The sequence below is a fragment of the Acomys minous genome, assembly GCF_964271855.1.
Source record: "Acomys minous genome assembly, chromosome: 7".
NCBI classification, from domain to species: Eukaryota; Metazoa; Chordata; class Mammalia; order Rodentia; family Muridae; genus Acomys; species Acomys minous.
This window is the reverse complement of record NC_140488.1, coordinates 72,240,636-72,298,697: the sequence shown is the minus strand read 5'-3', so window position 1 is coordinate 72,298,697 and position 58,062 is coordinate 72,240,636. Positions and strand designations below refer to the sequence as shown.

Below are 58,062 nucleotides of genomic sequence, written 5' to 3'. Positions count from 1 at the left end.
CTCTATGCCTTGAGGAGATGTGACAACACATTAGCCTGAGCATTGCCAGAGTAGCCTGAGTAGGTATATGGTGGACCATAACTTATAATCAGCCAATTGGAGCAGGACCTACGCTTTGGTCCAATTGGCTATCCCTTTGGCTACCACATATCATCAACATAACAAGGCCAACCTCAATGGTTTCATCCAAAATGGGAACGGCATTGGCCCTCATGTTTCTATAGACTCTGCTGAAGTTCAAGAGGAGCCCCTAATAAGTTTAATACTAGAAACCAAATAGCAACAGGACTTGGGTCAGTGTTATGCTAGCAATCTACCATAAATAAAAATGTAAGACAGGATGCCGGGTGTGGTGGTGCACGCCTTTAATCCCAGCACTCAGGAGGCAGAAGCAGGCAGATCACTGTGAGTTCCAGACCAGCCTGGTCTCCAAAGCGAGTCTAGGACAGCCAGGGGCTACACAGAGAAACTCTGTCTCAAAAAAAAAAATGTTGACAAGATAAAAGATGTATCCTAAAATCAATAGAATTTAAATTACAGGAGTTAGTCTGTCAAGGATATAGCAAGTCAACTGGAGGTCACCAGTGAAATGGCATGGAAAAGTAGACTAGCCCTCAATGTGATGTTAGCACACAAAGGGGGATCTGTGTGATGGCAGGTAGTTAAGTTGTAATTCATTCCTGGAAAGAAAGCTGCTCATAGCATCATGCAAAGGCTCTTCAGGGACTACCTCCTATACTCAGTAGGTTCACAGCAAAGTGTTCCTCCATCTTGTCTTAGTTGGAGCCATCTTTGGTTTAAGCAGTAACTGACCTCCCCACTCTTCTACCCATACCATGAAAAGTCATATGGGAAAGCATCCTAACTTGTTTTAGAAACATGGGGTCAAAATGCTAGCTAACTATGTTTTTGATTTCTGCAAAACTGCTTGCTTGGTTTACTTCCCCTGCAACTGCCAACCAGGATGTAGTTTTTCTGTGGTTTTTTGCTTTAGAAGTTCCTTGTAAAATGCATTTGAGGCTGCTCCGTGAGAAGTGTTTCTCTGCAGGCAGTTGCTGGCTGGCTAAATACGTGCTCTTAATTCAGACTCTGGCCATGCTGAGTGGTCTTTGGGTCCCTACCTGGCAATACTTGGAAGGCCCACTGAGAACCTGAAATGTTTCAGGGCTCTGGAAGACAAGATCTCCATGCTTGCAGTGGTATGGGCACCTCTGATACCTCTGGCTATAAATTTCCTTCAGGAAGGGTCACTACCTGGTCTGTTACCTCCTGAAGCAAGTCTGGTTACACTGCCTTCTGTTTAGGACAAAAATTTGCAAAAGGCTGAAATGGTGTACTTCAGACCCGGGGCAAACAACTCCAGGTTCTCCCAGCAGTCCTCTGTCCCTATCTGCTGCAGGACATGGCTGACATACCCTATACCATGCCCTCTACCCTAAACTTTTCAGAACAGAGCTTTTTCTTTCCCTCCACTATATAATCTGGACATTTTGTTACTGTTTTTTTCCCTTTCTCCCCTTACATGGCAGCCAAGAGCTGCTTCCAGTGAACCTACATTTATATACTTTAACGTACCTTATATTTTTAAAAAATCCACTGTCTTCATGTTTTAATTATAAGGAATGTTAGCATCCTGCCCCAGTCTGCCTGACAACCTATGACATGATTACCTCCCTGCAACTTAGAGTGGCCCTACGCAGGATTATAATAGTACAAACCCACCTTGTTGCTCTCTTGTTCTCTTTCTTGCTGTCTCTTTCCCTGTCTCTCCCTGGGGCTCCCCAACCTTCCTTCTCTCACCCCCCCTCCAGGCTTAGGTAACAAAAAGCTCCATACCATATATTGTGTGGCACATAATCTCATATTTCATTAGTATTTAAACCTGCAACATTCCAGTCTTTCCACAGGACTGAGATCTCAGTTCTTCCATTGCTCTGCAGACACAGAAACTCCTTCCAGAAGTATTCTGTTCATAGCAAGACAGAGTTTTTCCTGGGTAAATTTTGCTCACAAATCATATGAACACAGCCATGTGAACACCAACTAAATAATGGTGATGTCATGAGTTGTTGCACGTGCTAAACAATGTCATGCTTGAAAATGACAGATTACCTCCTCTCTGCTTACTAATGTCAGCCTCCAAAAGCAGGCTTACACTCAGCAAGTGCTTTTTGTGGCACTCATATTTAACGGCAAATATCACAGGACAGAAATATTTTATGTATTTGACATTAGAAAAGGAGCCACTGACATCCGGACAGGAAAGAAAGGAAGTTGGGTCATTCAGTCACACATGCACTCACTGGAGCTGCACTAGGCCAGAGATGTGCCAAGGGTTGCAGTCTTGCAGCTGGCTCAGCTTGAGGCTCTGCAGACAAAGGCTGCCTGTTGCTGCACAGATGTCAGTGCCTGCCCCACAGCACAGAAGCAGCACTACTTCAGTAGGACAGCCACTAAGGAAGGAAGGAAGGAAGGAAGGAAGGAAGGAAGGAAGGAAAGGAAGGCTGGCCACCTGACAGCTTCTCCCCTAGCTGAGTGTGTGTGAGAGGGAGAGAGCTGACGAACGTGTGCCAAGACAGCATTTCTTTTCCTTCTAAAACGCCATTTGCAGACATCCTTGCGTGAGCCAGCTAGTGCAAGAAAACAGCCCTTTCTTCACAGGGCTGTCTCCTTGGGGAAAAGAGGGTCTGGTGTTGCTCAGGCTGGCCTCTAGTAGGCCCATTGTCCCCTATCTCCTGACTGTCCATCCTCCACATCTGGGTTTCTGGGCTTCTTGCCCCCGGCGTCGCCCCCCCCTCCCCCAATGAGATGCAGCATTTCTGGCGGGCAGGCATGCTAGGCCCCGCTTCCTGACTTCATAACACTGCAGTGATCCATACCTTTGCTTCCATCAGTATGCGCTTTGGAGAACCGCAAGATGGGCTTTTTCCAAAGTGAGGTACGTTTGCAGTGCCTAAAAAAAACCCAAAACCCAAAAACCTTCTGGACAAGGCTTGGCACTGTGTGGCCTGGTGGCAGAGCCAGCAGCAGGCATGATGAAGCATTTTGTCAAATCCCTGCACGGGGGTGGGGGTAGGTGTGTGTGTGGGGGGGCAGGAAGGTGGGCTGTGTTGGGGGGATGGACAGATCTTCAGCCTGTGCACTGAGGCTTTTATCACTGCCCCCTCCTTGCAGGAGGGGCAAGCCTGAGGGGGGCCCTCTGAGACAATGCAGAGCAGGAGCAGCAGTTGGCCAGCCCTGCTGGCTGCCCCCACTCAGCCCAGCAGCTTTCCTGCCTCGAGGGCCACTCCTCCCCCACAGAGGAGAGGCTTAGGTTGGAGCAGTTCCTCACAAGCACTGCCTGGGGGGAAGGGGGAAGGGGGAAGGGGGAAGGGGGAAGGGGGAAGGGGGAGGCAGGATGTGGAACAGGAGCCCAGGCACAGGCAGCCCCTGACACACCAAGGTGCACACCCACCGGGGCCCTTCCAAAGCTTTTGTGGAAGCAGCACTTGGAGCTCCCCTGGACTACAGGGCGTGCCCAGACAGCGCACAGGTGGGAAGTGGCACAGAAGGGCCTGTCCTCAGTGTCCCACAGCAGAGGCACATGGCAAAGGCCCTCCCTTGCAGGCTCTAGGAGCTTGGATCTCCAGATGTGTGCCAGGTCTGTTGAGCCTGAAGCTGTGACTGAGATGTACCCCACTCCTCAGCAACTTTGTACAGACCCTGGAAGGAGCTTGGATGCATGGTGAGACAGCTGCCCTGATGACTAGAGGCCGGCCAGTGCCAGGCCAGCAGTTAAAAGAAAGAGGCCGGCTGTGACCCACAGCCCCTCCACACCTGGGAATGCTGAACCTGCCCCTTGGGGCCACCTAAGAGTGAGCTCCCAGAGAGCTGTGCCGTTCATTATCAAACAACACAACACGTGAAACACGGGGAGAGCTGAGGAATCTTTGTCCAGCATTCTCCTACTCACGGATTGATTGACTGATTTTTACCAGAGTTTTGCAGGGAACGAAGTTACTTCGTTGGCCACGATCAGACGCCACTGTCTTACAACAAAATGACAAACAGGTTGTCACTGAGTTGTGCTTTCAGCATCTACAGTGGATTAGGTCAGGCCCCAACCCCCCAAGATAGCAGCAGCCTGGGCTCAACTCAAGCTGGACTCTGACCCAGTCAGTAAACAGGCAGAAACTCAGCGGTCCTCAGAAACCCTGCAAAGTGGCCTTCCGTGAGCCAGGAAAAGACACCACTCTCTTATCTGCTCCTACAGCCCCCCAGCCTCCAGAAAGAGCACCCAGCTCTGGATGAGCTTGAATAAGCCTCCCAGACCGCAAAGCTCACACTAGGTGCAGCTGACCCGCCTTCCTTGTGCTGCAGTATATGCCTTCTAAGTGGCAGGAGTGGCTTTGTCTGTGGTTTATTTGCCACTTCGATGCTGCTTTCAATCCTGCTACTCCTAGCAAATGCTGTTACACACAGACACCCAACCACAAACACTCTGAGACAGAGACATGGAAGGGTCAGGAGAGAAATGAGTAATGCAGTTTAAGATTAAAGCTGTATGTTCAATTTAGGTGGTCAAAATGGATTCCTTAGGGAGTCCAAGGTATAGTGAGATAAGTTGTATTGTTTTCTTTTCAACGGGTTAAATATAAACTAGGTAAGTACTCAGTAGGAAAACAGACTGGGTTCAGTTTTAAACCTTCTCAAGGCATCTTGTTTACTTGCCTGCAAGGTCCTACACCTGCAGTATGCAGAGTACACACACACACACACACACACACACACACAGGGGGAGGGGAGAGAAGCACACAGCTGCAGGAACGCATGCAAGAGAGAAAAGGTAAAGGGTCTTTTCTGTGTGAGTTGACACTGGGTGAACCTCTGGTTTCTTAAGAAAAGTATCCCATTAGGTGTAGCCAATGCATAGTATCTACTTGCTCTTAGCTATTCTGTATTTGGTCTAGGTGCCAAAATACAAAGAAGTAAAAGTTAAATGCTCAATAACTGTACTTGATACAGTGAGAATTTAAAAAATCTCCTACTACATGGAACAGCAGTGGTGTAAGGTTTTTTTTGTTTTTTTACATATATGAGTGCTCTATCTCCATGTACACCTGCCTGCTGTATAGATAGTTCTAAGCCACTATGTGGTTGATGGGAGACAGTGCCCTTAACCACTGAGCCATCTCTCTAGCCCTGGTGTACGCTTTTAAGTCCAGCACTCGGAGGCAGAGGCAGGTGGACCTATGTGAGTTCAAGGCCAGCCAGGCTTACAAAGTGAGTTCCAGGATAGCTAAGGCCACACAGAAAAAACCTGTCTCAAAAAGTAAAACAAAAATAGTCATAAAGAGTGTCTTTCACAGCCAGGTGCCTTTAATCCCAGCATTCGGGAGGCAGAGGAAGGTGGATCACGGTGAGTTTGAGGTCAGCCTGGTCTACAAAGTGAGTCTAGGACAGCCAAGGCTAGCATACAGAGACCCTGTCTTAAAAAACAAAACAACAAAAAAAGTATCTTCCACAGCCACACCCTCTACAGCTCCATCAAGACAAGGCTCCAATGTGGGCACAGTGGTGCACGCCTATGATCCAGTCCTCAGGGAGGCAGAGACAGGCGGATCGATGTGAACTCGAGGCCAGCCTGGTGTACAAAGTGAGTTCCACCATAGCCAAGGCCATACACAGGAACCCTGTCTTGAAAAAACCAACCAGCTAAACAACCAAACAAACCAACAGAGCGCAAGGGAGACAGCTCAAATTGGCATACCATGGGTGTGTACTGCCCTGACCCGAGAAGCACAGCAAGACACGCTCACCTTCATTTTGGCTTATTACCTGGCCCTCTCAGCTGGCTAAGATCATGTGGGAAGGTTCTGGGGTTTGCTGATGTGTCTGTGTTACTGTCCACTGCTGCCTGTTGTGTTGTCCTGGTCAAAATCTCAGCCAGCCCCCAGCTAAAGTGGATGGGTCTGAAAAGGTCTGACGCCCTCCCAGTGTTCCTTTCCCCATGGGGGTGACCGCACGTACTGCTGGACATTGTGTGGCAAAGCTGCTCATGGAGTTAAACTGAGTCTGTTCTCAAGGTTCCATCTGCACTGTAATGGCTTCTTCCAGAGAGGCAGAGGGGAAAGGGCACGCTCCAGGCAAGGAGCTGTCAGGCGCACATACTGGGCTGGCCTGAGGACTTGCAGACTGAAAGAGAGGGACTCCCATTCTGAGCACCCATTAACTTGGTGAGGCTGTAGATGAGGCTGGACTTTTCATCCTGGCAAAATAGGAATGTCCCATTTGCTAGAGATAAAGATCCTTGCTGGCCACAGTAGCACTGCCTTCCCCAGCTCCTGTGTCTCCTCAAGTCCTGACCCGTCCCCCTGTGTCTCCTAGAGCAAAATGACAGAAGGCTTACTGCTTCCAACTAAAAGGCAGAAGTATCTCATCCTCACCCCTGACCAGGGAGCCTGAAATTACAGAATGGAAAAAGCCAGTCCAGAGTTCTGTGCTCTGCAGGGTGTTCAGGAAGTCTGTCCAGTGGCCCTGTGCTCTCCAGAGAGCTTGTCTGTCTAGTGACCCTGTGCCTTGCAGAGGGCTCAGGAAGTCTAGGGACCTTCTACAAGGATCCTTCCCTTTGTGCTTTAGGGATGGCTTGAACTGAACTACATATGATCCCCTGGGTGCCCCCTGGAGAAGGTAGTGGCTGCCTAGCATTGGACATCATGTGATCCACAAATGGAAGCCATCACCCACTGGTTGAGACCCTGGAAACCCTAGGAAGTTGTGAGATGAATGTCTCAAGACAGAAGTACTCTTCAGCTGCCTTGATGTAGGAACTGCTCAAGATTTTGCCTTAAAAGGATGGGTGAAGGAAATACTGGTGTTTAAAAAAGTCCTGTCATTCAAGGGGAAGGGTCACAGGGAGGCTCCTGCTTGTGGACACCTGGTCCCTTCCTCTCCTGCTTTTCCTCTTAGGAACCAGGAAGATCAAGAAAACACCTGCAGCTTGGAGGCTAAAAGTCACAAGTGGAGGATGGGAGACACACAGAGAACTTCTGGTGCCCCGTGAACCTCAAAGAAATAATAGCAAAGGAAAAAAATACTGCTGCTATTATGGCCTCATTTCCAAAGGCAGAAGAGAAGAAATTCAAACAGCAGTTACTGAGGAAACACCACGTGTAGGGCGCCGGATGCCTGCTCCTCCAGATTCCTTGCCATTCTATCAGGAAGCCACCAGGGCAGATCAATCACGAGGGAAGGTTAAATCACTACAGGCACAGGGCATGTCAGTCCCAGCACACGATAGACTGTGCACCCAGGAAAGAGAACTACACTTTCAAGAAGTGACGTACTGGGATTCAAAGTTGGTTTGGATGCTGTCACTGGATTCAATTTGGAGAACCAAACCAACCAAAGAACCCTCTATTTAAATCAGATCTGGCCAAAGCTGAGGCTCACGTGCCTTCCATTTCGTGACGCAAGCCCTACAACTCTCAACTTCACCCACTGAACTGACAACTGATGCCTCTGCCATATAACAGCCAGTTCCAGGCCCTGACTCCAGGCTCATCATCTTCCACCGTGTCTTGTGAGCTCAGGGCTCACTGGTTAGTTGGTTTGGCTGGCTGGCTGCTTATGCCCAACTTCTCCAGTGCTAGGTGTGCAAGCCTGCCTCCTCCTCCTCCTCCTCCTTCTTCTTCATAGGGGGAACTCGGTGAAGAAGGGTCAGAGGAAGTTGGGCCAATATGGAAAACAAAGACTGGCTCCTTAAAGAGGAGCTGTTCCTTGCTCTCTTTCCCCAAGGATGTTGGATCTGATACAGTTGCTGACTGAAGATGGACAGGACCAATGAGGGAGAGAGAGCTGCTCTATTTGTTGATGAGGCTGCCCTTGATCTGTCTGCATCTGCACACGTTTAATCCCAGGACTCAGGGGGCAGAGGCAAGGGGATCTCTCATTTCGAGGCCAGCCTGGTCTACAAAGGGAGTTCCAGGACAGCCAAGGCTACACAGAGAGACCTTGTCTTGTGTTGGGGGTACACGACCCAAAGCCACACATATACACATAAAAAACCCCAGTCTTTTCAGTCTCTTTCAAAATTCCATGCCTCTGGAAAATAATCACTCTCTCTAAAATTCCAAAGCCTCTTAATCGTGGGCTGCTGTAAATTAAAAGGGAAGAACGAACACAGCTACAATCAAACCAAACAAAAGTTTCAACACTTTGTAAAAAGCGCAATGATTGATGAGTAGAACCCACTGTTGGGATTCAGCTTCAGTCGGCCTACCTGTGATGTCAGTGCCTACCTACCATAGGGATGTGGTCCTGCCCAGGGCTATATAAAAGGACAGTCCTACCTAGCCTCTCCCCCTTCCTCTCTCTTCTTCTCCCCTGTCTCGTCTCTGGGGTACCCCTCCCCCTTTCATTCTCCCTCCATGCTCATTTAATAACCCTCATATAATATCATATAATATCTGCACTCTGGTACCCTATTACATTACCTTATTATCTTATCATCTTTTTTTTTTTTTCAAATTAAAGATAAAACCCACCACAATCCTCTGGGCACCGCAGAAGCTGATGGTCAATTCCAGTTCACTGGTACTCAACTCTTACACTGTCACGGGTAGGATGAAATGTATATGGCAACAAACAATGCACTGCTTTGTTGGTCTGACCTATGTTAGGTTAGGTTAAGACCTATGCGAAACCTTACAATCTGAGTTAGACCCCTGGACCCACAGAGTAGACAAGAGAGCTGACCCCTACAAGCCGGTCTCCACAATGATGTATGGCCCACAACGCTGCAATAAGAATAAAGGACAGGAAGAAAGGAGGGACCCATTTGTACAAAAATTAAAAAGAAATCAGTAGGAAGGTGAAAGAAAGAAAGAAGGAAGGAAGGAAAGAAAATGCTAAAATCTATCCAAGGCAATCTTGATAAAGAACTAAATAGCTAGCATCAGGTGGCTCACAAATGCCTGGATCCCCAGCTCCAGGGGAGCTCATATCCTTTTCTAGCCTCCTTGGAAACCTGTACAGACGCAGGCACACACTTATACACACAAGCACACATGCACGCACACACCACAGAAAAAATGAAAGTGGAAAGTAAGAGACTTGAACATCAACTAACTGGGACAACCACAGAAGACATACATGTATAATGAGAACACTAGGAAAAGAAGACAGAGAAATACATTAAAATCATTTTGAAACCAAAAGGACTGAGACAAGCCAAGCATGGTGGCGCACGCGTTTAACCCCAGCACTCGGGAGGCAGAGGCAGGTGGATTGCTGTGAGTTTGAGGCCAGCCTGGTATACTGAGTGAGTTCAAGACAGCCAAGGCTACACAGAGAGATCCTGTCTGGAAAAACCAGAAAACAAACAAACAAACAAACAAACAAAAAACAAAACAAAGCAAAAAACCCAACCAACAAACAAAACAAAACAAAAGGATTGATTCTTCCTTCCTCCAAGAACATAGATCGAGCCCAACAATTTTCCTGTGTCAAACTGTACCCCTGTGAGGAAGTTGATGGTGTGGGGAAAGTGAAACTGCTCTTGTAGTCCACATCAGAAAGCCAATCACAGATCCTGGAGCCTCATAGATGCCTGCCCAGCTTTAAACAGATTGAAAATATAAAATGAAACAGTAACAAAAACAATACATATCATATTCAAGTTACAGAAGGCAAAGGGAAAATCTAGAAAAAATCTTGGCTGGGGGTTTGAGGACAGCTACAGAGTGAATTGATTATTACATTAAATTTGTCCTCAGAAACCAGTATAGCAAAGACAGAACAGAAACATTTTAAGTACTACGAGACAAAAACAACCACCAATGTAGACTTCTCTATCCTGTCATATTATCTTTAAAAAGTGAGGACCAGCAGCGTGGTTGCAGATGCAATATGCAGGCAGCCTTTATCCCTCCTGTAGAGAACACCACTGTAACAACCACGTATTGTACAATCTGTAATTCTTCAGGAGCGTAAGACTGAGGTCCTCTCCATATATTTTCTTAGGTTTGGGAAGAGGGTTTCTTTGTGTATCCGTTGCTTTCTTGAATATCACTGTGTAGACCAGATTAACCTCCTGCATCTGGCTGTCTCAGTTGTCAGAGTAAAAGGTGTGGACCACTTTCCAATACATGGCTTTGGACCATTGATATGGACCAGAAGAGCAGTTTCACTTTCCCGACACCATCAATTTGACACAGGAAAATTGATGGGCTTGTTCTGTGTTCTTGGAGGAAGAATCAAAGTACACAGTCCTCTCCATGTTTCTGAACTTTTCCAGAGATCACGAAGACAGAAAAGAGCCAAAGGGGTTAGAATGGAGCACACTGTGCCCTACTCAGCTAGTATTATGGTACTTTTAGCTGACAGTGGAGGCAGGCAGATAGTATGTCTGTAGCTCATGTGGATTTCAGGAGTCCACACTGATCTCAGTGGACAGCCTGGCTTCTCATAGCTGGCACAATTTGCTGCAGCTGGCACATGTACCAGCAGCTGACACGGTCTCCCAGGAGATCATGAAGCTCTAAGTGTTAGAGGAGAGCTCAGCAAAAACTGCAATTCTCAGTGCAAAGCTTGGCAGTTGGCCAGGTTTTTAGTGAATGGCATGGGTGTCAGTGTAACTCTCGGCAGATGGCATGAAACTTCACAGGAGGCGACTGTCTTAGCAGTATGACTGAGGCAGAAGGGAGCTCCTCCACTAGAAGGAAGAGACTGAGAAAGAAACCTGAGCATCTCAGTGCACTGACCTCGCACAAAAGGGCAAGCAGCTCTCAATACTTACGAGTGGTTATATGGGATTGGTGAAAGACACATGGTTCCAGGAATTTTCCCCAAAATGGAAATGTGTGAAGCACATATTGCCATAGGAAAAGTTTGACACACTTCCAGTAACTTTTTTTTTGGGGGTTGGTCCTTAATATCAGAGTGACAAAGTAAATCCCCAGTAATTAACCCTTAAGAAATGTAGGGTTGGGGTTGAAGAGATGGCTCAGTGGTTAAGAGCACTGGCTGCTCTTCCAGAGGACCCAGGTTCAATTCCCAGCACCCACATGGCAGCTCACAACTGTCTATAACTCTAAGATCTGACACCCTCACACAGACATACATATAGGAAAAAATACCAACTTACCAAAGAGAGAGAAAAAAAAAAAAAGAAAGAAAATGAAAAAGAAAAGACATGTAGGGTTAATCTATTACCTGGTGAAGAGTTCAAAATAGCCATCTTAAAGATGCCCAGTCAGCTGCAAGAAGAGATAGAAAAATGAAATCAAGAAACCAATACTTGAATCTGTTATGGGGACCCCACCAGCCATGATGACTCAGACACAGCTCACAGCTAGTTAAAAGTCTTTCTTTATTCCAGCCAGTTGGAACCACATTCAGGCATTGGGCCCTAAGCATTCTACAAGTGTTGAGAGCACAGGATGTTTGAAGGTAGTTCCATACAAACAGGCAATTTTACAGAAGCTACGTCAGTTGGGGCATCTTTTTTTTTTTTTTTTTTTTGGTTTTTTGAGACAGGGTCTCTCTGTGTAGCCTTGGCTGTCCTGGACTCACTTTGTAGACCAGGCTGGCCTCAAACTCATAGCAATCCGCCTGCCTCTGCCTCCCCTGTGCTGAGATTAAAGGTGTGCGCCACCATGCCCGGCCCTTTTTTTTTTTTTTTTTTAAAGACAGGGTTTCTCTATGTAACTCTGCCTGTCCTGGACTCACTCTGTAGACCAGACGGGCATAGAACGCACAATAGTCACCTGCTTCTGCCTCCCAAGTGCTGGGATTAAAGGTGTGTACTACCATGCTCTGCTCAGTTGGAGTATCTTGACTTCAGGTTCCTAGAATAGACTTTGGTAAGTTTCCATGGGATTCTCCATCAAGGAGATCAATTCAAGTTAAACATGAAATGACTACAAAATGGAGGAACCTCATGTCCTCTTTCAAATAGAAAGTTCAAAATCAGAACAGAAAATAAGTTACTGCATTACTTTACCTGAACAATTCAATAAAAAGCGTCAACAGTAGGCTTGACCATGTAACGTGACATTTAGTCAAAATCATATAGAGAAGCAAAAAAAAAAAAAAAAGCGGAGCTAGGTCTGAGTGAAGTCCCAAGTCAACGTACAGTGTTGCCACTGGCTGTTGTCACCAGACCAGCAGCACATGGATCCCTAGCCCCATTCTCTCCCTCTCTGCCTGCTGCCTCACAGGTCAGGATCTAAGCTTTTAGCTACTGCAACAGTGTCATTCCTGTCATGCTTTCTGCCATTATGATCAGGGACTAGTAACTCCAATGGAATCCTTTCTTTTGTAAGTTGCCTTGGTCGCTAAGCATAAACGCCCTTCATCCCAGCACTGCAGAATCAGAGGCAGGCAGATCTCGGGGTTCAAGGTCAGCCTTGAATAGCCAAGGCTAACACAGACAGACCCTGTATTGGAAAAAAAAAACAAAAAAAGAAAACAAAAAAAAACTCACAAAACAACAACAACAACAACAACAACAAAAAAACACAAAACAAGCTGGGCGGTGGTGGCGCACGCCTTTAATCCCAGCCCTCGGGAGGCAGAGGCAGGATCGCTATTAGTTCGAGGCCACCCTGGTCTACATAGTTAGTCCAGGACAGCTAAGACTACATAGAGAGACCCTGTCTCGAAAAATCAAAAAAACACCCACACAAAACAAAAGTTGCCTTGGTCATGGTGTCTCTTTACAGACATAGCACAGTAACTAAGAGAGCTGGGAGTAGCTCCATCCGCCTTGGCAACACATTCAGCACTCTCCATTACCCTGAACATGGCCCAGATGTACAACCAAAACAATTGATGTTGTTTGCCAAAGCAAATGCTACGAAGTTCCCTTGCCGTTCACCTCAACATCATTCTGCATTTCCTGGATTGCGCCTGTTGACATAGTGCACCTTTGAGCTTCAGTGCCAACAACAGTTCTGTGTGGCCAGAGCCTGCTCTTAACTGACCAGCTAATAAAGGAGTCTAATTTGCTCTAATTTTGGGGTGGCCTGTAACTTCCTTACCTGGACTACGACATAACAAACCCAGGATGCTCCAGTTTCTCCATTGAGAGCCTGGTATCTGAACCAAGCTTTCTATGTATCTCCCATTTCTTCATTCTCTTGCTGCCCCAACCACGTTCAAGTCCCTGCACCCATTCCAAGAACTTGGCAGTCAAGTACAGAACACTTGGTTCTCAGGACACTGCAAAACAAAATGACAAGGCCCCCAAATCCAAAATCCACCTATCCTGATTTCAGAAAGCAGCCATATACCCACAATTCCATGTTTCCAAAGCTGAAGGGAATAAGATGAACTCAAAGAAAACCCCCAAAGCCCTAAATAACTGAAAAACTGTTATTAAAGAAATATGTCATCATGGCAACTGAGAAGGTAGCAGCATATCTGTGGCCTACGGAAGGCCTATTATTGGCATTGCTGGTTCTCAGGAAGCCACAGGTTAAGATATGTTCACTGTGTCCCAGTGCATTCTTTTAGGTAGCTATATGTTTATGGCTTTAAAGAAAAGTGCTGGGTGTGGTGGTGTAGGCCTTTAATCCCAGCACTCAGGAGACAGAGGTAGGCAGATCTGTACATTAGAGGCCAGCCTGTGCTACAGAGCAAGTTCAGAACATTGTGGGATACATAGAGATGAATTCTGGCACACTCTGTCCTTTTTACTCCAACCCAGGCCCTCCACATATACAGAGCGCAGCTTCCGCTCCCCAGTTAAATCAGTCCGATGAAATCAGCCTCAGAGACAGACTCTGTAATCCCAGCATTCAGTAGGCAGCGGCAGGTGGATCTCTGTAAATTCAAGGACAGTCAAGGCTATACAGAGAAACCTTATCTCCAAAAACAAACAAATTACAGACTCTGAGGTTTAAATGCGAGGTGACTTGAAGCTGACAATCAAGACTGACCATCCCAGCCGGGTGGAGGTGGCGCACACCCTTAATCCCAGCACTTGGGAGGCAGAGGGAGGTGGGTTGCTGTGAGTTCAAGGCCAGCCTGGTCTACAAAGTGAGTCCAGGACAGTCAAGGCAACACAGAGAGACTTTGTCTCTAAAATCAAACAAACAAACAAACAAGAACAATAATAAGCTGAGTATCTCCCTAGCATGTCTGGACTCTTGTCACAACACAGCAAGAAGCAGCTGACGTTATAGAGAGGTAGTACCTCCTAACGATTGATCTAAAACATGAATTAGGATAAATTATGCAAAAGATACAGGACTATCCAAGGAATGTAGTAACACCCTGTCTCAACAGTAACAACTGTGTGTGTGTGTGTGTTTCCAGACAGGGTCTTTCTGTGTTACCCTTGGCTGTCCCGGACTCACTTTGTAGACCAGGCTGGCCTCCAACTCACAGGGATCCACCTGCCTCTGACTCCCGACTAAAGGGGTGCGCCACTGAGCCTGGCTTTTTACCAGTAACATTTAATAAGTGATCTAGGGATATAGGTCAGTGGTAGACGTGTATATCTAGGGCCAACCTGTAATACATCAAAGAAGGTGGAGGAAGAGGAGACGCAGGAAGAGGTGCTAGCTGTGGCAGCAGCAATAGCAATAACATTGGTTATTATTATTATTATTATTATATTTTTTTAGGTCTTTCAAGAGACAGGGTTTCTCTGTGTAAGAGTCCTGGCTAGCTTGAACTCTCTTTTGTAGATCAGGCTGGCCTTGAACTTACACAGATCCACCTACCTCTGCCTCCTGGGATTATAGGTATGTGCCACCACGCCTGGCCACAGTAACATTCAGGTCAAAGAAAGACATATTCAATGAGACAAAGTAGAAAAAGAATGTGAATAAGTGGTATTTAGACAGGTAGGAAAGTGCGTTATAATGAGCGAAAAGGTTAAAATGAGAAAAATGTCAATTGAAATTACCACAGAGCATGGTGTCACATAGCTTTCATCCCAGGACTTAGGAGGCCTCTGAGGCAGGAGGAGGGGAGGTGGAAGCCAGCCTGGGCTCAAGAGCCAGTTCCAGGCCTTGGTTATGATGTGAGACCCTATAGGAAAATAAGCAAAGCAAAGCAAGATAAATGGAGCAGAGGACAGAGAGAGAACTGTGGTAGGGGAGAACAGAGAGACAGAAGTGTGAAGCTGTCTGGGGGAACAAATGATAGGGGAAGGGCACAGAAAGGGAAAGCAGGTTGTTGGTATGAGGGAGACTATGTTCAATACACAAAAAATCCATTGGTAAAACATAAAAAACAATGATAATAAAAAACTTTCTAGCCGGCCATGGTGGCGCACGCCTTTAATCCCAGAACTTGGGAGGCAAAGGCAGGCAGATCTCTGTGAGTTCGAAGCTAGCCTGGTTTACAAAGTGAGTCCAGGACAGGCAAGGCTACACAGAGAGACCCTGTGTGTGTGGAGTTGAAACAGACTTTCTAAGTAAAAGTCAGGGAGTTTGTCATGTCTATATGAAAATTTAGACAGGGTTTCTCAATGTAGTAATGGCTATCCTATTATTCACCTTGTAGACCAGGCTGGCCTCGAACTCACAGATATCTGCATACTTCTGCCACCCGAGTGCTGAGATTAAAGGTGTGTACTACCCTGGTCTACAAAGTGAGTCCAGAACAGCCAAGGCTAGATAGGGAAACCCTGTGTGTATGTGGGCAGGGGAAAGGGGGCGGAAAGAAGGTGTGCACTACCAAGCCTGGCTCCTTAAATAAATTATTTCACTGATAATCAGCAAGATTCTTTTTTCACCTGTGAATATGCTGGAATTAAAGGCCTGTGTCACCACAGCCCAAATAAGGTATACAGTATAAAAGATAAAATTGCAGCTGGGCATGGTGGTGGGAGTCAAAGGCAGGCAGGTCTTTGTGAGTTCAAGGCCAGCCTGGTCGACAGATTGAATCTAGGATAGCCAAGGCTATACAGAGAAACCATGTCTTGAAAAACAAACAAGAAGCCGGGCGTGGTAGCGCACGCCTTTAATCCCAGCGCTCAGGAGGCAGAGGCAGGCAGATCGCTGCGAGTTCGAGGCCAGCCTGGTCTACAAAGTGAGTCCAGGACAGCCAAGGCTACACAGAGAGACTCTGTCTCGGAAAAACAAACAAGAAAAAATGCTTCTTTTTTTTTTTTTTTTTTGAGACAGGTTTTCTCAGGGTAATATCCCCACTGTCCTTGAACTCACAGAGATCCAACTGTCTCTGCTAGATTAAAGGTGTGGGCCATGCCACAAAACCCTCAAAAGATAAAATTGTTACTCAATAATACACAGTACTTGGGTATGGTTAAAATGAAGCTCATGGGCTCATGGCAGGGTGTGGTGGCAAACGCCCTTAATCCCAGTACTCGGGAAGCAGAGGCAGGTGGGTCACTGAGTTTGAGCCTAGCCTGGTCTACAGAGCAAGTTCTAGGACAGCCAAGGCTACACAGAGAAACTCATCCTCAGTGAGTCCAGGAGAGCCAAGGCTACAGAGAAACCCTGTCTCGAGAAACAAAGAGACAAACCAACAAACCAAAAAAAGTGCTACATAGTGTGCTTCAGGACAGCCTGGGCTACCGGGTGAGGTTCTGTTTCTTTTATGGTTTATTTATTATTTATACAGTATTCAGCATGCATGTCAGAAGAGGGTGATAGATCTCATTATAGATAGTTGTGAGCCACCATGTGGTTGCTGGGATCTGAACTCAGGACCTTTGGAGGAACAGCCAGCTCTCTTAACCACTGAGTCATCTCTCCAGCCTCCTTCTCCTTTTTTTTTTTTTTTTAGTTTTTTCATGACAGGGTTTCTTTGTGCAGTCTTGGCTGTCCTGGACTCGATTTGTAGACCAAGGTAACCTCAAACTCACAATGATATGCTGTGCTAGGATTAAAGGCGTGTCACATCTCAGCTGGCTGAGGTCTGTTTCAAAAAACCATTAACAAAAATCTAACATGAAGGGATACTATCAATAAAGGGCACATAGAAGTGAACAAGTAGCCAGCCATGCAAAGACAGTCACCTTCAACAGGAGATAGGGCATAGGCAAAACACTGACAAATACTGACAAATGTAATACTGACAAAACATCAGTAGTACAAATGACCTGAAAGTATCTGGGGCATTCCATTAGTAAAAGCATACACTCTTTATCAAGGACATACAGAACATGCTGTCGATGACATGCGAGGCCACCCTCAGTCTCAACAAATTAAGGAAAAAACTTTAAAATTACACCTCTAACATTAAAGTGATGAAATGAAAAATCAACAGGAAGAACTTTGGAAAAATTACAAATACAAGGAAATGCCACAACATACTCAGTGGGTCACAGAAGAAATCAAAAGGGAAGCTAAGACTATCTGGAGACAAATGAAAATGTAAACATAACAAATTATAGACTTTGAAATAGAGGAAAAGCAATTCTAAAAGGGAAGCTTACAGCAGTCAACACTCACATCAAAAAGAGAGCTGAAATAATCCATGTACCTCAGGGAATTAGACAAAGGAAGAAAGTAAGGGTAAGTTTAGTAGAAGGTGGGAAATAATAAGATCGAGAGCATAAAGAAAATATTTTCCTGATGACCAGCAAGTTTGTTTTCCCATCTCTCTCTCTCTCTCTCTCTCTCTCTCTCTCTCTCTCACACACACACACACACACACACACACACACACACACACGTGCTGTTTTTGAGAAAGAGTGTCATCTATTTAAGGCTTGAACTGGTTATAAACATGTGAATGATGCTGTACTGCTATTTCTTCTGCTTCTACCCTCTGAATGCTGGGAGTGTGTGCAATATTGTCTAGCTTATATGGTTCTAAGGATACAGGAGAAAGCTTTCTGCATGGTAGAAAACTAAGCTCTGCCCTAGCCCAGGGTATGTCTTTCGTATCTTCACCTCATTTGTAGAGACATAACACGCAGGGAAAACAATAGACTTAAAGTAATTAAATATGTTCGAGACAGGACTTCCACTACCCAGTCTTTTTTTCCTTTAAAAGATTGGGTTTAAGCCAGGAGGTGGGGCTGCATGCTTCTAATTCCAGGACAGCCAGGGTGACACAGAGAAACTCTGTCTCCAAAAACCCCAAAACCCAAACAAAACAAACCCCAAAACAAAAAAGGCTGGGTTCAATATATCTTTGTGACTCACACCTTTAATCCTAGTGCTTGGGATTAAAACAAAACAAAACTCACACCAGCCAAGCTAACAAACAAAATACATCTTTGTGGCAGCTTACTCTGCTTTTTAAAGTGAACAGCAAACCCTATATTCAACTTATGTTCTTTAACGTAGGAAACACTACAAGACCAACCTATAAAAAACAAAACAAAAAAACTAAAACCCCTGAAAGCCAAGAAAAAAATAGTAAAAAAGAAATTGAAAAAGTTAGTTCTTTGGAGCATGAAACACTGAATGAAAAAAAAAAAAAAAGAAAAACTCAAGGTGAGGACTTCTTCCACACTAGGGAATTACTCTACCAAATGGTGCACATCTCCAATGCCAGTTTTTATACAGTAACTCATTGTAGTATTTCAAAGACTATAAAATGAGCCAGGCATGGTGGCACACGTCTCTAATTTTAGCACTCGTGCTAAATTAGCAGAGGCAGGTGGAGCAGTGAGTTTGAGGCTAGCCTGGTCTACAAAGCGACTACAGGACAGCCAAGGCTAAAACAGAGACCCCGGTCTCAAAAACAAAAACAACAAACAAACAAAAAAACCAAAAAAACCCAAAACAACAAAATCAATGCAGTTCTTTGATAACATAAACTGGAAATGGCCAGGTTGTGGTGGCTCAGGGCTTTAATCTAAGCACTCACAAGGCAGAAGGTGGATCTCCTTGAGTTCAAGGCCAGCCTGATGTACAAAGCATAGCCATGTCTTTTAGAGAAAGCTAAGCTGTGTAATCGAACTTTGTATTGTCTCTTCGGTTTTTCATTCGCCTAATCTTTCTTCCATAGGGCAAAATAAGTTTTTAAGGTGGGGGGGGGGATGTGGGGATTTCAAGACAGGGTTTCTCTGTGTGGCCTTGGCTGTCCCAGACTCATTTGTAGGGCAGGCTGGCCTCGAACTCAGAAAGCCATCTGCCTCTTCCTGAGTGTTGCATTAACAGGCGTCGGCTACTGCGCCTGGCTGTTAAAACATAATTTACTTCTGGATTGTAACTATCCTTCTGAAAGGAATGTGTTTTGTTTATTTAAGTACGACCACTATTAGACCACCAGATTACAACAAAAGCCTCAGATTCTTATGTATGTTTGTAGCATTGTTTCCCTGATTAGGTTTTTTTTTTTAAAAAAAAATCATTTGATTACCTCAAACTAGCTATGTAACTCAAGATGACTTGGAACATCTGACCCTCCTCTGAAGCGGGCCAAGTATGGGTTACATGTAAGGTGCTGGGGAGAGAGAGTGCCTTTTTGTTTTCTTACTGCAAACATCTCTTTCATTTTCTACTTGTTTGTTGTGGCAGTTATTGTTTACAAGATAATTTTATGGATAAAAAAAAAACTTATGAGAGCCCTCTGAGTTCCAGGACAGCTTGGCCTACAAATCAAGTCCAGGACAGCCAAGGTTCCGCATAGACACCGTTTCAAAAAACCAAACCAAACCAAACCAAAGAAAAAGAAAATTATATCAACAAGCAACGTGCACCAGGAGCTCAAATGGCAGTAAGTTTTGTTTTAATCTTCTTTATGACATAGGATAGAACTACCTGGCTATGGCTTGAAGTGAATTTTTTTTTCTTTACTTTTTTGAGACAGGGTTTCTGTGTGGCTTTGGCTGTCCTGGACTCGCTTTGTAGTCCAGGCTGGCCTCAAACTCACAGCAATCTGGCTGTCTCTGCCTCTTGAGTGCTGGGATTAAAGGCGTGCGCCACCTCACCTGGCTTGAATTGATTTTTTAGGGCCAGTGTAAAATCTGGGATTACTAGTGTGTGCCCAGTCTCTAGCTGTTCTTTAACTTTGCTTTATTCCTTTCCTCATTCCTACTGTTTCACCGTTTTCCGGTAATACTTCAACATTAGGAAGCAAACACAAGGTGAGTCCATGCTAGGGAAGCATTCAGCTAAATCTCTACTCATCTTTTTTGTGGTATTTTTGCCTTTACTCAGTTTTCTTTTAAAAAAACATTTTATTTTGAGCTTTTGGAGACAGGATTTCTCTGTGTAGCCTTGGCTGTCCTGGAACTCTCTCTGTAGACCAGGCTGGCCTTGAACTCACAGAGATCTGTCTGCCTCTGCGTCCTGAGTGCTGGGATTATTGGCATGCACCACCATGCCGGCCTCACACTCGGCTTTCAATCATACTTTTCCATGCATATCCCTACTGGTTAGTCTTAACTTATCTGAGTGACAATTTGTACTGAGTCCTTAAAGGAAGAGAAGGTACTTCTTCACTCAGAACTTCAATAAAACAAAACTCTATGGTTAAAATTCCAGATAGAGAACTCAAGCCACCGAAGTTTTAAAAATGATCACTTACTTGGGCCAGGTGTGGTTGCACATGCTTTTATTCCCCATACTTGGGAGGTAGAGGCAGGTGGACCTGAGTTCAAGGCCAATTATAGACATCCTGGGCACAGAAAATCCTTGTCTCAAAAAACTAAACTAAACCAAACCAAACCAAAGTAGGAATTGGATGGGTTACTGTTCCCTGGGCAAGACCATTTCTCTTGCTCTCTGAATTTGATAGCTGCCTGAAGTTTTCTCCCTAGGGTGAAGCCTTCTGGGCTTTTCCCTATGTTGTGGGCCTTCTTCAGTTCATGCTGAGGTACTCACGTTGGTCAGACATGATGGATGTAGCTTCTGGTCCTTTGGCTCTTACATTCCTTCCACAGTGTTCTCAAGGATTAGGTATAAGAGTTGTGTTTAAAAGAAAAAAAAAAGTGTATCATTTGGGATTAGGCTTCACAATTCTGTATTTTGATATATGATTTTTAAAAAGGCCATGAATTTGAAAGAAGGAGGAGTATAGAAGTTTGGAGGGAGAATAATGAAGTGGAAATTAGATCATATATTAGATTCAATCTAAAATTAGATTATATTAGATAATATAATCTTAAAAAAAAAAAGGTTAAATAAAAAGGGAAGACAGGTCACAGACCCTAGTGGATATGCTATTATTCTGTTAAAGGACTATAGCAATAAAATGTAATCTAATGACACCTTGCTACACCTATTTAGTGCCTCACTGAAGAAGCTTCTTCCTTAAGATGACCACACAGAGACCCACAAGTGGACAATACACAGAAATAGAGTTGAGCACCTAGTCTCAACGAGATATCTTCATCAAAGCCCTCTACACAAAGCTCATAGTTCTATGTGGAAAAGAGACAGAAAAACTACAAGAGGCAGAGGAGGTGGAAAATCAAAAGTAACCATGCCTTCCATACAGCACAGGATTGACAGGTAGACATGAGTTCACAGAGACTGTGACAGCAGAGTGATGTGGAAGTGAACCCCATGCTTCACTTGTAGCCAGGAAGCTATTTGCAACTGACACCTTCTGGGAAAGAGGAATCTTTTTTTTTTTTTCAATAATGCAGCCATGCTCCAGGGTGGGTACCCTCTTTAGAAGGTAGCTAAAAGAAAATGGATTCCACTTTGTGTGTATGTGCTTTGTCCTGATGTTTTTGTCTTAATGACTTTTGTTTTACATTTTCTGAAAGAACTTTAGATGGGTAGGTAGGAAGGTGAAGAGAATCTGGGAAGTGCTGGGAGACGAAAAAGAATATGATGAAAATATATTGCATGGGGCCAGGTGGCGCACTCCTTTAATCCCAGCACTTGGGAGGCAGAGGCAGGCAGATCCCTATGAGTTCGAGGCCAGCCTGCTCTACAAAGTGAGTCTAGGACAGCCAAGGCTACACAGGGAAATCCTGTCTTAAAAACCAAAAAAAAAAAAAAAAAAAAAAAAAAAAGAAAAGAAAAAGAAAGATAGAAAGATAGAAAGAAAAAGAAAAGAATATTGCATGGATCAAAAAATTTTAAAAAATGACCACTAAGCCAGGCAGTGGTGGCGCACGCCTTTAATCCTAGCACTCGGGAGGCAGAGGCAGGCGGATCGCTGTGAGTTCGAGGCCAGCCTGGTCTACAAAGTTAGTCTAGGACAGCCAAGGCTACACAGAGAACCCTGTTTCGAAACAAAACAAAACAAAAAAGCTAATTTAAAAGACATTTTAAGCTGGGTGGTGGTGGCATATGCCTTTAATCCCAGCACTTGGGAGGCAGAGGCAGGCAGATCACTGTGAGTTCGAGGCCAGCCTGGTCTACAGAGTGAGTCCAGGACAGTCAAGGCTACACAGAGAAACCTTGTCTCGAAAAACCAAAACTAAAAAAAGGAACAATACCCAGAACCACCCACCCAAAACAAAGATCTCAAACTTATGTAGTTAAGGCTAACCCCAACTCCTAACCCTTTATTTCCTGAGCCCTTAATTTCATTAGTTCATATTACTTCACAAATATAAGAGCATGTTATCATTTATATTATTCTAGTAGCCATTATATCAATTATTGCTGTGATTTTTGTTATTTCATATCATCTACTTAGTTATTACCACGGATTCTTTTTTCTGAGACAGGGTTACTCGTGCTGTCCTGAACTTGCATTGTAGACCAGGCTGGCCATGAACTCACAGAGATCCACTTGTGTGTGCTTCCCAGAATATTGGTATTAAAGGTGGGAACCATCACACCCAGCTCACAATAAAGTTCTTGACAAAACTATGTTAAGGAAAAAATACAAAGCAATAAAGAGATTAAAAAACAAAAAACAAAAAATGAGCCGGGCGGGCATGGTGGAGCACGTCTTTAATCCCAGCACTAGCAAGGCAGAGACAGGCGGATCTCTGTGAGTTCGAGGTCAGCCTGGTCTACAAAGTGAGTCCAGGACAGCCAGGGCTACACAGAGAAACCGGGTCTCAAAAACAAGCAAAAAACAAACAAACAAACAACAACAATAAAAAAACCAAAACAACAACTGCAAAAAAGTGAATCAAAAGGGTAAAAATAAACATGTATATTGAACAATAAGAAGATAATCAATCTCCCATAGGTGAAAGTTGTTACATATTTGATGACATACTTGCTGATATGTACAAAGACTCTTCATCCAAATTTAAAAAAAACAAAAAACAAACAAAAAAACTCTTCCAGCTGGGCAGTGGTGGTGCACACCTTTAATCCCAGCACTCAGGAGGCAGAGGCAGGGGGATCTCTGTGAGTTTGAAGCCAGGCTGGTCTACAAAGGGAGTCCAGGACAGCCAAGGCTGCATAGAGAAACCCTGTCTTAAAAAACAAATAACAAACAAAAAACCTTCCAAATGAAGAAAGGCTTAGGACCAATAACTCTTACTGCTCAATTCTACTATATAACACTCATCCCATGAAACTATTCAAATCCACTACCAAAATATATTGTCTTTGAGAATCACAAATCCTCAATAAAATACCTGCAAACTGCATTAAGAACATAAGAAAATGACAATACCCAATGAGCAATTGGTTTCATTCCAGAGAGGTAAAGACAGCTTCATAATTGAATAAATGAGATGGGGCACATAAATAGAATTAAGGCCAGAAAAATCACATGATCATCTTAGTAGATGGTGACTATGCCTTTCTTACACCTCAGTATAAGTGCTGTATACAACAGATACAGGTAATGTTATAAGATATTCAAAAGTATATGTCATGTTAATAAAAACAATCTACAGATTTAATGAAATCCACATTGAGGTGCCAGCATGCTAGTCACAGGAAAATGGGCGCACAGATCAGTGGGATATGCATATGGATGTTTGCCTGCACGTCTGTCTCTATACCATCTGTGTGCATATTGCATGCAGCAGCCAAAACAGGGCCCTGGATTTACAGACTGTTGTGAACTATCATGTGGGTGCTAGGAATTCAACCAAGGGCTTCTAAACCCTCTCTCCAGGCACTCACGGGTTTCTTTTCTTAACAAGTGATTAAATTAATTGACATAGACAACTGCAATGGTCACTTCAACCCCCACTACTGGCTCAATAGTGATGGAACTATTGATCCATCAGTGACTCCATGCCTTGGACCTTTCACAAGGTAGTTTTCTTGTGATATCTGAACATCACCACTTTCCACATCTCTATCCTATCCCCAAGGGGGAGTTAACCAAGGTGGTCACTATTGACTTATAAAACTTCATTCCTTTCCCCTATACCAATTCTGGTATATGACAACAAAGGCCAAAAATTGGCATTACTGAGGAATGGTAGTCAACTATGGGTCTGGGCAAACAGAGCTCTTTTTCTTGGGCACATCTTTTACACTTGCCACCATGACATCAGGTAAGTGGTATCAGAGCATGAACATGTGCCCCGTACACTGTACCACTTACTATGACAAACAGAGTCTGCACTTACTTTCAAATCCCCGGGCCACAATATTACAAAGCTGGTACTTGGTGCTTAAACAACAACACTTAAGCATACTGTCTTCAGATATTGGGGATTGAGGGATTGACTATTGAGGGTTTAAAAGTTTAAGAGGTCTACTTTAAGGCTTCGTGAGGCTGCGGCCAGGCCTGCTGCTGCTTTCCTTTTTTTCTTCCCTTTTCTACCATAACCCGGGGCTAGTTGGAACAATGAGTACTGAATCTGTTGGAATACTGACACTATTGAAGAATATTAAGAAAAGCCACGGATCCTGTCTCCAGCAAGGACTAGTGGAAAGTAACATGTGAGCCAGGATGGCAGTGCACAGCTGTCCTCTGAGCACTGCAGCCTGAGGCAGGAGCAGAGCAAAATGAGGACAAACTGGGTTATACAGCCGGCTCTCTCCAACGGGGGAGGAGAAGGAGGAAGGTTTGCTTGCAGCGTTGGTTCAGAAGACTTTCTTCTGTGTTTTACCTTTGAAACTTACTGTCATCTTCCTGCCTTTCCCAAGATCAAAGGAAAAACTTTTCATTCTGACCTGAGAATGGCTTTTATGGGAGGTGTTGGTAAATGTTGCTAACTTTTACTAGCCTATACTTGATCTTAAAATGTGAATTACAGAACAACTTGTTTTGACTTGATAATCATATGAACTTTTTTGTTTTCCTGAGACAGGGTTTCTCTGTGTAGCCCTGGCTGTCCTGGACTCGCTTTGTAGACCAGGCTGGCCTCGAACTCACAGTGATCTGCCTATCTCTACCTCCCGAGTGATGGGATTCCAGGCGTGTGCCACCACACTCGGCTAGCATGTTACCACTCTCCATATTGCGGACTGAGCCTGACATGTTTCCAGGCAAATACTTTATCACTGACCTATGTCCCAGGCACTCAACATTTTATTTAGTCCAAGTTTGGGGCCTGCTAAATCTGTCTGGAGATTCCTGATAGCCAGGACACGTAGCAAATTTGTCCCACAACAAAAACAAAACACGAATCTTATACTAGTGCTTCCTAGCCAGTGTCTACTCCTGACCTTGAAACCTTTCTATAGTACTCCAAGTTGTGTTCTTTGTGGTTCTGCCTGCACCAGGGAGGAGAAAGCTCCTCTCACCTGAAGCTGTGATCTAACACAATGTGGCAGCTTGAAGGAGCACCTTCCCTGTAGGCTTATGTTAAGTACTTGAACAGTCAGTCTCCAGCTGATGGGACCATTTGAGAATGTTATAGGACATTTCAGAGGTAGACCGTGCTAGGGACAAGGGGACTAGGGACAAGGCTGAGGTTTCAACCCTGGCCTGCCTTCCTGTTCTCGCTCAGCTTGTCGCGCCTGATGCTGTGCCCTCCCTGACTTTTTGGGTGTATTCCCTGCCCTGCCAATATCCTTCGAGAGATATTAAAGATAGAAAGATACAGCACTCGGGAGGCAGATCTCTGAGTTCAAGTCCAGCATGGTCTACAAAGTGAGTCCAAAACAGCGAAGGATACACAAAGTTACCCTGTCTTGAAAAACCAACCAACCAACCAACTAACCAAGCAAGCAAGCAAGCAAGCTTATAAATGCAGGCACGGGGAAAGCTGGGCAAAGGAAAAACTGAATACCAACCATAACAGCACACCCCAGATTTTGAGGATGAAGCTCCTACTCGGTGAACAATTGGTGGGAATTAGAGCAACAACAGAGCCCCTGCAACATGTACACACAGGCAATTCTAAAACACAGGCATATAAATGGGACATTTCATAAAAAACATAGTATCCAATATGACATTTTAGGCACTTGGACTCCAATTTTCCCTTTCACATTCTTGACACTGAGAGATTGGTACTGGCTTTGGAACACAATCAAGACACACATAATCAATCAATTGGAAATGGCCCATAGGTTAAAATATACCCACTTATTATTACGCTACACAGAACAGTCTGAGAAGACGGGAATAAGCTGCAGAAGTAAGCACGTTGAAGAGCGCTTGGATGCTGTAGGCACTGGCAGGAACAAGCTGAACCCATGGAGACCACAGAGCAGGCGCCCAATTAATGTCTGTTGATGACTCATTTTTTCATTCAACAAACATTTAATGAGGCCTACAATGTGCACCGGATTAGGCACCGTCCTTGCCCTTAAGGATTTAGTCTGATAGATGAGAGCCATAGCCACGGATGATGATAATACAACCTGCTAAGTGCTAGAACACTTAGCAGGTTGTATTATATCCATCCGAGTAGGATTTCTTCAGAGGAGCTCCACTCTAGGTTGCTGCTGGATCCATGAAGTCCTGCTGTTGTTTCCTTCTCTCATGCGATGGCTGTCCCACGGATCTAACAATTAATGCTGTAATTTATAGAGGGGCTATGAAATGCTTTACAAGTATCTTCATACAAACCCTGAAAACAAAACATGGGATGATGAAATCAAGATTCGTCGTGTTATGTTAATAGGCAGTAAATAATACAGCTCGTTAGCAGGTAGAATTAGGTTTCAGCTGTGACCATTTCTAAAACAGCCTTTTCTGGGTCTATACAAAACCTTTATTCAGCTATAACACAAGCTTTCAACAGCTTTTAACTCTTGATAACAAAGGTCAAAGGGAACACAGTGCTAAACAGCATGGATGCAAATATCATGTAGTGTATCTCCCCTCTAGCACCACTGACCATTCAAAGGAGAGAGTAGTGGTTAACTCTCCTTTTAATCCTTGTCACTGTCAACACCATTATTAACAACAACCATAGCAGATGTAGAATTTAGTGTATTCCTGGCCTCTTCTAAAGCCTTTGCACAATAATTTTAGTAAACACTTATATTGTAACTAATCCCAGCTATTAGAAAAATGACACGAGACAATGTGGAAGCTGTCTGAGAACAGGCTGGGGAATTTCAAGGGCCAAACTCTAGAGTCACCCCATTTTCCTGCACAGCACAGGGCTTCTATTCCCAAGTCTTCCCTTTAAATCCTCCACAGGACAGGTTTGTTTGTTTGTTTCTTCGAGACAGGGTCCCTCTGTGTAGCCTTGGCTGTCCTGGACTCATTTTGTAGGCCACGCTGGCCATGAACTCAGCAATCTGCCTGTCTCTGCCTCTCTGAGTGCTCGGATTAAAGGTGTGCCCCACCAGGCAGAGCTGTTAGCCACATTTATAGCCTAATTTCATAAGCTACTTATATTTTCTGTAATTAAAGAGTCTATGGAAAGGAAACAGAAAAATCCTTTCCTCTTGGGTGCCTATAAAACTCTTTGGTAATACACCTCAGTATCTATATATCCCATATTAAACCTGTCAGTGACTAATTAGTCAGCCTTTAAGGGCTAATGCAGAGATAGACATCAGTTACCTGGACTTCTGACATCTTTAGAGTTAGTAAAACATTTTTTCCTCTGAAAGATAAAGTGTTTTGTACATATCTTCCCTCAAGAGTATAAAGATAAAATTCTATAATTATCTATGTAAATGCTGACCTATGACTAATTCAATAGCCTGACTGCTCAGAGAACTGAAGATTCAGGAAAGAATTCAGCAAGAAAAATTCAAGAGAGAAGGAAGGGCTTCGTGGAACACGCCTTTAATCTCAGCACCAAACAAGGCAGAGGCAGGTGGATCTCTGTGAGCTTGAGGACAGCCTGCAGTCTATAGAGTGAATTCAATGACAGCCAGGGCTACATAGAGAAACCCTGTCTCGAGGTTAAACAAACAAACAAAACTAATAAATTAGTTGAAGCTGTAGAAAATATATTTAGCTTAACACTGCAAAGAGATCTTACACAAAGACAGCCTCAAATGAAGTAACTTAAAAATTAAAAGCCATTTGTGGTCAGGATTGTTAATAAACTTGTGCTGAGGATTGAGATTATAATACTACACTATCCTGAAATAGCAGACTGTTAAGGACTTTATATCCTTGAAACCGATGACCTGTCATCAGCAGCCTTCTCTCTGAGCCTATAGAATAGATCCCATAGTTGTAATGCCTGAAGCTTGCTTCTCATCCACACTGAGCTAAACAGTAACTTGCAATATAGGCCATTTTTGGTAGTCCTCTTGTGAACCAACTTTTAGACAAGGAGGGAAAAAAATACTTTTAAACACATTCAAGACCACTAAGGATGCCAGGGTACAAATTTCTTCCACAATCTACTACCTAAAACTTTAACTCTCCTCCTAACCCTTCAGAACCACTGATTAACGTTTGCAAAAAGATCAAATTTTCCGTAACACAGTGTTAATCATTTTTTTCACTTCTCTTTTTGCTTGCTTGTTTTGTTTTGCTTTGAGACAGGGTTTCTCTGTGTAGCCCTCGCTGATCTCCAACTCACTCTGTATACCAGACCCGACTGGACTTGCTTTGTATACCAGGCTGGCCTCGAACTAACAGAGATCCACCTGCCTCTGCCTCCTGAGTGCTGGGATTAAAGGTGTGCACCACCACATCCAGCTAGAGTCTAGTCTTTTTCTCCAAGTGCTTATAATTAAAAAAAAAAAAAGTCTAACCAGGTGTGGTACTATAACCCTTGAATCCAGTAGTAGGGAGGCAGAGGCAGGTGAATCCCTGTGAGTCCGAGGCCAGCCTGGTCTACAAAGTGAATCAAGGACAGCCAAGGCCACAGAGAAACCCAGTCTGAAAAAACCAAACCAAACCAAACCAAACCAACACAAAAACAAAAAAACCTCTGAAGTCTAGCCAGGTGTGGTGGTGCACACCTGTAATCCCAGCACTCGGGAGGCAGGCGAATCATTATGAGTTTGAGGCCAGCCTGGTCTACAAAGTGAGTCCAGGACAGCCATGGCTACACAGAGAGATCCTGTCTTGAAAAACAAAAAACCAGAATTCCAGCGAAGCTAGAAACAGTGGTACATTTCTGCATTCATTATCCTACTTCATCCATCTCTCCCTAAAGAGATGTTGGCTGTGTGTGACACAGAGCATGATGTTACCATGTAGAAGAAAAGCAGTTCCCTGCCGGGCGGTGGTGGTACAAGACTTTAACTTCAGTACTCAGGAGGCAGAGGCAGGTGGATCACTGTGAGTTTGAGGCCAGCCTGGTCTACAGAGTGAATCCAAGACAGCCAACGCTAGGCTGGTCTACAAAGTTAGTCCCGGACAGCCAAGGCTACAAGGCTACATAGAGAAACCCTGTCTCAAAAAACAAAAAAACAACAACAAAACAAAAACAGTTCCCCAAAGACCAGAATAGGGTTTTGGTAGTAACACCCCTTAAAGCAGTCAAATTATTGTAATGCCATTAATGAGAAACTAACAGGGCCGGGCCATGGTGGTGCATGCCTTTAATCCTAGCACTGAGGAGGCAGAGGCAGGAGGATTACTGAGTTTGAGGCCAGCCTAGACTACAAAGCAAGTCTAGGACAGCCAGGGCTACACAGAGAAAAAAACCTGACTCAACCCGCTCCCCTGCCCCAAAGAAAAGAAAAACTAAGAAAGCTTAGCTATATTAGCAACATTGGAACTCAGCCTATTTAAGCATATAGCTTGATAGTATTTCAGTCAATGTATCAGATTACCTTACACAATTAATTTATTGGACAAGAAATAGCCCAGCTTATGTGTCTATAGAGGATGTAGACCAGGATTGCCTGGAATGCTGAGACCCGCCTGCCTCTACCTCCAGAGCACTGGGATTAAAGGCGTGCCATAAGGGGAAGGGTTAAACAACAGCAGAATAGTTCCTGTTGATTGAAGCAAAGGGTGCTGTTTTAAACAATGATTAATGTCTACTTCTAAGAGATAAAAAAAGGCCTGGAGGTTTCATTTGACTGAAGGGCAGGGCCAATTCCAAACAGACTTTCCTAGGTAAAGATAGGCAGCATTGTTAAGAATCCCAAAACTTTAAGGATTGTTTTACATTCTGTGATGACATGATCAAACCCCCCCCACCTCCCACCCCCACCCCAGACATGATTTCTCTGTGTCCTGGACTCACTTTGTAGACCAGGTTGGCCTCGAAATCAGAGATCCACCTGCCTCTGCCTCCTGAGTGCTGGGATTAAAGGCGTGCGCCCAGCACATGACTAACTTCTGCTGGCTACTTGACCTTAGTCTGTTTTCACATGTTACTAGATAACTCTGATCCCTTATTAGTTATAGTTGTGGTAACGTCACTGAAAAATTAGGGTTAGGACCTAGACTTAAAAGAGAACATAAAACACTATGTTTTTTAAAATTTAGTTCAAGGTAAAGAACAATCTAAATATATTCAATGTCAAATATGGGGCCCTTTAACATTACTGAGGCAGACAAAGTCATGAAGTAAATACAGGAAGCACACTTACAGGTATTTATTCTCTGGAACCCCTCTATGAAGTGTGCTCCCCTCTACTCGGGCTTCCTCTTCAAGATACTGGAGCAGTCAGCCTGAAGGTGCTTGCTGGTGCCAGAATAATTATCTGCAAGTGCCATGTCCTGTTTCCCAACTCCCTTCCTACCAGTTTAATGGGAGTCAGATAACCTGGCTCTAAGTTCTTGCTGCCTCCATCTCCAAAAACAAATGAAAGAATCTCCCTACATGGGCTGGAAAGACGGCTCAGCGGTTAAGAGCACTATCTGAGTTCAATTCCTGGCAACCACACAGTGGCTCACAACCATCTACAGTGGGATTTGATGACAGGTGTGCATGCAGATAGAACACTCATATACACAAAAGGTCCCAGCACCCAGGAGGCAGAGGCGGGTGGATCGCTGTGAGTTTGAGGCCAGCCTGGTCTACAGAGCGAGTCCAAGACAGCCAAAGCTACACAGAAAAAACCTGTCTTGAAAAAAATAAAAAATCTCCCTAGCATGCTCTGATTCTCCTCAGAGACTCTATTTCTCTGGTGTTGGGACCTAAATGCTTCTCTGAACCCCTGGGGGGAGCCCTTAAACAGGCTGTTATCTTGACATCTGTCTTTTCATGGCATCAATAACTTATCTAATAAACTCCCTAATTCCTAGCAATCCTCAGTGATCTCTTATACCGCCCGCCCCTTCCAACACCTAATACTTTTTTGGTCCCCTGTGTATAAAACCCAATGCTTTTCAGTGCAATATTTCACGTACTAGAATCCAAATGGCATTTAAAAAAAATCGGCAGAGCTAAGCATCCCATGTCAAGGGTCGTAACTGAATAGCCCGGGAGCCACTTTAGATGACAGTGCTGAAGATTTACCTTTCTTGGCATGATCACAAACTTCATTTGAGCACATGGAAGACAAGCGAAGGACAGAGTTACATTCAGGGTCCTTCCTCCTCCTGATGATGAGAGGCATTGTTTATTGTCTTCTTACAAAGCTTTCTGTAACATTCTTGACTTTAATGCCCACAAGATCCTTTCTGGCAACAAATCATCACATTTCACATGATCTTGTGTCCAGATAAAGTTCTAAGTTTTTCTTACCCACCTATTTTTTACCCAGGTTGAAACCCTGTAATTCAGAATATGTATTATTAGTTTAAAAGGCAGAATACATATAGCAAGTCTCCAAGGGAGAGATCAAAGCATCTATATGGACAACCACAGGTTCTCACCTCAGAGAGGCTGAAGAGAACCACAGTGAAGCCAGACAGACCGTCTATAGTGTCTTCACAAGGGAACCCTGGAATTTCACTAGGATACACAGGTTACTAATGGGTTTCCTTACATAGCACTTTATTCACCGAGAAACAAATAAGGTGAGGTTTTAGAAGTAGTCGAATCTTTTCTGAAGAAAACTGGATCCCCTTATCAGGGGAGTATAGATGGAAACCCATCATGCACGAAGTTTTGAATATGGTATCTTTAAGTTTAAAGAGAAGATAATTGCTGAAAGTCATGTTATTGCCTATGACTGATACCTGACAACTAGAATGCCAACCTCCTGGGAGGTCAGCCTGTGCTACAAGAGGTCTAGGACATGCTGACCTCATAGTAAGGTGGATGCCTTAAGGATGCAGAGCTGCAGGAAGGGGACATATGAAAGCAGCATTGCTTGCTATCTCCGTCATAGGAAGGAAATGTAAGGATTTGGAAACCAATAGTGAATGGAAACTTTTTTTCCTTCCCCGAGACATGGTTTCTCTGTGTAACAGATGAAAGGTGTGTGTCATCACCACACAGTGCGAAAGGAAACTTTTAACCAAAATAACTAACACAAATTGAATTCATTTTTACACTATTTACCACGTACATTTAATACAGTTTTTGAAAAATAATCTAAGAGTAAAACTGTCTTTAAATGGCAACTTAGTGAAGTAAACATGTATGTTGCATGTGTAACATACTAAATTTACCGAGATGACTCATGATATTAATATTTACAGCAAGAGACTTGTCAATTGAACTTTACTGGGCATCTACTATGAATCGGCCAGTTTTAAGCAAACGTCTGCAGTCACTTCCTTTTCCCTGTATCCACCCTCCAGCTGCTGTAAAATGACAAGAATCCTAGAGTCTGGAACCCAGGAACAGACTCTGAAAGATCACGCCTTCCATGAAAATGGCGCGCGCGTGTGTGTGCGTGTGTGTTGGGGTGGTGGCTCTAATTCTTACTTTCCCCAAAGTGGATAAGCTCAGGCAAGCAGACATCGGAGGCCTCCAGAACAATGGGTATTCCAAGCCTCAAAGTGCCTCCTCTCCACTTTCCCCCACAGCCTCAACTAGATTCCTTCCTTTAAATGCACCCTCATCCCTTGCCTCTGAGGAATCTGAAATACCCCAGTAGAAGCAATACTTCAACCACAAGGCAAGAAAACTGAAAGAAGGGATGTCGTCTACTTCACAAACCGTAGATCTCCTCAGAACCCTGGCCATGCTGTCTTTCTGTGGTATTAAAAACTCTAAGAAATCATCTTACCCAAAAGGACAAGCTGTGTCCCTCTTGGACCCCAAAATCTAAGAAGCTTCAGAGCAATGGCTCAGTTGGTAAAGTATGCCTGCTTGCGTCTACGGTGACCACTGCATACAATAGCTTCTAATATACTGATCCTATTCAATGACATACCATACCTTGTTTATAACAAGTACTTAGTATCTCCTTTCCTAAAAGGCATAACTCTTCACCTCACCTTGGTCCACAAGGTCACTAAAACCAAGACAAAAGCCTAGAATCTCAGCCTTTACTTTTGCTTCCTTCCTTTGGGTCAGGTGCCTCATTTTAATTATTCAAGGTCCATCTATCTAAAACATGTAGATGCCTAACCTACCTTATCTTCAAGGCTGGAAGCACAAAGATAAAACTAAGGAATTTCATTGTCAGCCTTGCCGCACCCTGTGCCAGACCCCAGAAAGGTGCCTGAAAGTCTGGCTCAGGTCTTTTGTCCAAGGAATCTGAGGCCAGATCACCCCATGACAGTATCAGCTATGAACCAAACTCCAAGAATCAACAAACAGTCCCTTCAAACTCTGACTATTAAGCAAGAGGACTGATAAGGAGTTCAGAGCAAGCCAGCAGAACCAGGACAAAGATCACGATCAGCAGGCCCACTGTTATCCACAGGCCCTTGCAGGAATGCTGGCATCTAGAGACCTCAACACCACAAGCCCAAAGAATTGAAATTCCCTATGCATCTCATGCTGGAGTACCTGTGTTAGGCCCTAGGAACTTGCCTTCTATGAAGGTTTCTTACAGTCCTGACAAAATTGCAATCAACAAATACACGTTTTATAATCTTTGTTTCATCAGATTTCTAAACTGGAGCAGGACAGGCCTGGCAATTTGGGTTCTCAGTTATTGGAATTGGGCTATTCAACGGACTCAGTAAAGGGAGATGAAGGGGGAAAACAGGTTGCAAGGCAGCACGCAACACAAAAATGAGGCCATGAGGGCTCAAACTAATGAAAAAGCATAAGCAAGCAAAACTTAAGGGAGAGATGAAGCAATAGGAAAGCTATTCAAGTATATTAACTAGAAAAACACCTAAGCCGATACCCAATTGCAGCCACAAAAACAAACATTAAGCTGAGAGACAGGGTAGCCAAGCTAACATATACGAACGGCACAGGCCACATAGCATGAATGTGTATTTCTGCTACTCAGTTTGCTAGAGTGTGCCTGGACCAAATCATCATCCGTAAGTGGCATTATCACATTCAGTTCTCCTTGTACCTGGAATTGCATCTTATCCCAGTCACCATTATCCCTCTATGGCAGGAAGGCCAAACCTGTCAATTAGGTGAGCTCAACAGAATCACTGCACCTCATAGTGACACATGCCTGTAATTCCACAGTCCAGGAGGCAGAAGGAGCTAAATATCCTGAATTTTACAGCAGCCTGGGTTGTGAAGTAAGACCTAATGTCCAAAAAACAGAGCAAAGCGAACAAAATAGACTGGCTTCCCAGTGGGACATGGTTTAAAGAATTGGCTATAAACTTCCCATGATTCCTCTTCTTTGCTGACTGTTCTGTTAGTCATATCATACCCACTAAGGTGTGCATGGTGCCACATAGCTATAATCCCAGCACCCAGAAGGCAGAGGCAGACTGATTTGGAGTTGGAGGCCAGTAGGAGTTACAGAGTGCATTCTAGGCCAGACAGGGGTGAGCCCTAGAAAGAGAAATAGAAAACAAGGAAGAAAGATAAGGAGGAAAGAGGGAAAGAGCCTCTAAAATTCTTTTTATTTCCTGGGTGGGGGTTGAGACAGAGTTTCTCTGTGTATCCTTAGCTATCCTGGAATTCATTCTGTAGAGCAGGCTGGTCTTGAACTCATAAAGATCCACCTGTATCTGCCTCCTGGGTGCTGGAATTAAAAGCATGCACGACCACCACCTGGCTTCCTGGCTCCCTTTTTGGCTCCCCTTCCCAGAGTTGGATTGAACTCAGGTCTTCAGACACTGGACAAGTGCTCTTCCCGTTGAGCTATGGTCCATCTCAGTGGTAATTTAGACTCATTTCTGATATTCCTGGCAAAAAAGAAGAGGAGGAAGAAGAAAACTGGGTGAGCATGTGCTATTGGTAGCTCAGAGATGAGCACTCAGACAGTTCATAGACAATTGGAAGTCTTTATTTTAGCTACTAGGACTCTACCCTAGTATTTGGGCACTTAGAAATAGCTGAGTTTTCAGAGCACAAGTTTTTGAAGGCAAAAAAACAAACAACCCCCTCCAAACCAAAAAAAAAAAAAAAAAAAAAAAAAGTCCTGATGACCTGACATCTCAGCTGGGGGTCCAGGGTGTGGAGAAAGGGCCCTTACGCAAGTACTTTTACAGTCACTGAGATAAGCAGTTACCTGGAGGGGGCTCTGCGTGCTCTGGCAGTTTAATAGAAGCTAAGATAAGCAGTTAGCTGGAGGGGTTCCTGCACAAACAGGCAGTTTAACAGAAGTTAAGATAAGTTAGGTAGGACATCCTGACCTTGGATTCCGAGAATAGTCTGGTAATTTTCCATGAGATTCTCCATTAAAGAGACCAAATTCTAGTTAAATATAAAATGGCCTCAGCAAGAATACAAAATGGAGGAAACACTGGACTGTATTGCCCTGTCACACTTGGTGGTGCATGCCTATAACAACAGCATCACAGCACTCAGGTGACTAAAGCCAGCTAAGGCTACTAGTATTAAGACTAGCCTAGGAAATAAACCATATTCAAAACCAAACAAATAACAACTTCTGCCATAAGAAAGTGAGTCCTTGAGTTGTTGGGGTTTTTTTTGTTTGTTTGTTTGGTTTTTCAATACAGGGTCTCTCTGCATAGATTTGGTTGTCCTGGACTCACTTTGTAGTCCAGGCTGGCCTTGAACTCACAGAGATCACCTGCCTCTGCCTCCTGAGTGCTGGGATTAAAGGCGTGTGCCACCATGCCCTGCTGAGTCCTTGAGTTTTATATCAGTCGAATCAATCAGATTTAAATAAATACAGAATTCATTAAATATCACTGCTGCTCATACCTGAAATCTAAGGAAACTTGAAAAACAATCAAACAAGAATGACTAAGGAACTATTAGTGTATCTAACTATGAGTCTTTGAAACTCACCCTGGTCAGAGCAAAAATAAATAAATAAAATTGAGGCCATGTACCAAGAGCATAAGACTGCTCATGCCATGAAAGTTTTCCTCAAAGAAGGACAAGGTGACAAAACTTGATACAATTTACAATTGTGAAAAACAAGGTCTTAGACTATAGCTCAGTGGTAAAAACACTTGTCTAGTATGTGTGAGACCCTAGGTTCAATCGCCAGCATGACCAAATAAATAAATACACACAAATTAGGTAGGGTAGTGTACACTCCTAGTTTCATATTTAGGAAACAGAGACATGAGAATCAGAAATGAAAGGCTAGCCTCAGTTACCATTGCAACTTTGTTTCTAGCTTAGGCTATATATAGGATGCTATTTCAAAAATTTTTTTTGCTGTGTGCTTAGCCCTGGCTATCCTGGAACTGGCTGTCCTTGAACTCACAGAGATCTGCCTGCCTCTGTCTCCTGAGGGCTGGGATTGCTATTTCGAAACTAAAAAACAAAAACAAGGAAACCAAAGGCAGCTAAAGAGGTAAATGGATATATGAAAGAAAATCCTGCAATCCATGGAAGAATCCTAAAAGAGTTAAGATCAAGTTTTGAACCGATTTGCAAAGGAATGACTCAAGATCTATAAATAAGCAGAAACCGTTCATCTACAACAAACAAGATGAGGAAGTCAAGTTAGCAGCAGGGAGAAAGCAAGAAAATGCTAAGACAGTGGGCTTCAGAGTTTCCATGAGACTGCCAAGGTCCAAGGATAGTCAGATATGATATCACTCCAAGGCTGGGTTGACTAGGGGTTTATAGTAATTAGATGATATTGGTTCTATTTACATTAGCTGTAATTTGGGGGGGGGGGTGGACTCAAGACTGTGTGGCTTTGTCTGTCCTAGAATTCATTATACACCAGGCTGACCTGGAACTCAGAGATCCTCCTGCCTCTGACTGCCAAGTGCTGGGATTAAAGGCATGCGCTGCTGCGAGCACCACCCGGCTAGCTGGATTGATTTAGGCTAAAGCAATTTTAATAGAGAAATTGTTTCCATTAGTTTGTCTCTACTAGATTGGCCTGTGGGTAGTGGTACTTCTAGGCAGCCAAGCCCCCCTCCCCTTTTTTTCTCCCAGTATTTTATCATTGTAAGAGTAAGCGAACAAGGAGAAAAGGAATGCAGCTACTTGGAATCACGCTGAAATAAATCACTTTCACAGCCTACCACAGGACACTAATAAAACAGGAAGCATCTTGGTCAGCTAATACCTATGGTCTTTGAAATGAAAAGAACTCATATGGAAACAGGTCATCAGCAGCAAACACCTGAATGGATCAAACCAGTGCAGTTGACCCTGGTAGCTAGTGCCTCTCATTCTGGTTGAATTGAGAATGACCTCAGGTTGGAAGTCAAACTGAACGCCATAGAGAGCCAAACCTGGGTTAAAGAGCCGGAGCCTAAAAACAGAAAAGAAACAATTAAAAGGGGGGAAAAAAGCTTCTAACACTCTACAAGGATGGCTTAAGAGATGGCTCAGCAGCTAAGAGTACTTCCTGTTCTTACAGAGGACCCAATTCTAGGTCTCTATCACCCATCTTGCAATGTGCTACATACACACAGACAAAACAGAGTAGCCAGGTGGTGTTGGCACATGCCTTTAATCCCAGCACTCGGGAGGCAGAGGCAGAGGCAGAGGTAGAGGCAGAGGCAGGCGGATTGCTGAGTTTGAGGCCAGCCTGTCTACAAAGTGAGTCCAGGACAGCCAAGGCTACACAGAGAAACCCTGTCTCGAAAAAACAACAACAAAATGTTAGAGCTGAGTATCAGAGGTATGAACAATTGTAGCGTAAATACAGAGGTTAGAAGAGCAAAATGTAATAAAGCAAGTATTGGCAAACTGCAGCCTCTTACAAATACAACTCTGGCTTTTTATAAAATGGTAGATGGATTACAAATGCACTCATGTGTTTATGCACTGTATTTGTTTTCATGCTACAGCAGAACCCACACAGCCCATAACTCTGAACCACTATCATATCCAATGTGAAACTTTTATAAAATCCCATGCAAATATAAGCTAGTGGTGGCAAAGCTGACTTGACACTCAGAAGAAAGAGGAGCTGGGAGAATGGCATATTATATTAGAAGCCAGAACACTGGAAAACGATTCTGAAGCTCAGTACTCCTGAGATCTTCACAGAGGTGGAGAGATGGCTAGCGGGTAAGAGCACCTGCTACTCTTGGAGAAGACTTGAGTTGATTCCAGGAACCACAGGGAAGCATGAGATAAATTACAGACAGGGTCTCTCTGTGTGGCCTTAGCTGTCCTGGACTCGCTCTGTAGACCATGCTGGCCTTGAACTCACAGAGATCCGCCTGACTCTGCCTCCTGAGCGCTGGGATTAAAGGTGTGTGCCACCATGCTTGGCTTTGGAACCTTTGAGAAGTGGAGCCTAGCTGGCAGAGGTGGGCTACTAGAGGGAGACCTTTGAAGCTAATAGCTCAAGATGGAACAGTATCCCCGAGCTCCCACAGCACTGGGGCAGGCATCAGCCTTTCGCATTTTTTGAAACTGTAAGCCAAATACATGCTTTGCATGGTATGGCAAGATCTCTGTCTCTCTTTATTTTGCTTATTCCCCGCCCTCCTGTCGTCATCCCTCCCCCCCCCCCCCAGCCCAGGGTTTCTCTGTGCAGTCTCGGCTGTCCTGAAACTCACTCCCTAGACCAGGATGGCCTCGAACTCAAAGATCTACCTGCCTCTGCCTCCATGAGTGCTGGGATTAGAGACGTGCACCACTGAGCGCGGCTGGCAAGATTTCTCAGTGGGTAAAGGTACTTGCTTTCAAGGCTGACAACCTTTGGGATGCATAGAGTGAAAGAAGAGAACCAACTTGTACATTTTCACCATTGCATTCGTATGCTCACATATGAAATAAATCATGTAAAAAAAATAACATAAAAATCCTTCTTCCCTTAAACTGTTCCTGTCAGGTCATTGTCAAAGGGACAGAGCAAACCAGTAAGGCAAGGCAGGGGTGGAAATACAGCTCAGTGGCAGAGCACTTATCCAGCATGTGCAAGGTCCTATGATTAATTTCCAGCATGCAAGAAAATAAAAATCACTTGTCCAGTGGTGGCAATGATTAACCAGGGCAGACCCTCATCTAAACCACTGTTCTATTGGACTCATTACTTAAAGCCACCTCAAAGTGCCGCTAGCATACTTCCTCAACATGTTTCTTTCCTTTTCACTGAAGACTGGCATGGGGATGGAAGAACATTAGATGGTAGCCGGGAATGGTAGCACAGGCCTGTAACCCCGGCATACAGGAGGCAGAGGCAGATGGATCTCTGTGAGTTCGAGGCCAGCCTGATCTACAAAGTGAGCCCAGGACAGCCAAGGCTACGCAGAGAAACCCTGTCTCAAAAACCAAACCAAACCAAATCAACAACAAAAGGTTAAGAAAAGAAAAAGAAAATGAGTGGTGCTGCTTCAAGAGTTCAAATGATCAGAATGCACAGAAAGCACATACCTTGGGCTGGAGAGATGGCTCAGAGGTTAAGAGCACCATCTGTTCTTCCAAAGGTCCTGAGTTCAATTCCTAGGAACCACAGGGTGGCTTACAACAACCTGCAATGAGATCTAGTGGTGGGCAGAATACTGCATAAGTAATAAATAAATCTTAAAAATAACAAAGAAAGAAAGTAAGCACATAGCTCAGTGGTTAAGAGTACTGGCTGCTCTTCCGGAGGTCCAGGGTTCAATTCCCAGCATGGCAGTTCACAACTGTCTGTAACTCCAATATCTGACACTTCATACTGACATACAGGCAGGCAAAACAGCAACGCACATAAAATGAACACATTATTAAAAATAATATTTACAATACTTAACCCAGCTGTACAGTTTAAAACTGGAACGATATAAAGATCAAGAACATACAATTTCTTAAAATATCTCATATTTATAAAACTCAGTAAGTGGAGATGGCCAGGGATATAACTCAATTGGTAGAGTGCTAGGTTAGCACAGAAAATGCCTGGGGATCCATCCCCAGGACCACAAAAATTGGGAATAGCAGCACATGCTTGTAATCCCAGAACGTGGAAAATGGAAGCAAGAGGACCCAAAGTTCAAAAGTATCTTCTACTCTACAGGTGACAGGCAAGGACACATATAACCTCAGCACTCAGAAGGTGGAAGGCATAGGAGGATCAGAATATTCAAAGTCATCCTAGGCTATGTATGTTATTTAAGGCCAGCCTGGGCTACTAAAGGATTGTTTCAAAAACCAGTACTGCATACATGTGGAACAAAGATAATACATGCACACAAAATGCCAATTAACATTTTCAGAAAGATTTGTTTATTATTATGTATACAGTGCTCTGCCTGCATGTACACCTGCAGGCCAGAAGAGGGCAACAAATGACATTATAGATGGTTGTGAGCCACCAGGTGGTTGCTGGGAATCAAACTCAGGACCTCTGGACAAGCAGTCAGGGCCCTTAACCTCTGAGCCATCTTTCCAGCCCACCAATTAACATTTTTTCAAAAATTTAAGAAAAGAAAAAAGCAAAGGAAAACTTACAAGGCCTCAGCCCTATAAAAAGAACTGTAGGCAAGTAAGGGGTCCTGATAACGGCAGTAGAAGTCTTAGGAAAACACACGTACATATATACTTACACATGAGCAGGTTGTATTTAAGAAAATACACACACACACACTCACACACTTATACATGAGCAGGTTGTATTTAGGAAAATACACATGCACGCATGCACATATGCATTCACCAACAGCAACAATTATAGAAACATTGGCATGAATCAGAAAGAAAGCTGGGTGTGTGTATGAATTCATGCCTGTGGCTATTGGTGAGTGCGTGCTGGCAGTGCCAGTTCCAGCCAGAAGATGGCCTGGGATCTCCTGAACTCTAGTAAAAGATGGTTGTTAACTGCCCTGTGAGTGTTGGGATCATATTCTGGGTCCTCGGGATCATCAAGTGCTTTTAACCCCCGAGCCATTTCTCAGCCCTGATCCTACTTGCTTTACTTTATTGTAAAGATAAGATTTTTTAGTGTCTGATCCACTCCCATGGTACTAGGACAGAAGCCACAGCTCTACTTCTGAGATAATCCTAGTTCCAGACCTATGTTCCTTTTTTGTTTTTGAGCAGGAGCTTGGGGGCTGGTAGTCTGACTTGGAGGCAGAGCACAGACATGAGCATTAGCTACACCCCAACACAAGAGAAAGCCAATGCAGGACAACACAGGAGCATCTGCCACCTAGCTTACTTTCGTTGGGAGCCATTTTAGCTCTTCTGGCTCCTGGGGCTGGTGATCAGATTGGGAGCATGTGGTCTACCCAAACCATTTGGAAAGGATATCGTTGTGTCACACGACCTATGCTTAACAATGGCATTTCTAAGAGTCTCCCTGACAGGAAGTGAGGCCAACGTCACCATCAATTTCCCTACTTAACCTTACTCACTGTGTTACCTTACCATTGAGGAGTCCCCTCTTCTCTGTTGAGGGCCACTCACACACAGTAGCTGACAAACTCAAAAACATTTTTCAAGCCTATCTTCCTCTGAGCCAGAGATACAGGTCAGTGGTATCAGTGGTCCAACAATTCTTTGGTACGCCTAAAGGCCTGGGTTTGAGTCCCAGCACCCACAAAAAAAAAAAAAAAAAAAAAAAGGAAGGCAGCAAGAAAAGAGAAAAAAAGCTGTTTATAATCTAGCCGAAAAATATTGCCGGCACCATCTATGATCTTCCCACTCACCTGGGTCAGCCACCATTTTGTAAAGAGGCAATGGCAGGTGTTGACATTGGCAGAGATGGGCATTCTAGGATACTTTATCTCAGCTCTCAGGAGTTACCAACTTTCAAGCCAAGCGAGGCTACAGTTCCAGGCTGCAGGGAGCCGATCATATTAAAAAATACACAGCTAAACTGAAAAGACAGTGGGAAGAATAGTGAACAACAGGAGACACTGCTTGGTTTAATCCAGTCATCTTCTGCTTTTTGTTTAAGATTTATTTATTTATTTAATGCATGAGTGCTTTATACCTGCAGGCCAGAAGAGGGCGCCAGATCTCACTAAAGATAGCAGTGAGCCACCATGTGGGTGCTGGGAATTGAACTCAGGACCTCTGGAAGAGCAGGCAGTGCTCTTAACCTCTGAGCCATCTCTCCAGCCCCCATCTTTTATCCTTTAAACGAAATACCTGTGATTAGGTGTTAACAAAACCCTACCTTTATGGGACTTCCCTTTTCCTGAGGTAGGACAAAAGGATAAATCCTAAAGACATAATGTATCCTAAATGTGATATTGAAGTTTTCCCTTTATGATATGAAAACTACATGGATGAAGCTAGCGAAGAACATACTATCATTGAAGAAGGTTGGAAATGCCACATGTGACCGCTTTCCTTTTGTTACCAAATCAAGGTACTGACAACTTACCCAGGCTTTCCAAGGACCTCTTCCCAAAGGCATCCACGGAGACAAGGAGTCATCCCGGGGTACTGGTGACTCTGAGCAGGAAACATCACTATAAGTAAGGGACAGATCTTAAAGTCAATCTTGACCAATGACAAAATTCTGATTTTCCAGCAATCTGTGTGTTCAACAAGCACCACAGGGATCAGATATATAACAACCTTTTTAAAAAAAGATCTATTGGGAGAAATGGCTCAGAAGTTAAGAGCACTGTCCTCTTCTGGAGTGCAGGCACACATATGGGCAGAATACTGTACAAATAATAAATAAATCTAAAAAAAAAAATATTTTTAAAATTGTGTATACAGTGTTTGCCTGCATGTATGCCTGCAATCCAAAAGAGGGCACCAGATCACATTATATATGGTTGTGAGCTACCATGTGGCTGCTGGGAATTGAACTCGAGAACTCTGGAAGAGCAGTCAGTGCTCTTAACCTCTGAGCCATCTCTCCAGCCCCTATAATAATCTTTTTTTTCCCCCCTCCCAAGACAGGGGTTTCTCTGTGTAGCCTTGGCTGTCCTGGACTTGTTTTGTAGACTAGGCTGGCCTCGAACTCACATCAATCCGCCTGATTCTGCCTCCCGAGTGCTAGGATTAAAGGTGTGTGCCACCATGCCCAGCTCCTGTAATCGTCTTTTTTAAAAAAAGGATTTATTTATTATTTATACAGTGCTTTGGCAGTGTGGGTGCCTGAAGGCCAGAAGAAGGTACCAGATCTCATTATACATGGTTGTGAGCCACCACGTGGTTGCTAGGAATTGAACTCAAGACCTTTGGAAGAACAGCCAGTGCTCTTAACCTTTGAGCCATCTCTGCAGACTGTAATCATCTTTTATATTATTATATATATATATATATATATATATATATATATATATATATATATATATATATTAAGGTAATTACCAATGTCAGGAAAGTATGATCTCAGAAACTGTTATAACCCAGGTTTGGTGGTTCAGGCTTTTATCAAGGATAGGGAGGCTGAGGCAGAAGGACCACAATGGGCTGCATATTGAGATCCTAACCCCATCCCCACAATAATAATCTTTAAACTGATAAAAATTTAACCTCTAGATTGAATTTAAATCTATTACCATAACTAGCATCTTGGAAATGTGAGAACAGGAGGTGAGGTTCTTTATTCTTTAGTATAGCTGGAATATTTCAATCTATCTTCAGATAATGGGTAAATGTGAAGTAATTATTAGATGCCCAGTAAGGCCACCTTCCCTGTACCTTCTCATTAGCCAGGCAAGCCCAGTAGAGCCACTGCAGCACTTACCAAGATTTTATTATGATTTGAAAACTACATTCTTAGCTGGGCGTGGTGGCTCATGCCTTTGATCCCAGCACTCGGGAGGCAGAGGCAGGGGGATTGCTGTGAGTTCGAGGCCAGCCTGGTCTACAAAGCAAGTCCAGGACAAGTAGAACTAGTACACAGAAAAACTCTATCTTGAAAAACAAAACAAGACAAAACAACAACAACAAAAAATTACATCCTTTAATAATGTCACCGGACCAAAAGAGCTTAACTTCTCTCTTCAAAAGCAGCATAATTTCTGACAGCATCATCTGGCAATAGGGAAAAGAAACAAATTAAGAATGAATAATCAAGGTTTGAAATCCAGTTTTAGTTTTACTTTTTCCTCCTTTGGGATCTATATATCCATACCACAGACTCCCCACTCCCCTTCCCATCTTAAGGGTAGTTTGAGACGCTCCTTTACTCCCTGACAAAAGTAAATGAATAAATAAATTTAATGTTTATAACTCAAAGCAACATTTTTCACTCTTACCATACCCATTTTTCTTTTAAAAAAAATCTTATCCTTTGATGCTTTCATACATGTATAGAGTATTTGATCATATTATCCAATTACCTCTTCATCCCCAATCTATGCTCCTTGTACTCCTTCTTCCCAGAAAATCCCCTCTTCCTTTCACATTTGTTTTTAATGTGTAAAGTTAGTTTCAAATAGGCAATGTGGCACAGGCACTCTGGAGACTGAGGCAGGAGGACTGTGTAGGAGGACATAATGGCCTACAAAGCAATCCTGCCTCAAAGAAAAAAAAAGAAAGAAAAGAAAAGAAAAGAAAAAAGAAAGGAAAAAAACCCAAACCTAAACGTCCAGCATGGTGGCCTGCATAGTGGCACACATCTGTAGTCCTAGCACTCAGGGAGGCAGAGGCAGGCAGATCTCTGAGTTCGAGGCCAGGCTGGTCTACAAAGTGAGTTCCAGGACAGCCAGGGCCACACAGAGAAACCCTGTCTTAAAAAACAAAAACAAAAAACTTCTAAGGGCTAGAGGACTGGGGTCAGGGGTAGACTGCTTGCCAAGCACAGCTAAGACTGAATTTGACTCCCAGCACTATAAAATGGTAAAATAAGAAATTAATTTGGGTAGAGAGGTAACAATTAACTGTATCAAACTGTCAAGTGTATGTGGACTCTAACTCAGACCTTAATTTTATCCAGTTCTTTCCTCTGAGGCTTCATTAGCCCTATCTTTGAATGGGGGACAAATTTGACTCCTCAGTGAGCTTTCTATGCACAGAGATGACAAATAGGCAGTCTAAAAATCCATATTCCTCACCAAATCAACCCAATATCCCATATGATGGTATATGTATGCTATGTTGAGCACACAGAAGGCTGGGGCAAAAGGACTCAAAGTTCAAAGTCAGCCTTAGTAAAGAACAAGGAGAGAAATGCTAGAAGGTGCCAAACCCTCATCTTGTTATCATTACATGGTATGTGATTCACAAAACTGGGTTCTAGCCAAACACTGCCATGCATAATTCTAACACCGTGCCAGTTGTGTAGTTGTGAACTACAGCAGCTGTTGTTAGCAAAAGTGGCTAGTCTCACCGGGCCTGTAACCCCACGACTTGGGAGGGGCAAGCAGGTAGATCTCTGCAAGTTTGAGACCAGCCTGGTCACAAAGCAAGTTCCAGCACATTCAGGGCTACACAGACAAATCCTGTCTCAAAAAACAAAAACAAGACAAAGCAAGAAAAAAGGGAGTAGTCTCCTACCTGGGGGAATAACTAGGTGAGATGTCACAAGAAAAGCCAGAGAACCCTGAGTATCCATGGTTCTAAGGAGGCATCCTATTGCTTAAATGTTTATAGTTTCCAGCTGCTTAGCATAAAAAGTAACCCCAAAATCTAGCAACTCAGCAATGACCCCAAACCCAGGCTATTAACTTATTAGGTATTGGTGGCATCAGCTGCAACTGCTAGGTTTCCTGTTTCTCCAGGGGATGAAAGCAATTCTCAACTTAAAGCTCAGTGCCACCCACTACCCGCCACATACTATCAGCTTTCTAGTCTACTAATAGCCAGGAAACACCCAAGCTTTATTACCATCGGTGAGGAATAAATGGTCGTCAGGGGACAGGGACAGCAGACAGCTCGAAGAGTTTGCATCCTCCTCTGTTGGAGAAACTAAAGTTGTTATTAACACGAAAAAGGTCTGCGTAGCCACAGGCAGCTGCCACTTCCAATTATTCTAATGTGTTTATTTGACAGAGCCAAGAGTGAGAGAAGGAAAGTGGACATGACCTAACAGGGAAATAAACATTATGTATAAAGTGTGGTCTGTAAAATGACTGTACTTAGCCAGCGGTGGTGGCGCATGCCTTTAATCTCAGCACTCGGGAGCCAGTGGCAGGCAGATCCCTGTGACTTCGAGGCCAGGTTGGTCTACAAAGCAAGTCTAGGACCGATAAAGCCACACAGAGAAACCACATCTCGAAAAACCAAAACCAAACCAAACCAAAAAACAAAACAAAGCAAAAATGCCTGTACTTGCGTATCATTCCCTTCTTCCGTGCTCCACGCCAGCTCTTTTCCAAGCCAATTTAATCAGCTTCCAAGTCCTGCCACGACCTCCATTTACTCCACTTCTGTCAAGGTCACTGCATTGAAGACTAATGGGGCCTTAAGTCAGATGCAAACTGAAAAATCATAAGACAAATGCTTCACAGTAAAGATTTGTGGACCTGAGTGCACACTGGCTTTCGGGGCCCTGAGTTAAGGTACCTAGTACCACACTGCCAAACAGCAATACAAGCTCATGCCAGTGGGAGTAGAGACTGATGATCTGGGCTAGGGTTCGAGTCTCAGGCTGATTGTGTATAAGGCCTTATCAACCTCTTGTAAAATGAGACAAAAAAGACACACAACTCAATTAAGGACACAAACAAAGCAATCTATTGGTCAAAAAACATTCACAAGGGCTATATTTTTCCAACTACTTTTTTTTTTTTTTTTTGAGACAGGGTTTCTCTGTGTAATAGCCCTGGCTGTCCTAGACTGGCTTTGTAGACCAGGCTGGCCTCGAACTCACAGCAATCCGCCTGCCTCTGCCTCCCAAGTGCTGGGATTAAAGCACCTACTTTCATGTGAAAGTATAAATAGGAGCTCTGATTCTATAAAAATTACCTCAACTATATTTATTATTTTACAGTTCTTTTCTTAAATTACTATAATGCACTTATATCAAATATTCATCTGAGTCATTTTCTTTGTTTTGTAATAGGGTTTTAGGTGTAACCCAGGCTAGCCTTAAACTCTACACAACAAAGATGACTCCACATTCCTGATTCTGCTGCATCCACTTCCCAGATGCTAGGATTACAGGCATGGACCACCATGCCCGATTACCATCTATTTACATACTTATTTACTTATACTAATTTGTTTTTTGAGACGGGGGGGGGGGGGGGGGGGTTGTTTATCCTTAGCTATCCTTGTGCTGGACTGCTTTGTAGACCATACTGCCCTTGAATTACCAGTGATCCACCTGCCTTTTCTCCCTGAGTGCTGATATTAGAGTCGTGCACCATCATGCCTGGTTTACCCTCTACTTATTGTATTATAGAAATAATATCCTCAGCAGGGCCTAGTGGTGCACACCTGTAATCCCAGCACTCAGGGAGGCAGAGGCAGGGGGATCTCTGTGAGTTCCAGGCCAGCCTGGTCTACAAAGTGAGTCCTATACAGCCAAGGGTACACCGAGAAACCCTGTTTAAAAAAAAACAACAAAAAACACTCCACAACTTTGAGATTAAAAAGGAAAAGCTCAGGCTGGAGAGATGGCTCAGTGGTTAAGAGCACTGCCTACTCTTCCAAAGGACCAGGGTTCAATTCTCAGCAACCACATGGCAGCTCACAACTGTCTGTAACTCCAAGATCTGATACCCTCACACCAACGTACACAAATTAAAATAAAATAAAAAAGCTCTTTAATAGTGCCTGTCTAGGTCTATCTAATGCTCAAGAGTCGCAGACTTGAGTAAAAGATTTTACTAATTTATATACATCTTAGGCTTACGCATTCAACATATATTGTAATACTTAAAAAAGTTTTTTAAAGTCCTGGGCACCAGGTTACACTTTAAACAATATAAATATCTAAAAAGTCTCTACTGGAGATTCAGTCCGGCCACTTTGGCAGATGGGATATTTACCCAGCAAAGATAGTGCCATAACAACAACAACAATGGTGACAGCAATAACAATTGTTGCTGTTGTCATCATCATTACCATTTTGGTTTGGTTCGGGCTCTCCTGGAACTCAGAGATCCTGTCCACTGCCCTCGTGAGTGCTGGGACTAAAGGTATGCGCCACCACTGTCCAGCTGGCCAGAATTATTTAAGTACAGCACTGCTGTTCTTTTCACATAGCTGCTACCCAGGGTGATCTTCTCATCTGGCAGATTTAATGTCCCCCACCCCTCTCAAAGAGGGGATAGCAATCCTGGACTGAATGAACACTCACTGACTGTGATCTTGCACTGTCCTCTTGAGCTGCTAGTTAGAGACGCGCTCTCTGGGAATTGGTCTAATGGCTGATTCTAAGCCAGTGATGTCTCTTTTGTTATAAGAATGAATCTGAATGCTGGTCAATCCTGGTGAATAAATGTTTACACTCTAGCATCCTAAATGCACGCTCCAACAGGCCTGCTTAGGTAATTACTTATCTTTGTGGAGTTTTAGCTAATTTTACTTTTCATGATTGAATGTCTCCTCAGGAAACCTATTAGTAAATCCTTTATAACATTGATTTTATTAAGCTGGCATGGTGGTACACATCTTTAATCCCCGCACTCAGGGAGGTAGAGGCAAGCAGACCCCCGAGTTTGAGGCAAGCCTGAGCCTGGTCTACAAACTGGGTCCAGGATAGCCAAGACTACAACAAAGAAACCCTGACCTGGGGGAAAAATAATTTTATTACTTTGAGTTTCTTCTATATTAATTAATCAACTTTTTGAGACTGGGTCTCACTAATGTAGTCTTGGCTAGACTGAAATTTGCTATGTAGACCAAGACCAGACTGGCTTTGAGTACCTAAAGATCTGCCTGCCTCTACAGGACTGTTTTTATTTTTAGTGCGTTTGGTACAAATACACCAAATTTAATTTAATAGATTCCCTACTCATGATTAGATTTTTCCACTATTTATTGCTAACAATACCGTGAACATGCCCATCCTCAAACCTTTTTTTCTTTTTTATGTTTTTGGAGACAGGGTTTCTCTGTTAGCCTTAGCTGACTTCCAACTCCAAAAAAAAAAAAAAAAAAAAAAAATCCGCCTGAGCCGGACGGTAGCGGCGCATGCCTTTAATCCCAGCACTTGGGAGGTCGGGAGGCAGAGGCAGGTGAATCGCTGTGAATTCGAGGCCAGCCTGGTCTACAAAGCAAGTCCAGGACAGCCAAGGCTACACAGAGAAACTCTGTCTGGGGGTGGGAGGGAGGGAAGAAAAAGAAAAAAATCCGCCTGGCTCTGTATTCCGAATGCTGGGATTACGGGCGCATGCCACCACTGGCCTGCTTTAAACCTTTATTTATCCCTAAGTACATAGTTAGGGATACATACCTAACAATGAATATAAACCTTTATTTCTAAGAGAAATAAAGTGAAAAAAGGTGACAATGACATGGTTTCTGCCTTTCCATTTAAATTAAAGGTAACAAAGAGAGAGGTAATCAGATTCTTCTTTTTTGTTGCTGTGGTTTTTTTGTTTGGTTTTTTCAACAAAGGGCTTCTTTGTGTAGCCCCAGCCTCTCTTGGGTCTGCAAACCAGATTGCACTGGTTCTCAGAGATCCACACGCCTCTGCCTAGCTAGAAGAAAAGAGCTGAAACCACCTGGCTTTGTATTCTATTCTAATTTGTCTATTTGAGTCAAGGAAAACTATCCACAGGGCAAACTCAATGGCCCATTACTAAAATGTCAAAAGTATGCTAATGCTAATCCCACAGCAATTGGCATTTCAATGTTTACTTCTGTTGTAGACACATTTACCCAGGAGAGTACTTAGAAATGTCTGGGAGGCAGAGAAGGAATAAAGCCTGGAATGACACCTTTGTTTCCTCTTATTTCTGGTGGTCAACCAGCAGAGCTGAAGCCATTCTTTCAAAAGCAAATTGGTTGCTTTCAAGCTACTCCAATGCTTCCTGGGTTAATTTAAACTTATGTTGTTATGATGGTTATGCTAACTAATATCATCTCAGTCTGGAAAATACCAGAATCAAAAGAAGAGGCGGGCAGTGGTGGCGCACGCCTTTTTTCCCAGCACTCTGGGAGGCAGAGGCAGGCAGATCCCTGTGAATTCTAGGACAGCCTGGTCTACAAAGTGAGTCCAGGACCAGCCAAGGATACACAGAGAAACCCTGTGTGTGTTGGGGGGGGGGGCCTGGGGGCAGAGGAGGATTAAAAAGGGGGCTGGAGAGATGGCTCAGCAGTTAAGAGCACATTCTGCTCTTCTAGAGGTCCTGAGTTTACTTCCGGACAAACACGTGGTGCCTCGCAACCATCTATGTGATCTGATGCCCTCTTCTGGCGTGCAAGTGTACAAGCAGATAGACCACTCATACATTCAAACAAACAAACAAACAAACAAACAAGACAAAAAACTTAAGAAAGAAAAAGAAACTTTCTCATCACCCTGACAAATCAGATTAAGACAGAAACTTTTTTTTTTTAATTTCCTGAGACGGGGTGTCTCTGTGTAGCCCAGATCAAAAGTCTCAGCCCCCATTAGGGTGGGGCCTTGTTTTTAATGTTTGCCTTGGATACCCCACAAAGCTATACCAGAGGTAGAGTTTGTTTTACGGGTTCTTTACCTTTCTTTGCCTCTGACTGAGAGCTCTTTTACTTTTCAGGGAAGCAATATAAAACAGATTGTTAGGCAGACTACCAAAATAGAGCTCTCTTCCCCACACCCATAGTGGCTCCCCACCTACTGTCACTCCAACTCCAGGTCCAGGGGATCCCATAGATTCTCCAGGTGTCATCGGGGGCTTCACGAACATGGTACACACACACCTGTAGGAAAAACACCCATACACATAAAGTGAAGGTTAAAAAAAATTAGTAGAATTAGCTGTCAGGTCCAGTAAGTAATCCATACCTGGAAATTTAGCATGTTGGAGGCTGAGACAGGGGAATCAGGAGCTCAAGGCTCCTGGGTTTCAGCAACCTCGGGGTGTTCAAAACTAGATCCCGAAGGACAATATAGTAACTGGAGTACTGAGAACATCTGTTAAACAAACAAACAAGCAAACAAAAACAAAACCCAGCCTGGTGTAGTGGCACAGACCTTTAATCTTTAATCCCACCAGCCCTTGGGAGGCAGAGGCAGGCGGATTGCTGTGAGTTCGAGGACAGCCAAGGCTACACAGAGAAAAGCCTGTCTTGAAAAACCAACAAAACAAACAAAAACCCAACAACTTCTAAGAAGCAATGAGAAGCTAATTTCTTGTCTGTGTGGTGGCAGCGGGGAGGTGTTCCTCCTTATCTTGGGCTACTTCAATCCCAGTGATTCCCCTGCCTCAACTTTGAAATGCCATGATTACCATATGCTGCTTAATAAGTTTCTAAAATGATAAAGCGATCCCTGGCGAATGAAATAGGGGAATGCAAAGACTTTACCAAAGCAGCTAGAGACAAAAATGTTAGGAAACCTACCGAGAAGAGACTTGATACCCTATGAGCATATACAGGGGGAGGTAATCCCCCCCCCTCAGGAGAGGGGAGGGGAGTAAGGGGAAAATGGGAGGATACAAGGGATGGGATAACCATTGAGATGTAACAAGAATAAATAATAAAAAATTTTTAAAAATGTTAGGAAACGAACATGGCTATGTTACAGCAGAAAACAATAGTTGCAAAATGGGGATCCCAGGGGCTACATGGCTTTATAGGAGGTTCACCTGGCATCTTTAAACCCCCAAATCTATAACCTACTCTGACAAAAATAAATAAATAAATAAATAAATAAATAAATAAAATAGATAAGTGTTCATTCGGTTTGCTAGGTCTATAATCCTGGTACTTGGGAGTGGGAGTCTGGAGCTGCACAATCCCCACAAACTGGCAGCCAGCCTGCATTACATATGGAACACCAGACCGGCCTGAGCCACACGAGTGAACACGTGGAATGTAAAGAAACAAATACCAGATGTAGCAGTGCCATGGGTAATCCCAGCACTGGAAGTAGAGGCAGGAGGATCAGACACTCAACGGTCATCTTACACCACATGAAATTATCTCCTCACACACACAAAACGGAAAAAAAAACACCTATTAAATGCAAAATAGATGCGTCATACACATAGAATAGGAATAAATTAGACCACTGCTTCTAATAAACGTAATTAAGCAAAGTGTATGGACTAGGAGTAAACCAACTTCAGGAATGAAATACTGCTCGCCACCCTTTCCACAAAGTTTGCGAACACCTAATCACCTGTACATTAAAAACCAGAATGAATAAACCAAGATCTTGTCACTCCCTTCTTCAAAACTAGGCAACAGCTGGGCGTGGTGGCGCACGCCTTTAATGCCAGCACTCTGGAGGCAGAGGCAGGCTGATCGCTGTGAGTTCGCAGCCAGCCCGGTCTACAAACCGAGTCCAGGAGAGCCAGGGCTACACAGAGAAACTCGGTCTCAAAAAACGAAAAAAAAAAAAAAAAAAAAAAAAAAAAACCAAAGCAAAAAAACCTAGGAAATAGTAAGAGTCTTTTTAGGGAGAGATTACCACTGTAAAAAGATCGAAGTCCCACCATCTGGCACAGCCTCAGCAGGAAATGCTGCAAGGACCGCCTCAGCTCGAGGTGGGGTGGGGTGGGGTGGGGTGGGGGCGGAGTGAGGGTGAGCTCCAAGCCCCTGCCTCACCGCAGAACGTCACTTCCGTTTCTGCCACCCGCGCTCAAAGCCCAACACGCGGGAAAAGAAGCTTCCTCCCTACCGGGGGTGGGGGGTGGGTAGGGTGTGGCTAGGGAGACTACATTTCCCAAGAGGCCATGGTGGCAGCTGCGGTAGTCTTGGTGTCACCCGGAAATGGATCTTGAGCCTTCCACTCCCCTGAGATGAGCGGGCTGGAGGCAACAAGATGGGCAAGTACTAGGGATCTTTGGGGCAAACCAGTTTGCTGGCGAACCAGTCTCCCATTTTAAATCAGCATTAAATGAGAATAGCATTTAAGAGATGGAGGCAGGAAGACGACGCGTTCATCATGCCCTTCCGTAGCAAGTTGGAAGGCAGCCCCAGAGGCTCCAGCAGCCCCAGCCGCGTAAATAACTCCCAAAAGGGGGTGGGAAAGGAACAGTACCAAAGAACAAAGCATTACTTTCAAGTGGTTACTGTTCATTAGAATTCCATCTTCGAGGAAAGGACTTTAAACATGAAATAATCCAGAATAACCAGTGGCCAGGATCTTAAATGCATTCCACAACCAAATTGCATATAGTTAATGTAACAGGTTGAGGAGGATGTACACACCCACAGTCCTGGCAAGGCTTTCTAAAAAAACGCTCCTAACCCAGAGGCTCCAAAAGCAGGAGGTGCAGTGGCTAGACGTCTGCACAACTCTTAGAGCAGTGGCTCTCTGCTTTTATTAACTTTACATACTTTCCCCATCATGGTTTAAGAATAAGATATTGAAAAAGCTGGGTGGTGATGGTGGCGCAAGCCTTTAATCCCAGCACTTGGGAGGCAGAGGCAGGGGGATCGCTGTGAGTTCTAGGCCAGCCTCGAGTGCAGGACAGCCAGGGCTGTTACACAGAGAAACCCTGTCTTGAAAACCCAATAAAATAAAGTAAAATAAAATATTGTCAGTTAAGCAGTTGCCAGGGTTAACTTCAGGGATGACGGGCTTTCTGCTAAGGGATTTTGTTGTTTTGAGGGAAAAGGTACTTTTAATTGTATGGGCTCCTTTCTTCTCTTTTTAGTAGTGCTCTATTTGTATATTTTAAAAGCACGTCACCAGTTCTTTACAGTATTCTCTTCTAAGCATTTGGTCTTGCAGATAAGCAAGATTTTTGCTATGTAGCCAACTCACAGCAATCCTCCTGCCTCCTCCGTTCTCCTGAGTGCTGGGATTACTGGCATCTGCCGCCATGCTTGGTTTCTACATTATTTTTCTTTTAAGGAAGGGATACACGTGGTCCAGGCTGTACTCAAATTAAGTATGTAACTGAGGAGGGTCTGGCATCCTAATCCTTCTGTTTACTTCCTGAGTGATAGGATTAGAAACCAGCTCACCCTACCAGATTGATGCTGTGCTGGGGACTGACCCCATGGCTTTCTTCATACTAGGAAAGTACTCTGTCAATTGAGCTACATTCCCACCCTTGCACACCATTTTTAAATAACAAGGACTACGGTTTTTATTATTGTTGTTGCGTTTATTTGAGCCTGTGCATGTGTGTGTGTGTGTGTGTGTGTGTGTGTGTGTGTGTAGGTCCGTGTGGAGATCAAAAGTTCCGGAGTTGGCTCTCTCACCCCACCATGTGGACAACAGGCTTGATCAGGTAGCCAGCTACTTAGCACGTTTAGCTGCTGAGCTAAAGTCCTAGGCCTGCTCTAATAAATGACAATATATTATTGGCGGTTACACTGAGACCAGGGTTTTTCTGGACCCACTATCTCTATGAGTTCATTAAAATCAAACAAGAACCGGGAATAGTGGCATACATTTGTTCTGAAGGAGGGCAGCGTGGGGATTATAGTTTATATCCTCCTCACCAAAATGACCAATTGTCATGTCAGCCGTATATTTGAAAGACTGTCTACAAACAAAAAACACATACAATTTTCAAAATAATTTTTATGTCATTCTTTTACATGGTAAGTGAGAAAAATGGGGGGAAATTAAGTACCTAAACGACTAGATACAAAGTATGACATTATCTCCTGGAAAGCAATTATGACCAATATTTATTCAAACCTTTAATAGATAACTCTAATTCTGGAACTTCATAAAGAAATAAGGAAACAAATAGAACAAGATGGCTCAGTAGGCAAAGGTGCCTGCCGTAAGCCTAGTGACCAACCTGAGTTGGTCAGGAACCCACATAAAATAAACAAAAATGAACTAAAGACTTTGATCAAATAATTTACTAAAAATGTCTATTTGTGGGAGACTACAAAATAAGCTGAAGTTAAAGGATCATGTTAAACCTTTAGGCTGGTACCTTGTGCTAGTAAGTTCTACAGACCTGTACATAAATTTAGATAAACAGGCCCAGAGAAGAAACAAGAACAGCAAAGGATCACTGGCAGAATTAATAGAAAACATCTCATTTTAAAATTCTGCACCTTTTCCTCGATCTGAATGCTAAATTATTAGTTTTAAACAATTAACTATATTTTCACTAGCAGTCCTCAGAGGCACAACACACCTGTCAGCAGCCAAAAACCAAACAACCCACCTGCAACCTCCCTGCTTTACCTCAGACCAAACTATGCAGAAAGTTTTACAGAGACACGGAAGCCTCCGTCACCTTCCTATCACCACTGCCTATACTTTTCAGTGTCACTTCGTGTAAGAGTTTCAGGCCGTTTGCCCAGATTTTGGTTTCAATCAATTTAACAAGGATTTAGAAACACAGCCAAATACTCTCCGCTATATTCTGTAGACGAGAAAAACCCAAGGGTTTTAGGCAGATGTACAGTGGTAGCGTACTTCACTGTGGTCGCTGTGTTCTGCTGTTCTGGTGGGATTGAGAGTCTGGAGAGCCTCTGCTAGGATCATTCAGGAATCTTTCGCATAGGCTTTTGTCAAAATGTGGTTGGACTATAAACGGAACACGTTGCCGTAGCAACCTTTTACAGCCACTATCAGACTGACCAGTGAGAGACTAAGATTCTGGACTGCTTTTCAGTGGGTTTAGCCGCAGCCTCCACCTAACGCTGATCCCTTCAACTACAATGGTAGAACTGCCTCTCTACAGGTACTCCTAGCCTAAAATGGCGATTTGGGCGAAGGAAAACATACCGAAGCCCTCACTATTTCGCAATCATAATTACCAGAACGTTGCGCGCCTCCCGCCCTCCCAGCCAAGCCAAAGGCCACACGCACGCGCACTTCCCGATCCCTAATGTTGAATCCAAACGGTCGGCGCGCTCCCGCTTACGCATGCGCACTTTGATTCCCGCGCAGACCACTTTACTTGCAATGAGCATGCGTGGTTAAAGCTTTTCGCCTCTCAACCCCACCCTCGCCTAAGGGGCCACGATCTCTCGCGCCAGTGGAGCCCCTCCCCTCACGTCAGGCTTTCTCAAGAGTACTTTAGCGCCACCACTTGGTGTTTATGGCTCCTCATTTGCGATCCACTCAAAGCACACTGGTCTTTCCCCTCCCGTGTGCGTGTGCGCGCGCGTGTGCATGTCTGTCTGTCAATATAAATAAATAAATAATATGTGTGTATATATACATATATATATTCGTGCCGTCTATATCTTTACGTGTTTCTCATCAAAGTTGTGCCCAAGTGTATACAGGGCATCATTAGCTACTTCCCCTAACAAGGTTAACTAGCTGAATTGCATGGGGGGGGGGGGGCTGAGGCGACGTAGGTGGGTGATATCCCAAATCCAGATGGAACCCGCCAGCAACTTAAGGAAAAGGCTACAGGGTCCACGGATTCCCTTCAGTATAGTAAAAACCCTCCAACCTCAAACTACTGAATCAGAGCCGGGAGTTATGATTTACTCCTGAAATCACAGTTTTAATAGGAGAATGGCCGTGAGTTCGAGGCCTGCTGATGTCAGTATCAAACTACACCCACACCTCCAAGGAAAAGAGACACGGATGAAGCCTAAACCCTAAAGTCGCAACCTTAAGAAACACCCAGAACAAATGAAGTACGCGAAAGTTTTTTGTTTTGTGTTAAATAGGAACTGACAAGGAAAACTGTTATGCTCGGGTGTCTTAAATCCGATTAGAGGGTAGTCTAAAAAAAATCTTTCACAATATTAAGTAAATGCGCAACATCCTTTTGAAGGGCTGGGGCTCGTGCTGGCCTCCAGTTTTCCCTTCTGTCCAAGGGGAGTACGCACAAATTAAGGATCTCCTGACCCAAGTTTCTTCTGCCGCCCTCCATGTCATATTTTTGCCCTCCGTCGTCCCTTTACCTCCTGCTGAAGCAAGTGTCGTACCAAAACTTCTTAGTGCTGGTAGTGCCGAGAGCGCGGAGAGAGCCGCGGGACGGAGACGTGCCTAGGTGGCAGCAGCCCTGAATTAACGGCGGCGAACACCTGGTAGGAAAGCAGCTACACTCGCAGCCACTGCGCGGATAGCGAAAAGCGCTGGAGCGCTGCAGTGTGCTGCGACGCATGCGCCACGCTCCCCCCCCTCGCCCCCCGCCCTCCGCCTTCCTCGGAACTCCCCTCTACAACCTACAGCAGCCCACCGTTTGCCCAGTACTTAGGTCCCTAGCTCGCCCTGCTTCCCCAATTCTCTGCTCATACCTGCGTACGCCACCCATCCCTTCCTCAGCTCATTCTCTCGTCAATACACCCCCACCCCATCCTTCCTAATTTACTTTCAAGTGTCCCTTCCTGGTCTACTCTACAATTCTTGGCCTTCACTGCCTCTCTGGAGCTCTGCTATGCCTCGAAGTGTTTCCTGTTATACCTAATATTCCGACTGTTTGGAAGGGGAAGAAAACAAGACAGACCATGGGACTAGTGCCTGTACTTTCAACATTTAATAGACAGACTGGAAGATGATGGATTTAACCTCACCTACATAGCAAATTCCAGGCCAAACTGAGCCACAAAAGATGCTGAAGGGGGAAAAATGCCCTCACTCCTCTGGGAAGAAGGGAAATATATGAATGTAGATTTAATTGTGGGCCCAAGTTACAAAGACTGAGAAATTACAGAGAAGTCTTTTTTTTTTTTTTCTCCTTTTTGGTTTTTCGAGACAGGATTTCTCTGTGTAGCCCTGGCTGTCCTGG

General features: G+C 44.0%; 1 protein-coding gene across 1 annotated transcript; it reads right to left on the bottom strand.

The window, feature by feature from the left end:
- Positions 1–12,101: 12,101 nt before the first annotated feature.
- Positions 12,102–57,438, bottom strand: LOC311601210 (uncharacterized protein; the record flags this gene model as incomplete). The annotated part of the gene is made up of 9 exons (XM_084788605.1): positions 12,102–13,203; positions 20,742–26,764; positions 31,535–35,244; positions 39,830–39,939; positions 42,768–42,855; positions 44,305–44,380; positions 46,175–46,255; positions 51,061–51,142; positions 57,236–57,438. 6 exons carry the CDS (start codon positions 57,436–57,438, stop codon positions 39,918–39,920), a joined length of 552 nt encoding a protein of 183 aa, XP_084644731.1. The 3' UTR covers positions 12,102–13,203; positions 20,742–26,764; positions 31,535–35,244; positions 39,830–39,917.
- Between the last annotated feature and the right edge of the window lie 624 nt (positions 57,439–58,062).